Source organism: Lissotriton vulgaris, chromosome 7 (assembly GCF_964263255.1).
Source record: "Lissotriton vulgaris chromosome 7, aLisVul1.2, whole genome shotgun sequence".
In the NCBI taxonomy this organism is placed as follows: Eukaryota; Metazoa; Chordata; class Amphibia; order Caudata; family Salamandridae; genus Lissotriton; species Lissotriton vulgaris.
Window position 1 is genome coordinate 1,734,410,489 of NC_141695.1, and position 60,948 is coordinate 1,734,471,436.

The window sequence follows — 60,948 nt, forward strand, 5'->3', positions numbered from 1 at the left end:
AAATGATCTGGGCCCCAATATTTATTCTCAAAATTCCTTTGTTCACTCAGGCAGAGAGTGTATGTGCTTAATCCAAACCAGTTTGGTCCTCTCTGACCCAGATTTACGGTAGTAGGTGGAGACAGCATTGTCTAAAGCAGACCAGGCCCATTCAGGTGCAATGAACTCTCCTTCCACTAGTCTAATTGCAGCCCAGGTCTATTCAGCCCAGCCCTGACTCATCCATGAAAGGCAGGACAAACCTTGACTCTCCAGTATCTGTCTGAAGCGAATGCATAACCCCATCCCCTGTCACTCCAAAGCAAGATAGTCAATCCACAAACCCAGCAGAGGCATACGGGATGGCTAAGCAAGAAAATACCTACTTTTTTTAAAAGTGGTATTTTCAAACACATAACATAGAAATCATCTTTACCAAAAGATGTACTTTTACATTCTGAGTCCAGGCATACTTAACTCAATTTCCCTTTCTTGTCCCAATGGGAAGTTATGCTAGTAAGATGGTATAAGTAAAACTCCCATTCTTTCCTATGGGACAGATAGCCTTGCAGTGGTGAAAAACTAAATACAATGTAATTCACCACCAGGACATGTCACACACACCAGTACATGTCCCACCTTTAGCATACAAAGCACCCTACCCACAGGGGTACCCTGGGCCTACCTTAGGAGGGACTGACCTGAAAGACAAAGGAAGATTAGGGCCTGGTAAGTGGGTGCACTTGCCAGGTGGATATAGGAGTTTACAAATTGCGGGCAGACTCTGAAATGGCAAGTCTGAGCTACATTTACTGCGCTACTTCTGTAGGTGGCCCACTAGAGGCATTTGATTTACAGGCCATGGCACGCTCAATGCACTGTGCTAGGGACTTACCAGTAAATCAAATATGCCAATTATGGAAACACCAATCCATAACACAATTTACAACAGGAGCACTTGCACATTAACCCTGAACAGCAGTGAGAAAGTGCGCAGAGACACTAAACCAGCAAACTCAGAGTCGAAACCAGGAGGTCAGAAAGTAAAAAGACATGGGAAACACGCTAAAAGATGCCATGTCCAACACATGGATACAAGATGAGAGATGGTTTCATCATTTATTTAAGATATATAAATGACAGTCTTACACTATGACAAAGATTTATGAAACACTAGTTGATAATATTATTAAACTGAATAAGAGCAGTTCCATTTATTTCACAACATTAATAGCACACATATTGCTTTTGTGGATGTTCTGATGATAAACCTCAAAGGTGGAACTATTCATATTAAAGTTGTTCATAAATTAACTGATAATAGCAACATCTTACACTTTCAGAGTTTTCATCCTAATTCTCCATACTTTCAGTTCACATCTCAAGAGAATCATGTTCGACAAACAGAAGCTTAATAAAATAGAACCCAATATGCCACCAGATTTAATAAAAGTGGTTACCCACAAACATATATCAAGGACTTTTGTACAAAAACATAGTAGTACTTCAAAAGAGGTCAGCACCACATGCAAAGTCCAGTTTTACGTTTGTTTCTAAACTTTGCATAATTAATGTAGTGATTAACATCATCATCAACAAAAGATGTCAATTTTACAGGTTGAAAAAGATTTTGGTGTTTTAAACGAGGAAAGCCCTTTGATTGTGTTTCAATGCTCCAAGCACAATAAAGAAATGTTAACAAGAAGCGAAGCTCAGCCTGTTGCACAAGAAATGTGAATGGGAATCTTTCCCATGCAATAATTGTGAGCACTGTCATAATGTTATTCTAAGAAACTGTGTTCTTCATCCACACAAAGGCATCCAAATAAAATGAAGACAACAAAGAGATTGCAACAAGAACAATTGTATGTACACATTGAAATTCCCTTGTGTAGGTTTATACGGGGGCCAAATGAGTTCAAATCCCAGAACAAAAGAATAATGCCTGCAAAACAACATTAAATCAAACATAACTGCCATTTTCTTGATTTAAGTCAGAATTTAAGCCATCATAAATATCAAATGCTGGAAATAATGAATACAATGTTAGGTATGGGAATCAGATAAATACTAGTACAATGTGAAAATACGTAGATGATAAGGCTTCACATCATTCAATGAAAAGGCTTGAACACTAAGGGGCCCATAATGATGGCGGGCGGATTGCCCCCGTCAGGCTGGCGGTGGCCACCGCCAGCCTGGCAGGGGCAATCCGCCCGCCATCCACTCTCGTTTTCCCCCCACCATATTAGTATGCGGCCCGGGCGGAAAAGGAATAATATGGTGGCGGTGTCTATCAGACACCGCCAGCCATATTATGATGGGCTTTTGGCAATGCCTTTCCGTGGCGGCAATGCCGCCACGGAAAGGCAGGCGGACTTCACTCTGGGGGCCCCCTGCGGGCCCCCAGAGTGAAGGAGAGTAGGGGGTGCACACGGGGGGTACCTGTGGTACCCCCTTTATTTGCATTGGCGGTGCCTGCCGCTTTGTAAATGCAAATGCAGAAATGCATTTTTAGCATTGTTGCGGGCGGTGCAGAGAGCACCGCCTCCCACAATGATAAAAATACAGGATGTGCCCGCCACTGTGGTGGGCACATCCTAATACCCACCACGGGACCCCCGCCCTTATGGCGTGCGGTCCCTATTACCACCAGGATGGCGGGCGGGCATAGTCCACCCGCCATCCTAATGACCCCCTAAATTAGAAATGTCATATCTATTCTACTATTATAAAGGAAGAACTTTGAGGCTTTGAGGCGGGTAAACTCGGGAACCACAGCGCCAATCCACAGACCCGATACATTGTTGGAATCCTCAGGGTGTGCAGATGGACATAGGCTATATAAAGTTAAAAAATACGTTATATTTAAAAAATTTACATTATAAAAAAAGTAGTCCCCTCGAAGTAGCGCCGGCCGCGACCTGCGTTCTGAGGTCAGGAGCACGGGGAGGAGCGGCGTCCAGGAGCGGCGGACATGGCACGGGGAGGAGTGGTGACGAGCGGCGAGGAGCGGTGGACTGAGGAGTGGCGACTGAGGTAAGGCAGCGGGGGTCGGGGCAGGCGGGGGACGGGGTGATGTAAGGCTCCAAACTACCACGATCACGCTCATTAGTTTTGCCTCAAACACAGCTCAGGAAGTTGAACTGCATAGCGCCAGCGTTTCAGCTTTAAGGGTCATTAGGTTGACACGCGGGCATTATGTTACCATGCTGGAATCTCGGCACGCCGAGCTCCGTCAAGGGTAAACCCCGCTCAAAGAGACCCCACAGGCGAAAGTGATCCGTCAACCTCGGAGCCGTGTTTAAATGTGCCCTCTTTTCGTGGTACTTTTCATGTGGACGGGGAAAGCAAACAGCCCGAAGCGCACTGCTGTGACTATCATATGTCGCCTTTTTAAGGCTCCGGGGGACAATGTCGGTGCAGGCGGGGGTCGGGGAAGGCGGGGGACGGGGCGGGCGGGGACGGGGAAAGCAAGCAGCCTGAAGGAAAGCCAGGAAATCTGGTTCGGTTTATCCACACTCTAAACACGTGGAAATGGTAATTTCCAGGTGAAGGCTGGAGTAATAGCTGCAATACAGTGAGACGGTTTTACATTATAGTGCACTGCTGTGACTATCATATGTCGTCTTTTTAAGGCTCCGGGGGACAATGTCAGGGCAGGCGGGGGACGGGGCGGCGGGGGCCCGAAATGCTGGACAATGTCGGGGCAGGCGGGGGTCGGGGAAGCCTGATTGCTCCCGGACAAGGTCGGGACGGGCTGCTAGTCTTTATATTAAGCAACTATATGGGCACAATGATGTGTTTCCAGGTTCCTATGAGCAGTGGCGGCTGCTTCGGAATAAGGGTGGTGAGGCGGGGGTGGAATGGATTACAATAGAAATAATATTAAAAAAATTAACGTACCTTTTACTTCGCCACCATGCCTCCTCACGTCTCTCCTCTGTCTTCATCTTCACGATCTGCAAGAAGCACCGAAAGCACTCAGGCTTCCAGACTCTCCCAGTCCTGTTTAGACACTCCGGCAGTGCCTGGGGATGCTGGACATGTTCTCCATGGGGCTGTACAATACAGCACCATGGAGATAAAGCCAAGTGTGCACAACTGTTTGGATGGCCCAAGAGGGATGCAAACCACTCCTCTCTCTGCTTGGCATCACAGAGCCTACCCCCCCACCTGATTCCGAGCTCTGCATAAAAAAATAAAATTATAATAACTTTATGCTATTATCATTTTGTTTTTCTCTTGTGCACTGCTTAATTAGAAGTGGGGAGACACTCCTTCCTCGTAGCGGAGGAGCTGCCACGGCCTATGAGCAATGTATGTTGACATAATAATTTGTGGTGTCCACTCTTCTTTTTTTAAGTTCAAAAAGTGAGTTTATTGAGTGAAATTAAGGTAGTAATACAAAGGAAAATACAACAAGAAAAATACATAGTATAAAGCAAACTAAAACTGAGAAATAAGATAATTAACTGTATAAGTCAGTTTAGCATAGCATAAAGAAAAAAATTACAGCGATATGCAAATTGATCGGTGTGAATAAAAAAGAGTTACAATTTATATTGAGATCATAATACAGAATGAAAAGTGACCAAAGAATATAATATTGACATAAGGGAAGTCATGGAGGTTTAGAAACTTCTTGATAAGAATGTAAGCTGTCAACATCTTGGCCCGACCCTGATGGTTCACATATGCAAACATAGTTGTAATCTCCCTCTCTAGAATGCTACTATACTGACAGTGGACACAGCAAAGGGCCCAACGGGCACTCTATATGATTGGCCACTTTGCCCGTAGTGTTGGGGCAGTTCACCTGTGGCACAAAGTCCCCCAAGGCCAAGGGAGATCTCCCGCTTTCGCATGTGTTTGCATGCGGTTATGTTGTTGGGGTGCCGGGTGGGTACAGGGGAATAACCTGATTGAGTGTTGGTGTGGGTGGATGAGTGGGGGGTAGTGTTTGAAATTATTTTTTGGGCTAATGTGTTGTTGTATTATTTACGGGGAAATGCAGGTCCAGGCACACATCCAGCTCAATCAACATTATCACTGGTCAGGAATTGGGTGACACAAAAGCATCAAGTAGGACACTAGGACTGTCTAAAATGGACCGCACATAAACTAAGACGACATCAATCACGTTCCTTACCTGGAATATTCGTAGTTTGAATCATGTCTGGTACAGTCCTACTAACTCTGGCAGAAAATTGATGTGTGCTTCCTACAGGAAACCCATTTTACAACTGAATCACTGTCTTGGATGCATTCCAGATGCTGAGGTCATACATATACAGCAACATACTCGAACTACTCCAGTAGAGATCTGGGTTGGACCACAATACCATCCCTGTCAGATCCATACGAAAGATATGTCATAGTGGGTGGACACATCGGAGGGAAGGGCATCACACTGGTGGCTTTATACGGCCCCAACACAGATTACCCTGAATTGTATTGCAGGGTATGGGCCGAGGTCACAAAAGTAGGTGGTGGTACAGTGATCTGGGGGTGAATTCAATGCGATTCGAGATGATAAGAAAGGCAGATTGGGTGCCACCTGCTGCTTGCATCCCAAAGTCATGGCCCAGCTGCAGGCAATTATGGAGGAGAGCTGCCTCATTGACATCTGGAGGCAAACACACCAAGACATACTAGAGGGCACTTGCCTCTCCTCGCGCCGCAAGGAGTGGTTTAAATTAGTCTTATGGCTGGTGACCAGAAACGCTGCCTCCTGGACTATAGAAATCAAACACACACCGTACACATTGTCAGTTCACGCACCAGTAGTGTTGAGATTGTTGCTCTTCCAGGCATCCCGGAGAACCTTTATGTGGAATCTTGCCCCCAAGGTCCAAGTAGATATGGCTTTTAAAGAGGAAATCCACCAAGAAATACTTGCCTACTTCATAACTAATGAACACTCAGTACAATCCCTGGCAACCCTCTGGGAGGCATTCAAGGTGGTGATCAGCAGGGGCCTGAATACCCAAGCATGGGGGTTACTAAAAGACATAAGATGCGCACTAAGTAATATTGAGAAAGATATACGAGACACAGAAAATGCTTACTATCAGACTAACACACCCAGCCTTCTTGCCACCCAAGAGAAAAGATAATGGCCTTCAAAGAAGAAGCAGATAGAGAAACACACTTCCCGTGTATGTTCACGTAGGCCCACAGATACGGGGAAGGGGACAGACTGGGTAAAAAGGTTGCTACAATGCTAAACAAATCACAGTCTTCCACTTATAGTGTGGAACGAGTGGACGAGGACTGTAATCTGATACATGACCCGGCCTCCCTTCCAGAGGTTATCACAAATTTCTAGGCAAAACTGTACACTTCCTGGTCCTCCCATGAAACATAAACACTAAATGACTACTCTGACAAAATAGAGCGGGTAAGGCTACATAGGGCACATAGAGATTATATGGATGTCCCAATTAACTAGGATGATATTATATAAGTGATCCAAGGTATGCCAGGTGATAAGGCCCCATGGTGAGACGGTCTTACAACTTGCTTCTATAAGGCGTATACTCCAAAATGTGCAAGTCTACCAAGAGAAGGGTACTCTCCCACCATCCATGCTGGAGGCATTAATGATTTACAATACGTAAGCCTGGCAAGCCTGTAAACAACTGAAAGTCATATCGCACATTATCCCTGATAAATGTGGATAATAAAATAGATGCAAAAATACTGGCCTCCCAACTACAGCTGCTCTTACCTCTAATAGTCCGACCCGACCATACCAGCTTTATCCTTGGTGGATCAACCTTCCACAACCTGTGCACACTTTGTGCAGTACTTTACTTCTTGCACCTGCAGGTGCCTGCAATCGCTGCCCTGCTGGATGTCCCACGGTATTTGACAACTTGGAGTAGTGGTGTGTGTTTGCACTACTGTTTCGTTCTGGGCTCAGCAAACAATTTGTACTGCAGATGCAACTGCTGTACACAGACCCCACAGCACAGATAAGATTTAACAATGTAGGGCCCACAACATTCATAAATTCCCGTGGCACACAACAGGGGTGCCCGTTGTCAACCCTGTTGTTTGCCACAGCAATGGAACCTCTTACTGCAAGCCTGCGCCAACCTCATGGCACAGAGGCCTGAGATTGGTGACCAGGGGACTGGTAGCATCCCTATATGCAGATGACATTACACTGTACGTTAGCAATCCAAATAGACAATTGAAACCCAATGATACAAGAACTGTTAAAATGTGGTCAACTCTCTGGGATTCTGATCAACTGGTGGAAGTCTGTATTGCTTCCACTTACTGACATTACACAGTCATTCATGTTGGGCTACGCACTACAGTGGGCCGGCAGGCCAGTTAAATACCTAGGCGTCTGGGTCAATAGAGACATGAAAGAAATATGGGAGGAAAACTATGGCTGAGCGATAACATGGATTGAGGAGAGAATACCTATCTGGACAACACTGCCTCTCTCCGTGGCGGGTCATATAGCAATTTCAAAAAGGGTTCTACTGCCCAAGCTATTATATCTGTTTGTAAATCTGCCCATACCCTTAACCTCGGCCTTCGTTGAGTAACTCAGATCCAACATGATTGCCTTGGTCTGGGCGGGACAGAAACCTAGAATAGACTAGGAATTCTTTTCACTACCACTTTGCCAGGGGAGGCTGAGAGTACCGCTATACAACCTGTGCGCGTATTGTACACAAGCCAAATTTCTACACCATTGGCTATACCCAATTCCATTCCAATCCCATGTAGCTATAGAATGAGACAGTACTGTCCCACTACCGCTTTTCACTGCACTGTTCCAGAAATAAAAACATCAGAACAAGGAGGTAAATACTGTGCAGAGTTTGGGGTGGGCATGGAATGGATTAAGGAAGAGACCGGGCCTCTCCGATTTGTACACCCCATCCATCCAGCTTGCACGAAATCTCCAATTCCCCATGCTATAGTCTAGTGGTGCAATAAGGTGGGCATGTAACCTACACATCAGAAGATTTGCAGATCTCTACCCAGAGATGAATTTATACCCCCCCAGTCAGACAATGAATGCCCTTTGAATATATCTGACACTTTACACTTCTACCAATTGCAGGCCACTTGCAAAAAATTGCATAAAACATTTCCGGGCCCACCCCATACCCTTGCTGCACTGGAAAATGTATTGCCTGAAGCATCACCAAGCAAACTAATCACTCGACTATACACTGCCACACAGCGAGCACACTTAATAATTTACCCAGGGGCAATGAAGGCCTGGAACGCCAATATCAGATTACCAGACACAGCTGAACAATGGCTCTACAACTGTGGTCAATTGGAGTTACTGTCCCCCAACTACAGATTAAGGCTAATCCACTTCAAGTTCTACACCAACTGCATAGAGCACCTCTGCTGCTCTTGGACATGGCCCTTGAGGCGGACAGCAAATGGTGAAAAGTCAATTTCCCGGACGCCACATTTCTTCATTTGGCATGGTACTGCCTGCTGATAGCGAGATACCCGGTCAACGTGTTTAACAAAGTGCACGATATTACAGGGGTAGACATTGACCAGACATCACTCCTCGGCTATGGCGCTGACTGCTGGCTAGTCGCAATGCTGTAGTTACTTGCCAAGCGTAAATTAGCAATGCCCTGGGGGAGACACAAGTGCCCATCCATTGACTCCTGGATCAAAGATGTTGCATTATGTCAGGAACAACTGTCTACATTCTGGGAACTCATGTCCTTTGCCTCTAGACCCCAAGATATCTGAGCTCTATTCCTGGACGGGCTCAGATGGAGAGAGTAAACTACTCCTACCCCACCAACACCCCCTGGAGGCTCATTTGCCCAATGAACCCTAAGCCCAACCAATCCTGTAGTGCTGCCTACTGCATAATTTGAAATCATTCAGTGCTGTAGAAATGGGTGAAATATGTAGCCGCCAAGATAACTGCATGCCCATGTTAATGCAATTTACCATGCAGCCTACAACTTTGAAAATGCAGCGGTGGCTGGGACTGGATACAAAGGATGTTAACAATTCTTGTGCCTAATTGTTATTCCTATTTTTAGTTGTTTATGACACACTGTAAAAATGACTATGTAACCATATGGAATGTGTTGTGGCTTTGAAATATTAATAAATAACGTTTCTACAAAGAAAACTACCATGTGGGGTACATGCTTATGCATTGTGAACACAATCTTCTCTAATGTCAGATTGCGGTGTAAGAAAATGAACTTGCCAGGAGTACAAAACTCCAAAAAACATAGGACACTGGGTGCACTGAAAAGGTAGTAGACTTTTACCACTTTGACTGTAGCTGTGTCTGGCAGTGTCCCAGTTTTGGAGAGAAGTGCTTAGGAGTGGGAGAAATAGTCTCCTTCCCCATGAGTAATTGCAGTGTTTTTTAGATATGGTTCCATTACAAAAAAGAGCAAAAATTCACACCAATTTCTGAGGTTGGCTATAGTTCTGGTGAAATGTCACATACCCATGGCATTGAAATTCTCTACACCCCTAAGCTTGTCGAAGTGATTTGATTTTAAAAATGCCCTAAGCGGCCACTAGATTGAGAATTAGGGGTTCGGGATAGAGGGGACGGGAAACAATAATTAGGGTTTACATCTTGAAAAAGTACAGGCTAAATAAGACAAACATCCACCATATTGTTCTTTCGCAAAGGGTCTCAGAATGACCAGTATAATACATATGATTTATTCAGGTCACATTGTGACTCCCTGTCATTATATGTAAAAGCAGAGATGGAGGCCTACCTGGGGCAACAGATCTCAGTCCCTGTATTTGCATTCCCCATTAGGAAACATTTTTTTCAATTAACAGTTTTCTATTAAAGGGACCATCACTGCTTTCAAAGAAAAGTGTTTTTCTATTTGGGAACACATAATGAGCATCAAGCAGTAGTTGTTTGGATAATTGACTGCTACCCAAGAGGCAACTAACACAATTTACATAGGAGATGCAGACGTCTGCGGACAGCTTCCCTTTTGAAAATTAGAAACCACCTAAGTCAATATTTGGGACTGCAATTGTGGGCGCGAACCACACATTCCCTTCTGGAATAGCAAAATGGAGGGAGATGCTACTCTGACACCCTGACCCTCACCCTTTCCTATTGGCAATTTTCAAAGGGACTCAAAAATCCTTTTATGAGTTTGAAAGAGATTTCCTAATCATAATAGGGCTTTTGTAAATAGGAAACATTTATTATAGCTCTACACACCCTGCTATTATTCAAATTTCATGTTTGTGACTGTAAAATAACTTGGTACACAAGGCCCCAAGTGTTCATAGGTGTGCCCTATTATCCATTATTCATCAGGTACTAATTGAATTCGGCCACGCCAAAGTCATATTTATTTTTCTGATTTGTCCTCGGGTCAGTCCCCTAGATCCTGGGTACTCACAAACTTTCTCTCAGGGGCCAAATTTACAGTGTGGTTTGTGGCCGAGGGCCGCACCGGTGGGGGTGGGGTCAGTGGGGGAGGGGGGCGGGAATAGAGAGAAAAAAACTGTGACCATGAGGTTGAACATAGGCCCCTGTAGCGGACGCCTTCATCCACTGAGCCACCAGACCCGGCATACACATATCTCTCTCTCTATCTCTCTCTCTGTCTCCCTCCCTCACTCTCTCTCTCCCTCCCTCTCACTGTCTCCCTCCCTCCCTCTCTCTCTGTCTCCCACCCGCTCTCTCTGTCTCCCTCCCTCTCTCTATCCCTCTCTCTCTCTCCCTCTCCCTCTCTCCCCCTCTGTCTCACTCACTCTGTCTAGCTCCCTCTCTCTGTCTCCCTCCCTCTGTCTCCCTCTCTCTCGCTCCCTCTCTCTCCCTCTGTCTCCCTCCATATGTCTGTTTCTGTCTGTCTCCCTCAGTCTGTCTACATCCCTCTGTCTCGCTCTATCTGTCTCGCTTCCTCTGTCTCCTTCCCTCTGTCACCCTCCTCCCTCTGTCTGTCTCCCTCTGTCTCCTTCTGTCTTTCTCCCTCCCTCTGACAGTCTCCCTCCCTCCGTCTGTCTCCCTCCCTCTGTCTGTTGCCCTTCCTCTGTCTGTCACCCTCTGTCTTCTTCTCTCTGTTTCCCTCTGTCTCCTTCCTTCTGTCTCCCTCCCTATGTCTCCTTCCCTCTGTCTCCCTCTCTCCTTCTCTCCCTCTTCTTCCCTTCTCTGTCTCCCTTCCTCTCCCTCCTACTGTCTGTCTCCGTCTGTCTCCCTCCCTCTGTCTTCCTCTATCTCTCTTGCTTCCTCTGTCTCCCTCCCTCTGTTGCCCTCCGTCCTCTGTCTGTCTCCCTGTCTGTCTCTCTCTGTCTGTCTGCTTCCCTCTGTATCCCTCTCTCTTTCTCCCTCTCTCTCGGTCTCCCTCCCTCTGTCTCCCTCTGCCTGTCTCTGACTGTCTCCCTCCCTTTGTCACCCTCCTCCCTCTGTCTGTCTCCCTCCCTCTGTCTCCTTCCCTCTGTCTGTCGCTTTCTGTGTCCCTCTGTCTCTGTCCCTCTGTCTCCCTCCCTCTGATTCCCTTCCTCTCCTTCTGTCTACCTATGTCTCTGGCTCCCCCCCTCTGTACTTCACAGGTCTTTAAAAGACCATTTACTTGTTAATCAGGTTTTGTTGTATTTCCCCCAATTAGCGCCCCTGCATCTCCACTCTGACTATCGCTGGAATCGCGCCGGTCCCCATAGAGCAGAACCTCTTAGAGTCCACGCTGTCACTGCAGTGTTTGCTGACACTCTTCAAAAATAAAAAAAATAAAACACAGGTACAATGTCTGCAAGGTCCGTGGGCCGCCAAGGTCGGCTTGCCGGGCCGCTGGTGGCCTGCGGGCCGTACTATGAGTACCCGTGGCCTAGGTAGAATGTTTGCCTTTGATTGACATTGACTTTGCAATCCCATTGACCTGGTTAGTGACCTGCTCCCCTCCCTCGCAGCTCCACCAAATAGTTGCTGCCTTGCAATGAGGTTTGAAACCCTCCTCCACCCACAGGCTCCCACCTGTGCCTCATCCCTGGTCCTCCACTAGTAGAGCATCCTTGCTTTGATGCTGTTCTGCCCTCTCTCCGTCTTTTTTGGACTCCTTTCCCATCTTCTTCAACCTTTTTTCTGTTGTTCTGTTGTTCTTTTCTTTTTGCCACTTTTCTCTCTTTACTCTTCTTCAATTTTCCACTTTCACTTGACCCTTTTTTGTGCTGCTGCGGACCCCGGCAGCCCACCCCCTTCTAGCGCAACATGTTCAGCTTCCCGCCTCCCAGCTGACCAGCACCCCCACACTACTTAATGGCGGCCACTGCACGGAGATAGGAGCAATCCCACTGACCTGGTCAGTGACCTGCTTCCCTCCAGCGCTGCTCGACCTAGTTAGTGCTGCCCTGCTGACCCACTGACCCTTGCTGGATAGTGAGTTCAAGGCCCTCCTCCACCCACAGGCATCCGCTAGTGGTAGAGCGTCTCTGCTCTGCTGCTGTTCTGCCCTCTCTCCCTCTTTTTCAGACATCTTGTCCCTCTCCTTCTACCTTTTTTCTGCGGTCATTTTATATTTGACACTTTTCTCGCTTTTTTTTTCTTCACTTATCCCACTTTCACTTCACCCTTTTTGATGCTGCTGTGGACATTGTGGAGTTGCCCCCATCCAGCGCAGTGTTTCCCGCTCCCCACTTCATGCTTCCCAGCAGTCCCCTCACACTACTTTTTAGCAGTAGCTGCGCAGCCGCGCCCAGTGGGAGCACCGCGGGGACAGCAAAGCCATGCCTGTCTGCACCTGTCCATGCCTGGAACGTGCACAACACCTTAGACCCTCGACCTCAGACCCAACACTGCTATGACTTTCGCACCCTCTTCACACTCAACCTCAGAAGCAACACCGCCTGCCAGCTCTCATTGCCAAATGACAACCATTGCCCCTTCCTTCACCTGCCACCGCTGTCGCTATACCTCCAACCACCTCCTCACTCCAGCTCCCCCACCTGAGCCTCAACTGCATCCTCCTCAACATTCGATCCCTGTACAGACACGCCATAGAGATCTGGACCTCCTCTATTCCGCCTCACCTGACGTGACATTCCTTATGGAAACCTGGAAAAACCCCAGCTCATGCCGTGCATCACCACCGACATCCCCGATGGCTACAACATCATCTGCAAGGACCACACCAACTGACCAGGGGGAGTCATCGCCATTGTCCACAAAAACACCCTTGCCTGACCACCCACGTGAATGACCCTGCGAAATTCATGGAGCACCTCTCCTCTCTGATCCCGACAAACCCAAACACCGTGCTCTAAGCACCCTCATTTACGGACCACCTTTCCTTGGGCTCGCTTCGCCAATGCCATCATCAACTTAATCACACACTCCATTGCCGGAAGGCGTATGGCAGGATCTTGCAATGGACTTCTATGGATCCCTCCAATCAGGCCGGTACGTGGTGGCTATCATGGAGGAATATTCAAGATTCCCGATAGCTCGGTTTGTGCCTTCCACCAACGCCTCCAGCACAATTGCTGTGTTGGGCGAAGTATTTGCTGCATGGGGCGTTCCCAAGGAACTCAAAACAGACAATGGTCCTCCTTTCAATAGCCATGAATTCAATGAATTTGCGAAGCATCTAACTTTCGACATCGAAAGGTTAAGCCGTTGTGGCCTCAACAGGCCACATTAGAAAAGAAAGACTTGCAAATAGCTTTGAACGAAGTACTAAGAGCGTATCGGACCACTCCGCACGCCACCACTGGAAAATGTCCTGCCTCACTCATGCTAGGGCGACCCATCAGGACAAGGATCCCGACGTGGGAAGGGGCTCTGACACCGGTGTCCCCAACATGCACCCATCGAGAAACAGCAAGGGCTGACCAAGCGGAGAAGACCAGGATGAAAACATATGCGGACGCCAGACTGCGCGCAAAGTCTCCTTCTCTTCAGACAGGAGATTGGGTAATAGTCAAACAGGAGCAGACCAAGAAAACGGATTGTCGGTTCAAGGACGAACCTCTAATTGTTACTCAGCACAAAGGCACCATGATCACCGCCGAGTCTGAGCAGAGAAGGATTAGCCAAAATGTGTCTCATTTTCAGAAATGCACACCAGGCATGAAAGAAACACTTGAGAAGGACACAGCCCAACGAGAGGTTGGCGGATTAAGTCAACCAAGTCCAACCCTGAGACTTGACAGGCCACAGGATGATGCGCCTACAGATGTTGGAACACGTCTCAGACCACGAAGAGACATACTTAAGCCAAAGATACTGATTGAGGAAATGGATTAGAAATAGATCAAGTTCTTTTGTTAACAAAGGGGGAGATGTGATATTGTACACTTTCTACTAGTTGGGATGGGAGGAGTTTCGGGGTTGGAGGAAGAGAAGGGGCAGTTAGAGTAGGGACAGAGGCACGAGAAGGAGCACAGAATAAAGCTCTTCTAAAAACATATATTTGTCTGTCATCATTGCTGCCACGACATGACACACCCTGCTCCGTCTCGCGTCTGAGCCCACAGCTCCTACACTCTAATCCGCTGCTCTTCCGTGTTTCTGTGTTTCTGCTTGCTGCTCTCTGGGATTCTCAGTACAGGGTTAGGTGAGGCCGCCGGAGCACTGTAGGGGGCTGAGGCTCGATACTCTCCAACCAACTTGGATGCCTGGCTGCCCGCTGCTCGCGGTCCACGGCTGGATGGATGTCAACCCACCACAGAAGGAATGGCAGAAGGGAAGGCAACGGTGGAGCCGTGTCTCGGCATCTCTGCCCGCTTGCTCTGCCTCACTCAGCCCCCACTTGGCTGTCTGCCACCACCACAGAGAGAAGGCAGCTGGTGTCCCGATATCAGCAGGAACAGCGGGGGAGCTGAGGTTCGACGGAGCCGCAGTTCGGGGTCTTCCCAGCGTCGTCCTGTCTTCCCTCTTACTCCCGATTATTCGGCTCTACACGTCTCAGACGGTTTCGTGAGGTGTAATGCGCTAGAGGAACCAGTGAGTCTGACACAATGTGATTAGTCAGAAACAGAGTGATAAAAAGGTTTGGAAAATAGGAGGCTAATTATGGGCTCAGAGGATTTAAGGTAGAGAATTCAAGCTTATGGCCACCAGGATGGAGACGTCATGGCACACATATATGAGCTGCAAAACTGGGGAATCTCTAGCAGGCTGCTAGAGGAAGAAAGGAGAGAATAAGTGAGACTATAATATATCACTAGGTCCAGCAGGTTCTGCCTTGCCTTAGATCACAAAACATGTCAGGAGCCCCATCTTGAAGTTTACACCTCACTCTGATGTTGTTTTGTTAACTAGAATCAAAGCTAATAATAATAATAGCACTTGTAAAGCGCCTGGTTACACCCACTGGTGTCCCTCGCGCTGAGGCAAATCTCTTCAGAGAAAGGAGACAGAGGTAGAGGGACTATACCTGGAAAAGCCAGGTTTCCAGTTTTTTTCAGGAGAAAGACTCCGATGGTTCCGCACAGAGAGAGAGAGGAAGAGCATTCCAGTTTTTGGCTGCCAGATAGCTGAACGAACATGCACCAATTCTTACTTTTTGTACTTTAGGTACTTTAACTAGATAGGTCCCGGTTGATCTGAGATGGCGTGTAGAATTATAAGGGGTAAGTAGGCCATGCAGATAACTCGGACCTTTGCCCTGTAAGCTATGGTGACTAATGCATAAGGATTTAAAAAGGACTCTTTTCAGAACCGTCAACCTATGCAGGATCATCAAGAGCCTTCCTCGTGGAAGCTCTCCTGGGAAGTTCCAGAACTATGCGGGCTGCCTCATTCTGGATACATTGCAGCCTGTGAAGGCATTTTTTTTTGCTCCTAAATAGAGAACGTTTCTGTAGTCCAATTGGGATGTTACCAAGGCATGGACCAGGGTTTTCCTATCTGGGGTTGGGAAGAATGTCCAGAGTTTTTGTAGCATTCTCAGGATTCCAAAGCACTTCCCTGCCACCTTTCATGTCTGTGCCTCAAAGGAAAGAGTGGAGTCCAACCACACTCCTGGGTTTCAACCTGTTTTCTTGGGATAGGAGTAGGGCCCAAAATCTGTGGCCACCATGCCAATGACCAAATGGAGGGGGATATCCCCACCACTAAGATCTCTGTTTTACTGCCATTTAATTTAAGGTAGTTGTTTGTCATCCAGGAGGCCAAGTCCTTCAGGCAAGAAGAGAACTTAATGGCTGCTACTTCAGAAGTGTGTGATAGTGAGACAACCAATTGCATGTCATCCGTAAATGACACAATGGTGACTCCTTACCATTCCACAATCTCTGCCAGGGGAGCAACATAAAGGATAACAAGAGTAGGGCTCAAAATTGAGCCTTGAGGGACCCCTTGGGACAACGCTATACTTTTGGAAATATGTGGACGTTGTGCCACTTGGAACCTCCGATCCTGTAGAAAGGAAGTCAAACATTTAAGTGTGACATCATCCAGCCGTCCTAATCTGAGACGCTGTAAAAGAAGTTTGTGGGATACCATATCAAAAGCAGCACCGAGGTTCAATAGGATGAAGGCAAGGGTCTGACCATCATCCACAGGTCTGCATATGGTCTCAGTAGCAAGGAACAGTGCTGACTCCGTAGAGTATGTGGCTCTGAAGACCGATTGTGTGGAGTGAAGTAGATTTTTCTGGTTAATATGTACAACTACATGTGCATTCAGCACCTTTTTCTGCTATTTTGGAAAAATAGGTCAGGAGTGAAATAAGGCGCAGGTTCTCCAGCTGACTCGAATCAGCACCAGACTTTTACCTTAGGGGGAGGACAACAGCCTGCTTCCATAATTTTGGGACCACACCATCGGAGAAGGAGAGCTCAAGAAGCTGACGTATATAAGGGATTATAATCATCAGGCATCCTTAGGTGCAGTTGGATATGTGGGAGAGAGAGAGGTTTAATGCTTGAAGCTACACCTTTGAGATCTACGAGTGAGGGTGGGTCAAACTTAGAGAGGCTGCTGTTCACAATGGGCCTCTCAAATGGCAGAGCATCCCATTGCGAGCCTCATCCGGAACGGTATCATATATTTTGGCATTCTTCTCGGCAAAGAATCTGAAATCTGGAGGGCATGAATAAAGCTTGCCGGGGTAAATCTGGACCATCTTCTGTGTGAAGTACGGCTAATTCATGCCATAGAGGTTGGGCTTCCAAGTTAGTTTGGTCATCAAAGTGTAAATTAAAATCACCTAAAACTACCAATTTCTTATAGTGAAGTGATGGTTGTATCATTTGTTCCACTAAGCTAGTAATAGAATTAGTGGCGGGGCCAGGAGGTCGGTAAATCAAAAAAAACCCTTCACAGTGTGATTATCAGCTGCTGTCTTTGAAAAAAGGCTGCTATACTTTTGGCTATGTTAGCCATATTCAGAGTACATTGTAAAGATAATTTATAGACAATGGCTATTCCTCCCCCGCGTTTAATTTGACAATCCAATCTAAGGATGCCATAATGCTGCGGGAGGGCTTCCAGTGTCTCAGGGACAGAGTCCTTATTCAACCAGGTTTCCATAAGAAATAAGGCATCAAGATGATTGTGTAGAATACAGGCCTGGATTTCAAACTTGTGTTTGCTAAGAGACCTGCACATAATGAGCATTAGTTTTAGCTTTTGCCTTGCCCTAGGCCCTTCCTTATGAACAGTTGTTTTATATGGGCAGTGAGTGCATTTCAGAGACGCTGCATCCATAAATAAATTGTGCTTAAATATATCAAGAACAGGAGGATATAGTTCTTCTTATTGCTCCCCAGAATATATCAGGCGCTGATTTACACCAAAACAGATAGGGTTCTGGCCCCTAGCCCCGGCTGGCCACACACAGGCCCAGACGGGCTTGCCTTTGGTGTCCTTTCGCTGCGCTGGCAGCGCGCTCACTGCGTGTCCAGTCTGTGTCTTGTCTTCTCCTGTCAGATTCCTTCTGACAGTGGTGGGTTTTTGGATACCGAGGCAGTTGGCTCATTACTCCATATTCATTTAGAATTCTTTAGTCGCTGTTTAGGTTGCCTTATTGATGTCCGCTCCTGCATGCGTCTTAAATAGGCGTAGAGCCACAGAGACTAGTCTGCCAACTTCCATGCACAACAGGCCCAGCGGAAGTGAGTAAAAGCCTGGTCCCGCTGTGGTAAATTTAAATTACCTATACTTAATTTATGCGGTAAAGTTCAATAAGAATAACTCAGTCAAAAATAAGAGGCAGAATCCGTGGTATTTGAGGTTTTAAAAGGGGTTTTATTCCTTAAAAAGGAATTGGTTCGAACCAGGTTAATCACAATTCCGTCACCACGAAGGTTCGGGAAGGGACAGACAATACTTTATTGACAGTTTATCATATATATAGTCAATGCATTACAGTAAAGGCAGATGCAGAAGGCGTAACAGCTGAGAGGAGAGATAAGAATACACATACGTAATGAAAAAGGCGTTACAATAGGCGTGCATGAAGGCGTGTACTAGAAACGTCATTATGGGGATGTCACAAGTGGGTGGATCCATAAGTGAATCCTGCAGTGTCAGCAGAAATATATGGTAGAGATGCGCGCGCAGGCAGCATGACGTGTGATTGACGTGTAACTGGAGGGTGAAGGGGACTTGACATTTAGCCCTACATGAGGAGACAGAAGTCTGGGATGTCAGATCAACCTAATCCCAAATCGTATCTAATATCTCGTGTTTAAGGAACTCTATTATCTGAAAGTAAAGGTCTCTTGGGCAGAGGCTATTCTATACTGACTGCTAGTGCGTGTATAAGCGTCTACGTGTCTGCATGAGAAGCGAGGGGGCATGGGCCTACCATGGTAACAGGAGCTATGAATTACTTGCACGGAGACAGTGAGGCCGGGCCTTTGCTCTGCAGCTGGAAGGATGTTTACCTAAACTTTACTAGACAGGAATGTATTTTTCGAGGAGCGGAGCAGATAACTTGAAGGCTGAATACAGTCTTGGCAGGCAACAGGCCGAGCCAGGCACCGTTAGCCGCGCAGGGAGTAAGACAAAGGTCACGGATACAGATGCAGGTCCAGGCTGGAGCATTCAGAGGCAGAAGGCAGGAAAAAGGCTCGATGGCAGAATTCAGGGCCTAACTCGCCAGAGCTGAAAAACGTGTAAAGTACACCACATAAAGACGTTGGCAAGGCATACTTAGGAACGGAATATTCGACCCATTCATGGTGGATCTGAAAGAGGACATGTTAACGTTGGACGCAAATGTATTTGTGTCTTCATAGCTGGAAGTGGAGGGAACATACATGTACTTGTAGCGCGTACATGGAGCCGTTGGGGGTCTAAGATAGGGGACACAATTGATCATAAAAATTCATATTTCCTCACCGCCCTCCGCTCAAACGGCACTGCAGCTGCGGCAGAACAGGCAGAGAGCAACAGCGAGGATCAGAGAAAGATGCAGGTAAGAGCGGTAAACAGAGTATAAGACACAGAATTACACTTCATTTTAAAGGTTAAAACCAGTTAAAAACACGGTCAGAACCGGCGTGCTTGCTCCCCTTTGCAAAAGAGTCAGGCACTATGCAGACACTGCCACTGTCAGCTTCTGCAGACAGTGGCAGTATTGAACTCAGAATGGACACTTGGACTCCAGCTGCACCAAATAATGAAAACAAAATAGGGTCTTTGAATTGGGAAAGGGAGTTTCATACAGATCCTTCAGGGGATCAAGAAGTGCACATTTCCCACTAACTTTGACATCCTTTGACAAGTGTGTACACAATTTGGCATGTCATATTTCATTTTTTGTTGATATGTCAAGTTAAACTCAAAACACTGGTCCAAAGTTTCATGCAGACCAGGAAAAGGAGTGTACGGTTAAAGTAGGGTTAAAAACACTTTGATTTGTTAATAATGTTGGCACTATTTAGTGGATTTACACAAATGTGGAGGTACAGAATTGGTTTTAAAAATGTATGTGCAGCTGGTGATTGCCCCCCTGGCAGCTTGGTTGAGTGAAGTAAACCACCATTACACATGACAAAAGGCTATGTGTAGCTGTGGTTAGCCTCACAGTGGTTTTGTGCAACATCCGGCCTGTGTCAGAACCTGCAGTTAACTCCCACTGCACACAGCTGAAACCAATGCAGCATAGAAAGTAGTCTGCTGCATAATGCACAGGCTATATTATTAACTGTTACCTCTAACATGCACCCACCACTTATAACCACAAGGCCATCAGTAGAACACTTTTACCTTGTCATATATAAAGTACAGTTAATATGAAGTTACGTTACACCTAAATGCATTTAAAAAGAAAATCAGAAAAAAGCTTTCAAAAAACATTGTTAAAGATCAGTTATAGTGAAAAAAATAACATTGTAAAAGCCATGACATTCCAAACTCAGCAAACCATAGTATGCCACACAAATCTTAGCTAACATACAAAATGCAACTCTTATGACCTCACAATGTTTAGAACAATAAATAAGAAGACTTCATAGTCATTCCAAAAGTTAACTGTTAGGCAAAATATCCTGTTTCTAATTAGATCCTTTATTTTTTTTATGAGTTTATCTGTTATTTCAAGGGTAACATCATAAGTACTGCATTCCTGTTGGCATTTTAATGTTTCTCTTTTAAAGCAAGTATCCCAACTTGTCAAATAGTAAAGAAGCCACTTCAGTTTTATGTTTTTATGATTAGAAAAAAACATTTCATTGTTTTCAACTTTGAACCAACATTTTCATTCATCTCTAGCCAATCAATCAACTCAGATTTTTAGGACGCAGCTAATCCCTAAGGGGGGGCAGAGCTGGTGTAGTGCCTCAACTGGAGTTCCACGGAGTTTGAAAACAACCTCATGGAGCTCCGCTTCACTCTGCTCCAGTCCACTCCCCCCTCCCAAATTATTTAACATTTTAAAAAGAATGCACTTACCTGTCTGACTGTTGCCTCACCTGCCTGGCCGCTCTCCTTCCTGCTCCTCGCGTCCTTCTTCAATGAAAACGCAAAAGACATACAACGTAGGGTTTTTTTCATTCTAGAACGAAGCAATTCGCCGGAAGGAGAGCGGCCCGGCAAGGGGGGCGACAGCCACGCAGGTAGGTGCCTACATTTTCCCATTTTAAATAATTTGGGACTGAGGAGGGGCTGGCTAACTCTGCACCGCCAAGAAGCTGGAGTTTTGCCTACCTCCGCGTTCGCAACAGAGTGCGGAGTAGACAAATGTCAGCCAACTCCAGTGGCGGAGCGGAGTTACCCGCCCAGGGTTATTTATCACCCATAAGGGTATCTAGGCTCTAAGATCTTGCTGGGATCAGTCAAAGAGCTGGATATTGAGTTTGTTTCTGAATTTTGGGAGAGAGGACGATGTTTGGAGGTGTAGGTTGTTCCAGGTCTTAGAGGTGAGGTAAGAGATGGAGCGTCCTTTACTTTTACTTCGGCAGATGCAGGAAGTGTGAGCTAGGGTGATGGGGTGGAGTGGAGGCGTCGGGAGACTTGGTGGAAGTTCAGGCGTTGATTGATGTATGTTGGTCCATGGTCATGGAGGGACTTTTAAGACATGTGTTAACATCCTGAATTGGAATCTTTTCTGAATGGGGAGCCAGTGGAGGTTCCTGAGGTAGGGGGTGAAATAGGTCAGTTTGAGGAGGTCAAGTATGATTTGGCAGCCGAGTTCTATATCGGTTATCAGAGTTTTCTGTGGTCTGGTTCAGCAGGAGGTCAGAGTCCAGTATTCATGGTGGATGTTCTCATTTACCATTGATGTCCCGGAGATCAAGATACTATTTTATTTCAATTTAATAACTAAATGAGTCCCTTGAGTCTGTAAGGGTAAGACAGATGTATTTAAACCAGAATAGGTGAAGGATTTAGAAGAAGGTGTTATGGGATGAAACACCTAAATGCACTTCGAGACTCAATTTACCCCACAAAGGTGCTCTTATGACTCTGTGCGCACAAAGTGGCACCAGCGGCGTACAGTGACTCTATGCAGGCAAAGTGTCCAATGAATGGTCCTGGAAAGTTGCCCATCATTCAAACCATGTGATCTTCTAACTTAAAGATTTAATCTTTTATTACCTTCAAATTTAAGTACAAGTATAACTATATAAACTTGCATAGCACTTTCAGCCTGTGGTGGGGTGAACCGATCACTTTTTTGATATAATACTTGCAGCAATCGCTGACCGAGGTCAGGATCTCAGTCTGTGCAGCTAGCCATGAGAGGGCTCTTACACGTCACCAGTTCCTGCTGATCCGCATCTGTCTAAACCGAGCCACTTCTGTGTCACATCATCTCAGCACATTGGACAGGGTTGGTTTATTCATACTTGTGACTTTGAGAATGTATTCTGTGTGCCTGAAGAGATGTGCTTATATTTGCATTATTAGACATGTCAATGCATGCTTAGAAACTGATTCATTTAGGGAGTTGCTTAAAACTCAACTGGGGGCTGTTTACATATGGAAAATAGTGCCCGGAGGCCTGGGAGGGGCAGAAGCCAGGCCTTATATAGAGGGTGTCTGGTAGGCAAGTGCAAGGAGAGACTGAAGAGGGGACATCTGCGGGTGAGTACTGTGCATGGATGCTAGCACTCCTTTTTGTAAACTAACATAGTCTCAGATAGGGAGTAGGTGTGCTGCTCCTATTGTCATGGTGTCGGTGATGCACTGTCACTCTGCCTATACTGGGGTATAAACACATACTGGGGTATAGACACATCACATAAATGCATTTCACACACATAAGCCTAACTTGCATGCCTCCTGACATACATAACACTCAAGCAGATACACATGCAAATACAGATCTGTAAACCCACACAGACATGTCACATGCAAACTGATTTACACAGATATAAGAGTGCGCGCACACACCTGCACACATGTATACACACCCACACATACACACGAGCACAGATATTGGGAGAATAATTAAATCCTCGTTTTTACTCCTGTCAGGTAGGCACAAAATGATACCTAGCATGTGGCAATGCATTTACTAACGAGTGAGTGTCTGCACGATTGTGTATATTCTACTTTAGTAATCACTGAGCAGTGATGGAAATGTCCAAATACATACTTTGCTTGTCTCAAGATCTTGTGAACACCACAAGCTGGTGAGTTTGTGGACATTCACAAATTACACCCATTCTCATCCTGGAAGTTTGAAGTTTATTTTATCATGCTTGATTAATTAAAACCATTTCATGCAAAAGATAAAATTTCTCACGGTTTATGATAAAATCGTTGTATAATAAAAAGTTTTCCAGCAGGTTAAAAGAGCACAAATTATTAAAACATTATGTACGTTAGCCGTGTTGACTGCTAATATTATCCTGGAAGTGACCAGATAATTGATCAGGCAAAGGGTTGGAGTAAATTTGTATCCAGGGTTGGAAAGACAATGGAATGCAACCCAACCCATGTGAGGGGCGTAGGGAAAGGGATCTATCCAAGGAGAAAATGGTAACAAGCATTGGCAAAGCCAAAAGATCTGGATTTAAAGTGCTATTAGCTGCAAACAGCATTTGTCATGCCAGTGTTTGCATGTGTTAGTGCATTAAAGCCAGGTAGACATTAAGCCGCAGACACTACGACATTTACTTTGTTGTGCACATTGACATTAGTGCATGTTGCGATACACTTTCTCAAACTAACAACCACTTCATGAAACAAAGTCATATACAGAACAACACAACACACGTTGATTGCTAAGCACTAAGTGGCATCCTCACACGTGACACAACAGCTACACTAACATGCAATGCAAAACCAATATATGATGTTAATAAGGAGAATGATGATGGATAAAAAGTTAGGACAAAAGAACAAGTGAGAGAGGGGCCAGGGATCTCCACATCTCACGCTTGGTGCAGATAGAGACAGAGACAGAACAATACCTACTGGTGACATGTGAAGGGGATGGTGTGAGCTTTAATTTATTTTGTGTGTGTGTGCACCCAAGTGAACATGGAGGTCGGGGCATGCCTACTGTTGTGACAGTGAAGGACCTCACCAGGTGGGCAGATGTGCAGTTTTGTGACATTGAAGGGTCAAACTAGTGGCAATTGATGTGTGTATAGTATGTGTGTTTGTGACTGGCTGCTGGTGATTGTAAAGGCTGTGACTGAGTGTGGAAAAGTGAGAATGCGAGTAGTGTGAGCATTTTTGAAGTGTTAGTGTGTAATGCAATGCTGAGAGTGCATATGTGGGAATTGGGTGATTGTTTGATTTGTGGCTTCTCTTTATGAAGAGTGAGGTGTGTATAAGTAACTGAATATGGCACTGAGTGTGTATGTAAACGTATAGTTGAGTGTGCACTGAGCGAGTGACTGTGTGATGCAGAATGCCTTCGTGAAGGTATAAGCAAACCCTTCTGCGGGTGAGTTAGTGAGTGACTCAGTGAGTGAGATAGTGTCAGTGAATTAAGCTCATGGTATCCAATTGTGCACCTGTGAAAGTGAGTCCGTTGGTCATGTTTGGACACAATGGAAGCTCTGGATCAACGTTGTACCTTTCTGGGCAACAAGGTTGTTATAGCCCATCAAAATGATGCCACAGGGCCCGATTCACAGAACAAACTTAAGACAAAATCCTAAACTTACTACTTTTGGTATTCACAGAAGTTAGGATTTTGTCTTAAGTTTGTCTTAAGACAGACTTAAGACAGACTTAAGTTAGGATTTTGTCTTAAGTCTGTCTTAAGTTTGACTTAAGACAAATTTAAGACAAAAATCCTAACTTCTGTGAATACCAAAGGTAGTAAGTTTAGGATTTTGTCTTAAGTTAGTTCTGTGAAACCGGCCCACAGTGTGAAATGGATTAAGTGAAGAGTGGGAGTTCAACCATGTTCTCCTTAGTGGCAGTGGCATTGATTGATTGATCTTACGGGCCGCAATGCAATGAACAATCTCGGTGCCCCATTCCCTGAGTGTTGTATTGCAGCCATTAATTGGGGTAAGTTAGGGCCTGGTGCCACTGCAGCTGCTGCACCTCTGTTAGTACACCCTGCCTAGAGGTGGGTGGGTGGTGAAGATGCACAAATCAGCGCAGCACTTCCCATGTTTCAGCATTATTCACCCAGACTAAAGGCGTGCTGACCTTTTGCATTATTTTGTGTTATAGGACAGACCGACAAGCAGGAAACGCAGATTTCCACTTCAGACAGAGAAAGAGAGCTACACTGAAGGTAAATATATTTTACACATGCTCCCATTTGGAGATGAAATGCCTGTGTTTGATTGCTAGTCCATTAAATAAACGAAATTGACAAATTTATTGATTTTCATGTTTCCTTTGCAAGACCAGTGCATGAATTGTTTTTGTTAGCAGACAGAAATAACAATAAGTATTAAAATACCACTTTTCATACATTTAACAAGGAACACCTATCACCTCCTCTTCCTCATCCAAATCCTTATTTACTCGAGTAATAGGCCAACTTTATTGCCCCTTGTTCACCCATTCCTGAGGGTTTTTACACTTCCCATATCTCCAAGGGAGCTCAGGCCCCTCTCATTCTGCTGCACATCCAGTTTCTTTTTTGTGTCACTCCATTCACTTTCACTGGGGATGCTGGAGCCCCTTTTCCTGTAGCCAGAGTGAGGTAGAACTCTTTAAAGGTATTGAAATTTATTTTATCAGCTGGAGCTGGCTATTGGTGTCCCGGCTCTTCACTATGACAGGGGTCGTGTGGCAGTGAAAGATTCTCCGTTCCATTTCATTTCCATCAGATGTAATTGTATATGTAGTGCTTACTACCCCGGACGAGGCGTTAAAGCACTTTTTGGTGAGTAGCATGATACTCCAGAACCCAAAAGGATTAGTATGCTGCAGGGGTCCAGTTCTCTGCCCATAATAAGTGGTGCTCTGTCCCACTTGCTCTATATGTGAATCCGTGTGTGGTGCCCCGGCCTTTGTCCAATAGCCTCACTCAATGCACCAGTCTGCTCTTGTATTAGCCACAGGTGGGACCCCCCCCTTATTCTATTAGCCGTGGGCAGCAAGGGTTTGAGCTGGAGCGTAGACCGGCTGGGGCAGATTTACAAGTCCTGTACACCACTTTTGCGCACCATTGCATCACTTCTGAGACACGGCGTAAAGCCAGCCCCATGCTGTGGGGTATTTACAACGTGATGCATCTAGGGGGTATTGCACCGTTACAACGCAACTTTTACAACGCACTACCATTACATCGCAACTTTTACAACGCAAATACCATTACAATGCATGCCATTACAACGCATGTCATTACATAGCAGATACTATTACAACGCATGCCATTACATCATAAGTATAGGTAAGTATATTATTTTTATTTTATTTTATTTTACATTATTTTATTAATTTAATTAATATTAAAAAATAAATTAACATATTAATTTATGTATTTTTATAACATTAATTATATATATTAATTTAAGTAATTTTGGGATATTTTTAGGTTTTAGGGCTGGGTTTGGTTTTTGGGGTACAGGGGTATTTTTAGGTTTTAGGGCTGGGTTTGGTTTTTGGGGTACAGGGGTATTTTTAGGTTTTAGGGCTGGGTTTGGTTTTTGGGGTACAGGGGTATTTTTAGGTTTTAGGGCTGGGTTTGGTTTTTTGGGGTACAGGGGTATTTTTAGGTTTTAGGGCTGGGTTTGGTTTTTGGGGTACAGGGGTATTACGACTTTAAATAAATTAAATTCATTAAATTAATTTAATTAATTTTAATTAAATTAATTACAATATTTTCAATTATAAAATTAATTGAATTACATTACTTAAATTAAATTAATTACTTTTTTTTATTTATTAAATTTATTAAAATTAAATAATATTATTTACAATTTTTAAATTAATTAAATTAACTTTATTACATTTTTAAAAAAAAGATATACTTACCTATACTTAAGATGTAATGGCATGAGTTGCAATAGTATCTGCTATGTAATGACATGCGTTGTAATGGCATGCATTGTAATGGTACCTGCGTTGTAAAAATTGCGTTGTAACGGTCTGCGTTGTAAAATAACGCGTTGTAACGTCATATATCCATCTAGGGAGATGCGTCACGTTGTAAAGCCCTGCGCCACATGAAACCTGCATCAGCATTTCCTTGCGGCATGATGCGCCGCATTTAAAATGCTGCACATCCGTGGTGGCGCAAAGATTGAGATGCGTGTCGCAGGTTTCCTGGCGCATCCCTGCTGTTTTACAGGGATGCCGCAGGAAACGTAAATCTGCCCGCTGTCTTTCACCTTAGGCAAGGTATACAAGCTGGGAGCGGCTCTTGATTTACAGGAGGTGGATGTCTGGGTCACAGTTTACATTTCTTTTTTTGTTGCATAAACTTAATTTGATCTTATTTGACTTCCTTGGAGCTCCCTTTAAAATAAAAAAGATTGGAGTTTCTTGAAAGGGGCACATGGCCCTTGTGGGCATGGTAATGCTCGCCTATGGTATAAGACCTCAACACTATATAAAGATGATTGGATTTCGGCTGCTTTTTTCCCCTGCTTGGGTACATCAGCCGGCAGTGTTTCTTCATGGAGTTGTACATAGAAAATGTTGGTCCCCTTTGTTCTGCGAGAAGAAGCTGCAGATCATGTCAGGTCACTGACAGCTTTAACCACCAGCGGACATGTCCTCTCCTGCGCCTGAATCTCCTCCTTTTTCATGGTGGTGATTTTTCTCAGTTTCTCTCCGTACTCTCTCTTCTTGGGTGTCTCCTTAGTATGATGACAAAGAGACTGGTTTTGCCATAACTAAGGGAACATATATGCAGAAGGAGCATTTCAAACCAATCATTCCTTATCTTTCTTTAAAATTTCAATTGCCTGTTGAAGAGTACCAACCTAAAACTAATAGCGATTGGTTCCGTCAGTTTCATTAACCCCTCCTCCCAAATGCTCTGATTATTCCAGCAGTAAGGAATCATTTCAGGAGAGAATGGAAAGATCATGAAACGGTCTTGATACCAAACTTTATGGAGAGCCTATATCCTTTGGGCAAGAAGAATTTAACAGTTGATCCTCTCTAGGCAAGTCTCCCTGAGAAACCTTCCCTGCTTTCATAGGATGTGATGTTTTCAGTCCCAGTTGACAAGATTGGGGAGCTTGCCCTTAAAAGATCTCTTTCAGGTCTTGTAATGCATTTCGATATTCATACAGTCTATACCTCCCACTCACTTGCTAAAGACTTCCAGGCTCTATCCTCCAACATTCAGGAAATTGAGGATTACTCTCAACTGATGGAGCGGATGAAGATTCAAGCCAAGTATCTCTCAGACCTGATGTTTGACATCTTAAGAACCCGGGCATTGCATCAGCAGTGACAGTAGCTGTGGGGCACCATCGATATCTCAGATATCTCAGATATCTCAGAAGCTGGAAGTGGGTGCCATCCAGAAGAATTGTCTCTTAGGGTTGTCTTATTCAGGCAACAGGCTGTTTGAGGAGGAACTAGTGGAGGTGTTGTCGAAATCTCAGAAGCGCACTCAGCCTTTTCACTACACACAGATGTCTGCTCAGTGTGACAGGAAAAGGTATGGCAAATATAACCAGCTCAAGCCCTTTGAACTGAGAATAAGCTTTCCAAAAAGGCTACCCTCAGGCATACAATCTTAAAAATCGAAATGTATACAAAAATAGAGTTGGCAAAGCAAAATATTCTCTCTCCTAAGAAAGCAAGGACTAGCCAGGATCATTTTAGTGTATATATTCTATCCACACTAGGGTAATCTGTGAAATTATGTGTATCAAAATACCTGCCAGTAGGCTTTAGCACAGAGTGATAATATTCCATCCTCAAAAGCCTATTGTCTTCAGTCATGGTTTTCAAAATAAAAGGGTCAGGCGTATTGGTTATGTCATAAAGTGTCATCATAAACAGATCAAACCTATGAAATCTGGCATGAAATTCCCCATTAACTGATGAAGGCTTTACCCTTTAACATTGGCTCTACACTAAACCCGACATTGGCCTTTTCAAGTGCACATAAACTAGCAACCATCATGCATACATATAGACAACCATAAAGATATAGACTAATACAGCATGGAAAACAACAGGGTCTAACTAGAAACATCACAGTGAAACTCCACAGCGTTTGTCATAGTTGGTGGCTAAAACCAAAACCATCGCCTACTATTGTGATCTGCGAGATAAAATGTACCAAAATTCTTATTTAAACCCTGTGTTACTATGCGCTAACAACCAATTTTAAATGCTTATTGATTTGAACACATGTTTTTCACAAAAACTAGACCAACTGCCTATGTTACAAAGTTTCCTAATAAGCAAACAAGAGCTATGGCATTGGACATAGCGGTTCCAGTGCACCAAACAGGTATACAGCCTTTCACTGTAGCCAACTCAGGCCTACAGTTTTCAGCGTAAACCTTTCCACAAGACACCCATCAAACACACAGTCATAAAATTAGAAAGATATACAAAAGTATAGTTGACTAAGCAAAAGATTATCTCTCCTTACACTGCCTACCAAGGATTCTCACTAAGGAACTTTCTACAACCATGGTTTGTCACACTGTATGCCCAATATCAAATCATTGCCTACAACAGGAATCTATGAAATTCCATGCAACAAAATACCTACATGTAGGCTTTAAAGTAGAATAGTAACAATACACACCGTTTCGTAAGCAACAGATCAGGCCAATGGCCATGATCACTGGCTTGCACCATAATCAACTCCGTCCTGCGGTGTTGTGCAATATATTTGACACAAGCCAATAATTGCAATATAAGCAAGCTTATTAATGGGAGCAACCCTGTCCTGCACTCAGGGAAACTAACATGTCAGTGGAGTCTAAGCTCCTCTCAATGTATGACACCTAAAGCCCTTTTTTGTGTTAATCCCATAAAGTCAGGCGACAGATGCACTGTCAAGTCAGACTTGAAAATCCATGTCGATGAGTGTATACCTGGGCTCTCAAAACTGAAATCTATGACTGTGCTTCTCACACCTGTACTGCCACTAGAGAAAGCAAACAGTGTAAATTATCTAGTTATCTAAGACACTTTAATGGCATCACAATGTCACAGATGTGTTCCTGGCAGGCAGGAGGATAAACAGCATGTTTTTCTAGAAGTACACAACTTCTGTCAAATCAACACGTACTCCCAGCTACCAAGATGTGAGTGGAGCCAAAGCCCCTCTTTTGGCAGAGCTTCTCAAGCTCTTTTTTTAGGTTGACCACTTAATGTCTGACAATCAGATGCGCTGTCAAGCTAGACATAAAATGGTTTCCACTGGTATCTGGGGACCACCTGAAATGTCCCGTAGAGGAAGCATCATGAAACAAAAGGGCTACTTCTGGAGTCGCAAAAGTCTACTGAAGGGAAAACATGAATTATAAAGAACACTAGCTATATTCACTCTTTCAGAGAAAGCACACAGCTTCATCAATCAAATCATGTACTCCTATCTCCCAAAATGTGGGCAAAGACAAAACCCTTCTCTCCTGGTGGATCTCACTCATGAAAAGTAGAATTGCACAGCCGGGTTCACTTTCCTTGGTGCTCAATTTTACCATGTGAATGGAAAAGCATTGGTGAATAGTGTACCTGGAAATCTCCTATTAATTCAGTTTTCTATTATCAATGTTTCTGGATTCCAAAAAGCAGTACATCTGTACCTGTTCTTATGAGTACATTTACTGCTGCAGATTTACTAATTCTGATGAATTGAGACAATGCCTTGAAGCATGTTATATGTCTGTGATTGGCATGGAGAGTAAAATGGAGTCTATGAAAAGTTGCATTATAAGGAAACCTTCAATTTTGTGGCTGCATTATACACAGACTCTGTGTAAGCACACATACTTTCACTTACACATGCACACAGGTAAAGATCCACATACACAAGCACTACACAGAAAAAAACAGACACATACAGCAAACCGGGAAACAAATTCACAGGCAACACAGGGCATAACAGGATTCAAACTTTGGGGGTGGAAAGCTAACACTTGAACTAGGGGGTCCAGCAATAGGCCCATATTCAGAAATCTTCTGAGACCCAGTCAAAATTACTTATGGAGCTTCTATCCTGGTACAATGTTGAATCTACATTTTTGGAAAAATAGTGAATTTTCAAACACATATGGCAACTTACAGCAGTCTCAATGGTATAGATATTTTGGCAAAGAAGTGTGGGAAAGTCAGAAACCTGGGAGTGGAAGATAGTTACCCTAGAGTAAAGAGCTACAATCTTCTTTATTTTGTGATCATGTCATTGGAGGGTCACATGCACTCAAAATCAGAAAAGCAAAACAAATGAATGTGTAATGTAACTGTTGCTCATTTAAAGTTCTCCAATACCTTTGGGTCAAGTTTGCAGTATATATGTAAAAAGAAAATCAAAATACTGCGGATGAGATGTGGAGGAAAGTAGACAGAGGGAAAAAAGACATATGCATTCACAAATCTTCTAATTTTTGGGAGATCGATGAACACAACAAGCATAAACTTTATCCATCCTTGTGTTTATATGTTGGTAGGAGAAATCAAAGAATGCAGATATATCTTCAAGCCTACAGTTGTAGTCCGGAATATATAGCATAGAATATCAAATGGCCTCAATATAATAAGAAAATAATGAAAATGTAAATAATGAGTATATAATATCAAGTGGCTGCAATATCATGACCAAAATATCAAAGCCCAAAATGTTGAGTAGATAAGGGCATATAGCAAAGTTTAGATTTACTATTCACAATTCCAAATCTATATCCCTTGAATATATAAATATTGAGAACTAAAATATCGATATTTTAGTCCTAGATATCTTGGACACACATTCTATACTTGATTTTCTGGACCTGCACCCATGTTTACCATGCAACAAAGTGGGTGGTTCAGATCCCACTTTGATAAACAAGTGCTCTCTCCAGGCTGTACTCCAGACAAGCCTTTTTGTAGAATGATATCTAACAGCAGCGTTGTCTCTATCCTGGGGCACCTACAACAGATGCACACAGAGGTGTACTGTTTCTGGACCTCAATGTCATCTGCCAAGCTAAAGCATTCACCAGGGAAAGACATCTGGGTAGGCTTAACATGGAGACTTCCTTACCTTCACACCTGCAATCCACCATTTGGGAGTACTCAGAAGGCAAATCAGCAGCAGCATCTTGCTAACCAAAAAGTCTCATGTAGTATATAAAGGACCACTGTCTCCACACCCTCACTTCACTGTCTGGGTCTTCCCACTCCAGCTGAGGGAATATAAGCTATATACTTCGACTGTCTGGGAGCACAGTTGTCACCTTCCATTGTGTGAAAGGACAAGTCAGGGGTATTTAAAAGGATACCACTGATCTGCACTACTATAGTTCACTCATACACAAAATGCATGTGTTACATCAGCGTCACACACCAACAAGCTGGGTGTTAGTGCAAGTACTTATAATGTTTTTGTTGAATCTGTGTCTTCACACTCATATTTCCTCTCCCTAAGAAAACAATCACTGGTGGGGGGGGATGGATGAGAATATAGGATAGAATGAAAGGGAGATGATAACCAAGGCAAAAGAGGGAACAGATTGGTGACTAGTTAGGTTAGGAAGGTAGTGAAAGAGTTAAGTTGAGAGAGATTAAAAAAAAATAATGACAGGAGAAGAAAAAGAGGGACAGAAGACAAGGGAATGTTGGGTGAAGAAATAGGGTTGATGTGAAAAGACCTCTCTGAGATGTGAGATTGTATGCGGAACACTGGCAACATAGAGGGCCCAGTTCATAAAGGCAAACTTAGAACTGAAGTCTAAATGTAGGCCTGAATTAAAAGGGCCATATTCACAAACCTCAACTTAAACTTAGGTTTAAGTTTGCCTTTGTGAATGGACCCTTATACTTCAAGTCAAATCTTAGACTTCAGGGCAAAACTTAAACTTCAGGTCTAAGTTTACCTTTTTAAATTGGGCCCATAGTCTCTTTCTGATTTTAGAGTGACATTGTAGATACTGTGGCTATGAGGTGAAGGGAAACAGCCCTACCACTTGGAAGATACAGGTTCCCAAAACCACCAGTTATCATTTGTCTATGGAATTCAACCAGGAGTGGCTTAGTTGTGAAAAATTGAAAGGTGCAACTTCCCTTAATATTGAGTTTAAAATATCGATATACAACAATATCAATGTTTTAATTTCGATGGCACAGAATATCGATGTGCAGTAATATCGATGGACAGAATATCGACTTTAAGGTAAGTAATATCGAAGTTAGTAATATCGATATCAAATATATCGATGTTACTAATATCGAAATTTAGTTTAGTGTTATGTATTTTTATATGTATTGTATATGTTTGTTAAACATGTTTTTTAATGTATGTTTAGAAATTTGTAATTTTGTTTACATTTTGCGTTTTAGTATCAGAGCGGGTTGTGGGTTTATAGGGGAATAGGGTGGGAAGAATTTAAATATAATTTTTTCTTTAATATATATATTATTGATTATTAATTAATTGTTAATTAATATTTATTTGGTAATTAATTATTATTAATTAGTTAATTGAATCAATTAGATTTAATGTATTAATATTGTTATTTTTTTGTTATTGTTAATCAATAATTAATTGGTAATTAATTATTATTAAGTGATTAAATGATAATTACATTTTTGATGTGATTTATTTATGTGTAGTGGGTTGTGTGTTTATAAGGGAATAGGGTGTGAAATAATTAAATTAAATCAGTTAAAGAGATTGTATTTATTTATTGGTATTTATTATTAATTAATTGTTAATTAATTAATTGGTGATTAGTATTTTTCAATTTATTTTATAATAATTATTATAAACACTTTATTAATACATATTGTTTATTCTTATTGTACATTTCTTGTTAATTAATTATTATTTGGTCATTAATTATTAATTGGTAATTAATACTTGTTATTTACTAAATTTATAATTACATCAATTTAATAATATTAATTGTTATTAATTGATTAATTGATATTTTGATTAATTGTGTTTGTATGTGTAGTGTGTTGTGTGTTAAAGGGGGAGTAGCGTGGGAAGTAATATTTAGTTATTTAAGTAAATATTATTTATAAATATTTGGTATTTAGTAATATATTTTTGTAAATAAAATATTACTTTTTAAAAAAATGTTTAATTAATAAGTATGTTTACACTATCCTGTGCTTCCCCTACTGTTGCACCCTCTGGAGTGGGAATAGTAATTTTTACCCCCATGCTATCCAACGCTTTCCCTACTGTTGCACCCTCTGGAGTGGGAATAGTAATTTTTACCTCTACGCTATCCAATGCTTTCCCTACTGTTGCACCCTCTGGAGTGGGAATAGTAATTTTTACCCCAACGCTATCCAGCGCTTTCCCTACTGTTGCACCCTCTGGAGTGGGAATAGTAATTTTGACCCCTACGCTATCCAACGCTTTCCCTACTGTTGCACCCTCTGGAGTGGGAATAGTAATTTTTACCCCTACGCTATCCAGCGCTTTCCTTACTGTTGCACCCTCTGGAGTGGGAATAGTAATTTTTACCCCTACGCTATCCAATGCTTTCCCTACTGTTGCACCCTCTGGTGTGGGAATAGTAATTTTTTACCCCTACGCTATCCAGTGCTTTCCCTATTGTTGCACCCTCTGGAGTGGGAATAGTAATTTTTACCCCTGCGCCATCCAACGCTTTCCCTACTGTTGCACCCTCTGCAGTGGGAATAGTCATTTTTAACCCTAGGCTATCCAGCGCTTTCCCTACTGATGCAATATGTGGAGTAAGTATATATATTCATTAATATGTAGAGTTTTTAATTTATTTTAAATGTATGTGTATTAGTTATTATTTTGTAAATATGTTTTAATGTTTATATCTATAATTCTTTTAATTATATGTATTTTTAAATTATTTGTACATTATTATTAATATATTAAAAAAAACGATATTTTTTACTTCGATATTTTTGTACTACGATATTTTTTCTCTATATATTTTTGTACTTACCTTTATGTAGATACAACTTCGATATTTTTGATGTCAATATTTTTGTGTCGATATTTATGTATGTCTATATTATGTCTGTCGATATCATGTCATAAAACCCCTTAAACAATTAATGATTGTCTGTTGGGTCTATAGAGGTGCATCATAGGCGTATCCAACAGAATGTAGTGTCTTTTATGAGGTTTATAAGTGTCCAACCAGGAAGATGCAAAAGCACAACACCCTAAGAGGCACAGGTTTCTAGACCCACCAGTTAATAAAGGTCTACCAGGTCCACCTAGGAGCAGAGAAGCCCCCTGCAACAGATAATTGAGGGTTATAGACACAATCAGGCACCCAGACAAGGTAGTACGTAAGAAAGTACAATAGGAAAGTATCAATATCTAAAGAGTGGATTATGGGTTATCGTCATGTGAGTGTTCTTCAGGATCAGAGACCCTGGTCGAGTGCCAAAGAATGTATCTGTTTGCTTCCATCTCGCTAGTGAAAGGTGGAGATTATGCAAGTGTGAGTTTGGGAAGATGGGGTGGAAGGCTCCAAAGTGTAGCTTTGGAGCCTGGCTACAGGGCAGAATTAATCTAACAGGTTGAGAATTAGTACTCACCCTTGCTGAGAACCCTCAAACCTAAATTACACATAGATATTGGCAATGTGACATAGTTCTCGATCACAGTATAAGACCGACATTGGTGTTATGCGCAAATTACTAGAGCATTAAATCTGTGGATGGTACAAAAAAACCTGGGCTACCATCTTTGACAATTATCATATGTTTAAAGTAAGTTTAGCAGACTATGGGCCAAATATACGACCACAATTTAGGGTATGGCCATGTACAAACCTCATTTTGTGAATCAGTAAATTTTATTGATTCACAAAATGAGGTTTGAGACTTGTTATTAGGAAGGGTCGTGCCAAGGGCATCCCTTCCTAATAACAAATCGCATTTGTATGGATGGATGTTTTGTGACCGCAATTGCGGTCTCAAAACACTCGCAATATACCACCTACTTCAAGTAGGTGGCAATCCATTTGCAAACGGGAAGGGATCCCCAGGCTACCCCTTCCCCTTTGTGAATGGGTCGAAAAAATATTTTTTAAGGGCAGGTAGTGGTCCTAGAGACCACCTACTGCTCTTAAAACATGAAACTGAAAAGTTTCACTTTTCTTTTTTTTTTTAATGCATCCTGTTTTCTTTTAAGGAAAATGGGCTGCATATAAACAACTATTGCTTTATTTAAAAGCAGTCACATACATGGTGGTCTTCTGAGCCCAGCAGGCCACCATCCCTGTAAGTGCTAGTCATTCCTAATGGGGTCATAAATTGCGCATGCCTCAGTCATATTAATGAGGCATGCAATTTGAAACTCCATTAGGAATCACAAACAGTGTCTGAGACACTTTTGTACATCCCAATTTGTGAGTCGCAAATTGCGGTTATAGGAGAAAGCAATGTTAGCGACTGTTTCCAGTCGCTAACATCTTGCACGCCCACTTTGCATGTCATTAGTGATAAATATCACTGACATGCAAAGCGGGGCCCAAGATGGTCGCTATCTCCTACTAGGTGTCCCTAACTGGTGTTAGCGATAGCTAGGTAATAGGGAGATAAAATTATCTCCGCTTTCTTGGCTTTTAAAGCCAAAAAAGCGGAGATAAACCCTCTTGATAATATGCCCCTAAGTGTGTGGATAAAAACACTGTGAGAACATTCAGTTATACGTGAGCAAACACTCACTTGAAAGTTTGGACATAATATTTGATAGTGCACTGTGGGTCTTCTCCCAAAAACCCAAAAGTGGAAGCTATTTTTGGATATAATAAATGTTAATAAAGGAATACTTTCTGCTGTTGCACATATACATTTGATGATTTGGGTTTAACTGCTGTTAAATTTCAAGAATTAGCTATTGGAAATTTTCCAGTGATCGTGTCCAATCCTGTCACTTTCTTATACTATTTCTTAAGGGCTCTTTGTAACCTACACTTTTAACAAACCCCGAGCCAACTGGTTTACCTGAAACAACTTTATGTGTGAAGGCTTTACATCATTAGGAAATTAATCTCTTAGTCTGAAAATACATGTTCTAATGCTCCGGGAGTTAATGCAATGGGCCTATGCAAAAGGTCTACTACCCTTCTATCAAACAGGCTTTCGTGAAGAAGGGTCAATGGTAGACAGTATAGTTGTCCTCTCATAACTTGCCTATGAAGCCACGACCCACAATTCACTGCTGCTATTTGTTTGTTTCATCAATAACTCAGCAGCATTCAACAGAGTTGCCCGGAACATCTTATGGCATGAGTTAGTGGATTGGAAGATGCATCCAAATTGCTACTAGCAATCATGTCCTTTTACCCCAGGACCTGGGTACGAGTTAAGTTCATGAGAGAGATGGCCACCGCCAAGATTGACACTGACCGTGGTCTGAAATAGAGCTTTCTGCTGGCGCCACTGCTATTCAATCTTTACACACCAAATGTAGGCCCAGCCTTAGCAGAAGCCAACCTAGTCATACCTAAAATTGGAGACTGGAGACTTCTACTCATACAATATGCTGACGATCTAGTATTGTTCAAGCACGCAAAATCTGGTCTGCAAAAAGCCCTTAATGCGCTGAACATATACAATCTCAGGAATGAGCTTGTGGCTAATGGGAGCTAAACAAAAGTAGACATTTTCTGGAGATATCCTAAGAAGAGGCTTACCAGTTGGGGCCATTGAGGTTGGACTGTGTTCACTATTATTTCCATCTGGAAGCATGACTATGTGAAACTGGCGACTGACTTTGCTGCTAAACAAAATGAAAAGCAAAGCAATAATGGCAACATATGCCTTGTGCATATTAATCTCAATACTTGACATCCCCACAACTACTGCCATTCGGAGGATGGTTCGTGCCAAACTTCTCCCCGCCCTCAACTATGCTCAGCAAACATTTCCCGGCATGATGCACTTGAGGAATGCATGAGGGGGGATTCGCCTCAAATGGCGACCCGCTTTGTAAAATTCATTACCGAAATTAATTCCATGACTTTTCCCTCTGTGCAAGCCTGAATTGAATTCCCTGCAAGTAATTGATTTTTGACTTTCCTTGTCCTTTTACTTTCCCTTCCCACCCATTCACTATTTTAGTTTTTAATAGCCTCGAGTGTTTTTACTACTGTCCTTTTGTATTCTTGCATATTGCAATGATTTTAAATAATTGTGCAATAAAAACTTTTTTTTTCCCGGCATGATTGGCACTGCTGTAGAAAAGATCCAGTGCAAAGTCTACAAGAAGTTATTCCACTTCCCATCTCACACAAGGAGTACCTTGATCAGTTTGGAGTTTTGGCTGGTGCAACAAAACCAGGAAAGCTAGGCAATTCTTGCTAAATACTATTTTCAGGCAACAGTTGGCCCCAACAACACGATGAAGGCCATAATAAAAATAATTCTTATATCTACAAACTAGCCCAGGTCCAATAATCTGGTGGTAGCTAAATAATATCTACAACTTGCAGGGTAGGACTTGGACAACAATTTGATTATTTATACTTGCTTTAAAACCGCAATAAAAAAACAAATGTACCATTATTTATTAGAAGTGGACATAGAAGACCTCCGTGCCCGGGCTTTTCATGGCGCCACAACTGCACAGCTCAGCCAAGTTCTATCTCCATCAAGCAATATAAAAGCACATTTTAAAACTTATACTTTTGGCTACATTAGTCCTACTTCCAATCAGAGAATTGAGCCTAACTTGGAAATCCATTGATAATATCAACAGTTGTAGACAATGTAACTCCAGAAGAGAATCCTTGGCACACATAATTCTCTGCAGTCCGGCTTTGCAACATCCCAGCTGACTGAGGCCTACGTACAGCGTGGGATTCTGTCGGCCAAAGAGGTCGTCCCTCTTTTGTACACCATGGAGTCAGTGGCAGACAAGGCCAAGTCTGGGAAATTCGTAATGCAAGACTGAAACTTGTTAAAGAGCATGAGTAGTCTGCAGCCTTAACAACTTGTGGTTCATCTCCCACTGTTGTTAATATTAAACGGGCTTTGTATTGAAGTAACAAGCATTGTCTAACCCTGTCGCTGGTTCTTTACAACTACGGAAATTTGTATCTGAATAACATAGACCTCAATTTGTACATACAACTAGTACCTTATCTGTTGTGGTCCCCTATCAGCCATCATGACCGACCTGATCTTGAGATGTCGCCCCCACAAGAATACTTATGAGGCTGGCTGCACTTTGGAAGTCACACTATCCTAGGCACATAACATCTTAACTATAAGGCCCATTGTTGCAACAAATCTTCATCAATTCTGCTGCCTCGGCCCACAAATTGTAGACCTTTGGTAGATTCTGTATGGACCTGTCACCACGTAATTGCCATTTTATCAAACATACATTTTAATGCACTGGACTTTGCCTCTATGGGTTGTGTCACCATGCCCAGTAGGATCTTGAGCCGTACTCTCCTAGGCACGTGTAGCCTCTGTATAAGACCCTTCATACAGCCATCCACACTTTACAAAATGAACTTTAAAAGTCACCACACTTTGCATTTATGGTTTGTGTCACCATGCCCAGTAGGATCTTGAGCCGTACTCTCCTAGGCACGTGTAGCCTCTGTATAAGACCCTTCATACAGCCATCCACACTTTACAAAATCAACTTTAAAAGACACCACACTTTGCATTTATGGGCTGTGTGATCATGCCCAGTATGACCTTGAGTCGTACTCTCCTAGGCACATCAGCACCTTATTTATAAAGCCTCGAAATTTGTTGACACTGTATCATGTCCATATATAACCTTTTATTATGTTTTCTGAACATAAAAAAAAGCGAATTCCTTCAGGTAGTGTACTTTGGACTTTAGCTTTAGGGGTTGTGTCATTATGTCCAGTAAGATACTGAGCCATCTGTGCCTTATAAAACACAGACCTTGTGCAGTTTCTGCATATGAGTCTTCATTAGGCAATCTGCACTTCACCTCTAGGCTCGGTATTTCGCACTTTATCTCTATACTTCAGCTGAACACTACCTGTTCAGTACACTTGACACATTAACGTCCGAGTACTGTGACATTTTGTAATTACTACCTTCCGCACCATCATGACCCGCTACATATTCATCATTAGCATGCACTATCATCCTTTAATGATTTTAAGGAAAAAGGGGAAGCTGTTGTGATCAGAATTTTCTAATGCACTGTATTAAAATTTTGTTTTAATCATATAGTGCTGTAAAATATGTTCTCATATAAGAAAGTTATTTTAGGAGTGTTTATTGCTGTGTTCTCTCACACTGTGATATGTGTTTTATGTAACTAACTAAGTAATCTTACAATAAACTGAACAATGACATTGGCATCAAAATATACCTTCTTTCTTTTTAAGAAAGAGGAACCAGTGCTGTGAGTTTTCACACAATCACTTTATGATGTTTCTCCACTGACCAGCTGTTGTTTTGTATCACAGGGTCAGCTACAGAAAACACATTGGAAACTTCATAGCTGATCGCCATGAACACCATCACTGTCTATGAAAATGGCCAGTTCAAGGGGCTCAGTAGGACATTTACGGCAGATGTTCTGAGTCTGGGCCAAGAGAACTTCGGAGACTGCATCTCATCTGTGAAGGTGGTGGGGCAGCCATGGCTAATGTACGAGCATCCAAACTACCAAGGAGGGTTCATTCTTCTAGAGGAGGGAGAACATCCTTCACTTGACATGAATGACAAGGCATCTTCTCTGAGGCTGATCACTGATGACCTGACCAATCCAAAGATCACAGTCTATGAGCATCCCAATGCCGCTGGTAGTCAAACAGTTCTGACTCAAGAGACCAATCTAATGTTTGGAAACATGAATGATAAGATATCTTCCCACAGAGTCCAGAGTGGGGCATGGCTTCTGTACGAGCATCCAAATAGAGGGGGGAGGTATATTCTAGCCAGGACTGGTGAATATCTGGCAAACTACTGTGATATTGGTTTCAATGATCAAGTATCCCATGTGTATCCTTTGCGCCGTGGGAAAGCCTCTGTGACTGCCACACTTCTGTGGGGCAAGAAAAAGATAGAGAGTGAAAAGAATATTCAGGCAGATCAGTATTTTTATGTCAACAACACAGACAGTGAGCAGGAGTTCACTGCTGCTTCTTGCAAAGAGTATGAGAAATATGTCTCCCATAGCTTTGAATTCAGCAATGAGTCTTCAATCAGGGTGGGTGCTGAATTTAGCTTGGGAGGAGTGGCCAATCTTTCAGCAGAGGTGTCCAACACCTTCTCAGTGAAGAAAGATGAGGTTGAGACATTCACCACAAGGAAGAAGGCAGAGTTAAGTGTGCCGATGAAGGTACCGCCACGCTCAAAAATAACAGTCAGTTTCATGAGCAAGGAGGTTTCCATCTCAGTTCCAGTGGAGCTGAAAATTTTCCAGGGGAGTAAGACGGTGACTGAATATGGCACATACCACTGTGAGTCTGGCACAGATATCTACATAGATGTGCAATCTGAAACCATTAGTAAATAGTAGTACCTGCCACACCTTCTTCTTGTTAGGGGCTATACCTCAACATTGATTTGCTATTTGTGCTTTTTTTTAAACTGAGAAATCTTTAAAGGATTCTTTTAGGGCTTTCATTTTCACACACCATATTTCACAAAAGATCATTAGCTAGCTGGCAGTCGTCCTGGGACCCAACTAATGCTCGATGCCATAAAATGTGTTTTTCTAGTAGGTTAACAATGAATGCAGACCCCTTACAAGAATGTCAACCAATGGCATATATGAACTGGCTCATTGGTTGTCATTGCTACATAGCAGTAAGACTGTATCCTCGAGTCAGAAAGACAAGGCTATACTCTAACCTCTCAATGGCAGTCACTGGGGCACCGATGTATGGCTGGTTGTTTTATACCTTAAGGCTGTGCTGTGATTGGCCAGTGTGCATTTATGATGTACTTCAAGCTGACTGCACACTTGAGGTGCTTTGCAGCAGTGATTCGCTTGTGCCTGCAGGTGTGCCATACCTTGCTACTGATGTTTACTGCTGCATCAATGTCTGTCTGCTCTCAGCAGAAACTCTGCTAGGACAATAGTCTGGCCATTTTGTGTCATTGCAGCAACAATGGCTGTTTTGTACAGCACATAGCATAATTCCATGCAATACATATAGATATATATATATATATATATATATATATATATATATATATATACTAGCAGCCCGCCCCAGCATTGCCTGGGGCAGAAAGGGGCTGGGGGCAGTACACTCGCTCCCGCCCGACCCCCTCCCGCACCGACTCCCTCCCGCCCGACTCACTCCCGCCCCCCTCCCGCCCCGACTCACTCCCGCCCTGACTCACTCGCGCCCCCCTCCCGCGCCCCCCTCCCGCGCCCCCCTCCCGCCCCGACTCACTCGCGCTCCGACATTTTCCTTTACTGCTGCCTCCTTCTTGCCTCCCCCTGCATCAAACAGTCTGGCACTGAACTTTCCTTTTCCTTACCTGTGCCGCCGCTCCTCACTGCACAGCCACTCGTCACTGCACCGCCGCTCCTCCTTCGTCGTCATCACGCATGTCGCGTCGCGGTCATCACGCACGTCGCGTCGCGGTCATCACGCACGCTGGTTTGGCAGATCGGAATGGACTGTTCCCATGAGGATCAGGATCAAGACTGATGTGCATATGGCTGGGTCCAAACTGGGGTGGAATGGTGAGCAAAAGAACGATGGATTTAAGCCAGATCTTTATGACTGGGGGTGAATGTTTGCATTGTGCAGTATTCCGTTTATCATTTGTTCCTTTGCTAATGTCCCAGATGACGCATAGGCTGAAATGTTCCCACCCAGAACTCTCTGTGGAATATAGGTAACTAAAACAAACACCATCACCACGCTCTACACTTACCACGCACTCACCACAGCGACTACTCATTCTCATTCACCGCAATGAAATTTGCCATCACGATACAAACTATGACTGCACATTACTTTGCAACGCATAATATTGCATACACATTTAAGTAGAGATAGAGAAATAAATTAAATCTACTCATCAACACTGCACTTTTCCAAATCCTAAAATCCCTTTACGACCCAAACATTAACCTTCCCTAAAGAAAGCAAACTTCAACTATGCCTCAGCACTACCTAACTCTGAACCCTAAAAGCACGTTATTACCTGCACACACCACCCATTCTTACCCTAAAACCCCTTACTACCCATGTGCACCACCCACAACTGAACCCTAAATCCCTCCTTACTACCCCTATGCACCACCCGCCCCTGAAGCCTAAATCCCTCCTTACTACCCCTATGCACCACCCACCCCTGAACCCTAAATTACTCCATACAATGACACCCATTAAATGCACTGCAGCACGTATTTGTGGAGTACCAGCCTCTCGTATGCATTGCTTTCAGATAGAAAGGCCTTGGTGGTGCCAGACCTCAAAAGTAGTGCGTAGTGTCAGCTGCAGATCTAGCTGCACTGGCGGTGCACCCCTCAACCCTGTGCGTCAACAGGTAGTGGACACCCGACTTCCGGCCTTAAGCAGGTGGATTTATAGTAGGCGCTAAGGCTGTATTTAAAAGTGCACTTAATTGAATACTCAAAGGCAGCAAGCCCCGACTGATGGCAAAGAGCAGTGTCAAACTGAAAGCAGCACACCATTTTTTGATGATAAAACGTGGTCAGCATAAAAGGTTCACACCTTTTAATAACCACTTTCATATGGCCGCGATAGAAAGTTCACATCTCTTAATCATGATGACACCTTCAGATCAAAGGATGCGCATCTTTTAATAATTACAGCCATCAAAGCCGGAATACAAGAAGCACATCTTTTAATAAACATAAGTAGCAAAGCCAGGCTAAGGGATGCACAAATCGTAATAACAACCGGTGGTGACGCAGTGAAACTAAAGGGTACACCTATCAAATAAATACTATCAGCCAGGCCACGCTTCAGGGAGTCAGCATTTTATTAAAGATAGCAGCCCGCCCCAGCGTTGCCTGGGGCAGAAGGGGGCTGGGGGCAGCGGACTTGAAGCACACTGCAGCCCCCCCCTGCCTTGTCACCCCTGGACGGCTCCCGCCCGTCCCTCGGTGCGCACCCGCGGCGCTTGACTTACCTCACCAGCCACTCCTCCCCGCGCTGCTCCTCACCGCTTGTCTGCCATGACGCTCTTCCTGTTGCCTCAACGCCGCTCCTCCCCACGCTCCCGATGTCACGGCCGGCGCTACTTGCAAGGGACTACTTTTTTTTTTTTCAAAATTTTTAAACAACATATATTTTTTATTTTTATGTAGCCTATGTCCTTCTGCTTGCCCTAAGGTTTTCTAAGATGTCTTGGGTGCTCAGATTGGTGGTGTAGTTTTCGAGTTTACCAGGCTCAAAGGTGCAAGTTCTCTCTTTATAATAGTAGTATAGATATATATATATATGTGTGATCAAGGCTCCGCTGAGCCGAAACGTCTGTGACTCTTTCTACCAAATAAAGATCTGTGAAGCACCTCGAGGTCCGTGTCCGGAGTCTGCTTGCTGGCTGTGCGAGCTGCGCGAGCTTGGAGACAAACGGAGTACAGGATATATATATATATATATATCCTCTAAGCATCTCTGCTTGAAAGATCTCTTGCTGAAAACTTGTGCAAATCAAACTAATTCATACCCTAGAACCCAATTGTCAGAGCTGCACATGCTTGGAGACCTACAATCCCAGAACATTTCCAGATGATAATTCCTCTTCTCACATGGCTGATCTACAACTCTTTCCAGGCAAGAAAGAGGAAGAAGAAGAACTTGTGAATGCCCACAAACAACACTACCCATGCCTGGAATGCCCACTTCCTACCCTTGATTGGAATGTGTAGCTGCAGAGCACGACAATAGGCTAATGCCTTCCTGGAATCACTTTATGAGTTCCTGGCAGGTGAAACTGTAGTACATTACTATATGTCAATATTCGTCCAATCAATGAGACAGTGGCATAACAAGGTCACTGTAGGGCCCAAATGCAAGCCTTAAAAATGCCCCCCTTTGTGGAAAAACTGTGATATTTCTGGTGCAGAATGTCCTGCTGGATCCTATCCCAAGGTGCAATTGCACCTGAAGCTCCATTGGTATCTACATCCCTGAATGGAGAAACATTTAAGTGCAGCTGTACTGGATTACTCTACTTTAGATTGTTTGCCAATTTTGTCTCATTATATCACTGTAGGGCCCAAATGCAAGCCTTAAAAATGCCCCCCTTTGTGGAAAAACTGTGATATTTCTGGTGCAGAATGTCCTGCTGGATCCTATCCCCAGGTGCAATTGCACCTGCTGCTCCATTGGTAGCTACATCCCTGAATGGAGAAACATTTAAGTGCAGCTGTACTGGATTACTCTACTTTAGATTGTTTGCCAATTTTGTCTCATTATATTACATTTTAGCTGGTTTAAGTAGAATATTTGTGTACTCCTTTTAAATCTAAACAAATAACACCCCATGAAATGAAATAGACAAAGTACATTTTTGTACATTTGTGTGAAATAAGGAATACTTTGTGTTGTGGGATTTTCTCCAGTATGGGAATCTAATCAATTATCAATGTTTTCATTTCCTGTATGATTATATCTGTTTCTGCTTGAGAGCGAATAAATCACAATTTTCAACAGTTCAAGAGTGCATTTGTGTGATCACTATTTTGAATTGGAAAATGTTATTGACACCATCACAGCACTGATATACTGGATGTTTACCGAAGTGCCAGCGTAGCAAAACTGACTTCAGTTACTTTGACCGCTCTCCTCATGATAGCAGAGGAAAGTACCACACATGACCTCTGACTCTGATGGCATCACAGGAAGTTGCTCAATCCAACATGTGGGCCTGATTGATAATACAGGAAGTGGCATCACTCAACATCAACAAAACGTCCAATAATAACATGGTAACAATAATTATACTTAAACAGATAAAAGGTTACTCATTCTACCAGCCATAAATTAACTATGGTCCTTCCATGATATGTAAAAGCTGCAAAGATAATAGACTACGGGCAAGCAAATAAATCGTTGGCTAGCGGAACAGTCATCTTCTTATAAAGTGCCGTCATCATATTCCCAAGTACAGCCTCAAATGCTCCATCTCACCTCAATCCTCATCTTCCAAGACATTGCCTCAACTGCCCAGTTATAGCATCAGAAGGGGACTTTTGTTGGATCTGCCCTCTCTCTGAACCAGTCTGGACACTGACTGCATGGGTGCAGCTCCTGGGTATAAATGTATCTGCCACAAGGTGCAGCTGCCCAGCTCACACCAGGTGCCAGATCCTCTGCACCTTCTTGTAACTACCTGTGGGTGACGGAAACCACAGTGTCTAGTCTAGTAACAGCAGGCTTATCTCAGTGACTGAATTGTTATGCGTTAATACAAAGCCAAGGTATCCAGGTGATTATAATAGTTTGGGTCAACAGTCACAAAAACGGTTAGGGATGTACAGTGCACCCTCCATAATCTGAACTGCTTCCAGTGAATTGTTTAATCACGTTGGCCCATGTGATTGAGATGATGCGCCTTCACTCTAGAAACTGCTACTGTGAATAGAAGCATTGTTCATTTGTATGAATGAAAGCTTTGTACAGTTGTAGATGAAAATATTGCTTACTAGAACATTGAGCTACCAAAATATATTGAGAAAACATAACAAAACTACTCACAGAAAAATATATAAAAACAAATACAATGAATTAGAGGACTAAATTGCCATCATGCAGTACAATAGAACAAAAAATATATAACTCTCTGCCAGAAATATTACAGACCAAAATCATTTTTTATCAAGATATCTCTCATGGGATTCATTGCATTAAAAACTGACAACAAAATATAATAAGGTATAGGTGCTCAGTCCTCAATGGTCACACAGTGGGGTGACTTAGTGAAACAAATGTGTGTTAAGAAAGAAGGGTAAGCATGGCACACAAACAGCAGTGTTGTCGATAATCATCATTATTTTTTACATTGACACCTATAGTCAACAGCGCTTCGATACCACAAGAAATGAGGAATCATCATCAAGACTAAAATATGGAAGGAGTCAGAGGTACATGGAACACCTAAAGAAATCAATAAATGGAGAAAAAGGAGGGCCAATGACTCAAGAGAAAAAACCTAGGAATCAGTACAGAAAGATAAACTTACATAGAGTGTAGCCAGGTAGTCAACATTAAAAGTAGGTATAAACCTAACACATGGGCATGTGGCCTAAAGCGTCTTATAGATTCACTTGCAAAAAATGTCAAACAAGAGCCTGCTAGATGTGTTTTAATTATCATAACAAGTGCCAACAGCACAAGGGAAAAACACGACACACAGGTTGAAAAAAGGGTGACGCAGGAGGAGGCATTTATCACTGTAAAAAGCCCAGTTTGCTGGAAAAGTCTAAAAATAAGGGAACATATTTAATATAATACCCAGCAAAAAAGTAACAAGGAATACATCTAAAGGTGCCAAAGGAAAAGGAACTTACCCACACTATTGATGCAGTAGTTGTGCAAGTCTTGTATAGTTTCCTTCCATTTGTGGATCCCTAAAGATATAGCAGTGATTAGAGGTACAACACTTTTCCCAATTATAGCACAAATTCCACCCTTAAGGCCTGATTATGAGTTGCTCATAATGTTCTGACCCATGAATTAAACCCTGCTTATACATTGGCCGGAATTATGAGTTTGAAGATATTTAACACATCCAATATTTATCAGATACATTAAATACCTCAAGAATTATTAAATTTCAGAGGGCCAAACGTGCTGAAATTGTCCAGGGTAAAACATACAGTAAATACTGTACCATGCAGATTTTGGCGCATTAAACACCAACATCAGCAAGTTGTTCCCCATAAACTCATTATGGGTGTTATGTATTGCACCCAATAAATAAAGTACACTGAGGTATTGTTGTGTATCAGAGGTGATATTTAAAAGCTATACTCATAATCAGGATCTGTGTAGCTTAAATATAACACAGAGTCATTCTGTGAGATAACAGTGTATTGATTCATCAAGCAATCAGATATTAGCTCAAGTGCAGTCAAATTGTCCACTTCATCGAGTACTTTAGTGCAGCAACATTTCAAGTGGATGGATAAATATATTCCACAAATTCAGATAAGGATAGCATGGAATTGTGAGGAGGGCATGTATCAAATTATCTGATAGTAGAGGCATTTTATCCAGGGTAGTAGGATCTTTAGCTATCTGCACAAAAACCTGAGTACCACAAATCTAGTGTGCAACCACAAATCTATTGTGCTCCTGTTTGATCAGAGATAACATTTGGGTGAAATGGAAACTCAACTTGGAAAAATACTTTTTGGGGAACTCAACTTGGAAAAAGACTGGACAAGTGAGGGCACTTTGTTTCGTCATGGTAACAAGTCACTGTGTTACCCATGAAGATCCTGCCACGTCCTTCTTCATAAACCACTCCATTGACAGCTGAGGATAGATTTCAGGGGCAGCGTTTTTTGACTGGACAAGGGCACAATCATCAAAGGTAACATGGGTTTTATGGTTATCATGTTTAGGAATAAACTGTAATGCAGGTGATGAATTGCACAATGTGCCTCCATTTCAAACAAAATAAGAATAATAGGCGCACACCACCACTGCAATTGGAAGGCTTGTGCAGGTATCACCAGCTTCAACGGAGATTCGGGTCCTACATGTCTTGATCCAAGCCTTGCAGGAAAGTATGTTCTTTATATTTAGAATGATCTTACTGTAACTGGGCAGCGGGCTCTGCGCAGTAAACTTTCTTCCATCCCATGGCCAGCACCCACCAGATACAGCCACCCAATCAGCCAACCAAACAAGATGGCTTACGTCATGCCACACTTTTTTCATAAATACAGAATGTTACTGCCCTATTTATTCAATATAACACTGTGGGAAACTGTAGTTCATTACTAGGGAGTTATTTGAAAGACTACTGCTGGTGTTTTACTATGCATGTGAGAAATAACCCCTTCAGACTGGTCATTCCTAATGGAAATGCTTTAGGTTTTCCAGCCTTGTTCTACATGGGTTCTTGTGTGACACGCTTCAGATTGTTAGCGATATGGATGTTCATTTGAACTCTGGCAAAGCTGTAGTATAACATTGGGGAGTTGAGAGAGCAGGGAGAGCAAACCACTATACCCCTAAGCCAAAACAAACAAAAATGTACCTTAATTCGATCTCCCACATTCATCTGGTCCAGAAAGGGTGTTAAAACTCAAATCCACAAAGCAATGTGTCCATGCATTAAGACCGCTGCTTAAGCATCAGAATCAATACAATCTAATTGGATTAAATATTTTCAATTTAAAAATAATTTGTGCTCACTCAATCAATCAATCAAACACACTTTATTTGGTTTTCACATATCAAACCATAAACGTATTATAAAATGCCGTAAATGATAAAAAGGATAAAATATTTTAACAGACGTCACATTGAAGACAATACGACCCTAGAAATTCTTATACAATGCATACAATCTGTTATAATGCATATATCATAAATCATGAAAGATAAAAAGACAGTCAAAAGGATGATTCTAGAAGCCTCCTCTAGACTATATATATTGGCAGAGTGGCTCAAATAATAAAAATATGCCCTTACAGCTACAAACATTTAATCAAGGCAAGCTCTGAGCTTCACTGCAGATTTTAAGAAATTAAGAACAAAAAAAATATAATTCTTATGCAATAATTGTAAATGAATAAAAGCTGGGCGCACCTGCTTAAATTTTAACTTCATTAGGACAGGAATAATAAAAGTTATCCGGGGAGCTGTATAATAATTACAGAATATGTGGAGACTCACCGTCGCAGCCACAGGATTCAAAAATCTGGCCTCTGCTACTCACCCTTGGTAGGCCCAACAGGAGGTGAAATAAGTCCAATCGGAACCTAGTTAATAGAAAATGTTCATAGGTGCTAAAGGCTCCCAGAAGATATGATTCAATCATGTGGGTTGTTCTTAGAATTATGAATTTACGTACACTAGGTTTCCTCAGTTCCAGCGCTTCCCTCTCCATTTTCCTTAGGTCGCAAAAGGACTCCCTGACCCAGCCCACATCGCTCTTAATCACCTATTCTCATTTTGTAAAACGTTTTACTCTTTCCAAACTTTCAAAATTACTTTTGATGTATATGAGCCAGGGAATGTAATGGCCCTGATCAAGGGACATACATTCCTTCAGGATTAAACGACTCAAAGTTGTACCCTCATTCAGCCAAATCTTTAGCCAAAATGTTAAAGGGCGTAAAGGCCAGTAAATCACAAAGATAGGGCAACCCCAGTTCTTCATGAGCCACCATCTTTGACATTTCTCGAGGCACACCCAGTAAACTCTTCAGGAAGGAGTTCTCAACTACTTGTAACTCATTTGTGGAAACATAACCCCATATTTCACTACCGTAAGCTGCTGTAGCGACTCTCTTGGCCTGGTACATCTTTAAAAGTGCAGCAATCAGTTTTCTGCCTAATTTGGAGCAAAATTTAAAACAGCCGTATTTGACACACCATGTCTCCCCTTTTACTCTGTTTTAATGGGCCCCAGTTCATTTTGATCATCCATTAGGACTCCCAAGTATGACGAAATGTCAGTTTGATGTACTTGAGCAGATCCAACCATGAATTGAAAAACCTTTTTCGGGCAAAGTCTCACCTGCATCACATATGATTTAGAATCATTTATGGTCAAGTCCAAATTTGCCATGAAAGAGCAAAAGGAATTGAGCAATGCTTGTAACCCCCTTGCGGTCCTAGATTAAAGTACTGCATCATCTGCATATAATAAAACAGGCAGAGCACGTCTGCCTAACTGCGGATAATCTACCATTGTTCTCACTCAATAACTTAGTTGCAGACAAATTAAAAGTTAAAGCGTTTTAATCACAACATTTGAAAACAAGCAATACATATTCAATGCTATAAAAGCTCTCAAAGCCAGATTTATATAGATTAAGTAAAAATCGGAAAATATTCCCAATGTACAGCTACAAAAAAAGGCCATCATCCATAGTAGAACAAGAAAATATTCTGGCTCAACCCAAAATTCAAGGTTTTTTGTTTGTACAATACTTGCATGCGAAATAAGAAATTTGAAAGAATCATTGTGGGGTGAGCAAACGCATAGTTTCTCCCCCAAATCAGCTGAGCACTAAAATAATGCCATTACCTTAACACCTAAGCATTGTCCCGTTTTCTTGAATAATTATTGAGCATCCTCTATGCTAATTCCATCCGGAGTATCTGAACAAAAAAGTTACTTTTACAATGTCACGCTGCTTGAATTAATAAATTTCATTGAAGTAGCAGAAGACATCATAATATGTTTATAGTTACATCTGAGTTAGAAAAGTTCACCTTGAATAGAAAAATAACAGAAGTGAAAAATATTCTAATGCAGGCTAGCTTAACTGTCTTTTGCAGAACTTGCAGGGAATAGATGTGCATGAGGGGAAAGTACTTACATAGTGACAAATGTGGCTTGCATCTTAATTAAAATTACGTTTTGCACAGAAATGGGGCCTAACTAAAATACATCATAATATACACTTTAACAAATCATAGGAAATCCATTTAAAAATCAATTATATGAAATCCATGTGTGTATGTGAAATTGTGTGTGTAAATGCACATTGCACATTGTTAATGATTGTTAGACCTGTCTGCCTCTGGGTAGTCCCTCCAATTATTTATTTTGTCCCCTTTTTGCCCCTCATACCTTTTAATTTTTATGTCCACTGGCTACTTTTTTTTTGGTGTTGGACCGGGGGTTAGATGCTCTTTTTGCCCTCATACTTTTTCACCAAAGGCCCAGGAGCCTTTTCTGACTAGAATTGTGGAACCCACAAAATGGACGCCAATAACTGCCATAACTGCCACACCTGTAGCTTGACCCATAGGGGAGAATAGGAGCCTCTAGAACCTTCTGGTCCCTTCTAGGCCTCTGAGGGTGAGCCTATATAAGGCCAGAACCAGGGCGGCCATTTTAGAGCTGGTCAGAGAAGGGTGGAGTGGGTCTGGTCAGGAGTGAGGCGACTAGTGAGGAGGAGCACGCACTGAGAGGGGAGAGATTGACCTATAGGCAGACTATCCTTCCAGGCAGACATGTCCCCTTGCCTGTCTACTAAGCCCTGCCTCTATGGAAAACCCCCCTGCCCCCAGCGTGTAACTCTGCCTGCCCCGGAGTATCCAACCAGGAGTGGGGTGAAGCTAAGTCTGGCGTGTCACCGCCTCGAGGTATCGACTGGACCTCGCTGTTAAGTGGAGGGAAGCTTCATGACTAAACTGTGAGGTCATCCCCCACCCAATGGAGGCGCTGTGAGAGGTCGCGACCATCATTCTGCTGTTATCGCACAGAGAGACGCTTACCACACAGCTGTTCTGTTCAGCGGTCGGAGCGACTCTCGGGGAGGACCCCCGTGACGCAGGGAGAAGCATTGAGGCGTCGGAGGAGGTCGGCTGCCGGAGGTTCCCAGTGACGCGGGTGAGGGCGTGGAAGCGTCGGAGGAGATCAGCTGCCGGACGACCCCAGGGACGCGTAAGAGAGTGTGGAAGTGCCGGAAGCGGACGACTGTAGGCGGAGCCCTGAGGGAGGAGTCGGCGAGGAGGAGTGCACGGAACCCGCCCAACGCTGGACCAGGAGCGGCTCCGTGGAGTGCCTGCCGGTCTGCTGGAGCGCCGTGTGACACACTCAGAAGAGCGCCTGCTCTCCTGACAGGAGAGAGAGCAGGGAAACCCTTTCCTTATCGAAGGACACACCCGAAGAGGAAGGGGGCGGTCGTTGACCAGGACATAAGTACTACGCAGCCAAGTAAGCTGGGAAGGTGAGGGGAGGGAGAAGCAGGACAAACCCAACGTCTGCCGGTAAAGGAGGACTGGGCAGCACTACATCCTTCCTAAGCTAATAGCCCTGAAACAGTACAGCACTGGCTGGTTCCAGCGTTCATGAGGGAATAGGGGGCCTGCTGGGAAGAAGTTCCTTAATAAGCCAGCTGAGTTAACTTAGTCGCTAGTGGGGAATCTTCTGGGCAAGGTTTCACCTGTGTAAAACTTAGATTCTCCTTCTGTTGAGGGGATTGGTCGTGACAGAAGTCAATGTAGGTTGAATTGCCCATTCTCTCTCAGCCACTGTGGTATGAAACCTTCCTCATCTAGTACTGGAGAGGGGGTTCCCTGTCTGATGGGGTTGTCTAGAAAATCAATAACCTGAAGTCATCTGGGGAATAGTTATGCCAATCTGTTTTCCCTGGAATGCAATGTATGTGGGAAGGATTTAATTATCTGGCAAAAGCATAATTTCAAGAGGAGGTTTTAAAAGTGCTTATTGGAGAGCTTTACTGATGCAAATGATCTGTTGAAAGATGTAAATGTCTACCTGTACTATGTAGAGAAGAAATGAGATATTGAGAACTTAATTACATTTGAGTGGATATTGGAAAACAAAGAAGCTAAGAGAACTTTTATAAAACAGTTCGTATTTTTCCACAAAACTTGGTGTAGTGTCGTTTTTGAGTGGAATTGCATTGAGTTACTGCTGGGTGGTGTGCAAACTTTACACTTGTGTTTCTGGAATCTGACTGTCTTACCCTAGGCCAGGATACCCTAGGTGGCTTAGCAACACTAAGTCCAACAATGATGCACAAAAATATAAATCCATAACATTTTTCACAGAGTTAACTGACCTATTGCTCCTAGTGTTGAAAGTGCATGTTTCAGTCTGCATGTCAGAATGTTTTACTGACATGAATGGGAAAGATATTTGAGAACTCATAGAAAACATGTTCTAATTTTAACCTTAAAGCACTCAAACCATCATTTCTACAAACAAAAACAAACACCCTTATTTTGTTTATTTCTAAAAGTAATGCTTCATGTTTTACAGCTTTGATTCCATTAAGATGGCTATAGGTGTATGTTGGGATCTGGTTTGGGTGGTGTTCACAAAAGGAAATCACCCTTCTGCAATATTTCTGTTAACAACACTAGTCTGACCTTTTTAGCTGATTCTGGTTCTCCTTTTACTTTAATTAATGCTGCAGATTTTGACACATTAAGTAATGTGCAACTTGGGGAATCTTGTATAAAAATCTTTGCATATGGTGGGAAGCGGGTTGAAGTTTTAGGGAAGTTTGTTGCTAATCTCAAATTTCATTCTGATCTTGCTTCCAGTATCATATTTGTGGTCAAGGAGGGGGCCAACCTTTTAGGGTGGGATGATCAAGGTAATTTAAACATTGTTTTGGATCCCAATCATCCTGACATGGTGATTTTTCGTAGCAAATTTTATAATTCGGCTCCTATTTCTCCTTCCCACATCATAACTCGACTCCCTGGTGTCAAATGGGAACGTATGTTTCCTGAAGTTTTCGATGGGAAGCTCGGGAAACTTATTGGTTTCCAACATCAGATTGTTCTCAAGAACGATGCTAAAGCTGTTGCGCATAAGGTTCGGAAGGTACCTTTGCGGCTTCGCCTTGAACTCAAAATAGAATTGGAACGTTTATGTGTGGCTTGTGTAATCGAACCTATTGAGGGTTCGGAGTGGCTGGCACCAATTGTTTTAGCTCGGAAATCAGACAATTGTCTGAGAATGTGTGTTGATTTACGTGACCTTAACGCCAACATCTGGGTTGACCGTCAACCCCTCCCTAATATTAATGAATTATTGACCACCTTAGACAGTGCTAGATTCTTTACTTCCCTCGATATTTCTTCTGCGTACCATCAGATTGAGCTTTGTAAAGAATCTAGGCATTTGACCTCCTTTGTTACTCCTGAAGGCGCTTATCGCTACATCCGTATGCCCTTCGGCCTTGCATCAGCTTCGGCTGTTATCCAACGTTTAATGAAAAACTTATTTAAGGATATTCCTGGGGTTGTATTCTTTCAGGATGACATTCTCATATATTGGAAGACTGAACTTGAACATGATGAGAGGGTCAAACATGTTTTGAGCATAATTAAGTCTAGTGGTTTAACATTGAGGGCTGACAAATGTAAGTTCATGCAGGATGGTGTTGATTATTTAGGTCACCACATTTCTCACATAGGTATCGAACCCAAGCTTAAGATTATGGATGCAATTCAAAACGCACCCATGCCTATCAATAAGGATCAGCTTCGGTCATTTTTGGGGTTAGTGGAATATTATTCCAAATTTGTCAACAACTTTTCCACTAAAACTGCTTCTATGCGCAATTTGTTGAAAAAAAATATCAAATTTGTATGGGATGATGATTGTCAGAAAAATTTTGTGTCGATTAAGAATGAAATTGTACAAGCTAGTCCGCCTAAATTGTTCAATATCAATGACTTATGCATTATTTCAACCGATGCTAGCAATGTGGGTCTAGGTGCGGTTCTTCTTCAAAGAAGAAATGATGGTCGTGAAGAAACTATTGCTTTCACTTCTAGGACACTGAGGGATGCTGAAGGCACTTATTCAACTATTGAAAAGGAGGCTTTGGGTTTGTGGTGGGGTGTGCAGCACTTCAGGAACTTTTTATGGGGAAATGAATTCATACTGAGAACCGATCACAAACCGGTAATTGACTTATTTACTACTAAAGGTGGTGGTAGAGCTACACCGCGTGTTGCCAAATGGCAGTTCAGATTGCAAGAGTTCCACTATCGTCTTGAGTATGTGCCCGGTGTTAAAAATCATGTTTCTGATTGTTTGTCTAGATTGCCCCTTTGTTCTGAGAATGATGTTTTGGAGTGCGATGATTTGGAGATGGTGTGGGCTGTGTGTTCTTTACGTGACACTGTTGGTTGTGCTCTTTCTGAGCAAGAGTGGTTGGATGGTGTAACTGGAGATAACGTGATTTTGAAGGCAATTGACTGTTTATCTGGTGTGTGGCCGTGTGACAAGGATTGTTCTCCTGAATTAGTTCCTTTTAAAAGGATTAAAAATGAATTGTCTGTTGTAGATGGCATATTACGTAAGGGTGGTTTACTCGTGGTTCCTCTTTCCATTCCGAACAGAATTCTTGATCTGGCTCATGAGGGCCATCCTGGCATTCGTGCTATGAAGCGTAGGGTTAGACAAGATTTTTGGTGGCCAGCATTGGATAAAGATGTTGAACATTTTGTGCGCGATTGTTATACATATGTCACAAGTGACAAGTCTCAGGTGACAAGACCTTCTCCTGTTGAACCTATTCTAGTAAAGAATTTGCCTTGGTCGAAACTGGCTTTTGACATTGCTGGTCCTTTTGGCCTCATTGGTTGTTCTCCCAAGTTTGCCCTTGTTCTTATTGATTACATGTCTAAGTGGCCTGAGGTTAGGTTTGTTGATAATGCCAACTCTTCATCTATCATTAGTTTCTTTCTTGATGTTTTTCTTAGGGAGGGTTTTCCAGAAGAGCTGGTCTCTGACAACGGCACTCAGTTGACCTCTTTTGAGATGCAAGGGTTTTTTAAGGATGCGGGTATCAGGCATGTTTGTACGTCACTTTATCACCCACGTAGCAATGGTTTGGTTGAGCGCTTCAACCGTGTTGTCAAGGAACAGGTGCAACTTGCTTTGGTGAATGGTTTGCATTGGCGGAAAGCTCTTTGTGATATGTTGTGGTCTGTGAGGACTACGCCTCATATTAGTACTGGTGTTTCTCCATTCACTTTGCTTTGGGGAAGAGTGGCTGGTTCCAAACTGAATAAAGAGTGGATGTCTAGAAAAATGGTTGATCCAAGCAAATTATCTGGTGTAACGGATGTCAGAGCTGCTGTACAAGCAAAGTATGATTCTAGACCTGGTGCCAGTTATCCCCTGGATGTTAAAGTGGGTGATTGGGTGAGGTTCAAGAAACCTGGTTTTCTCCGCAAAGGTGAATCTCGGTTTTCGTCCCCTAAAAAAGTGTCTGAGGTGAAGGAACGTGTGGTGGTACTGTTGGATGGTAGAGTGTGGAACAAGTCTTGCATTTCCATTGTTCCTAGGTCTATGGTGGGCGAGGTCAACAGAAGATTGGGTGCACAATCCCCTTCCGTTGATGTGTCTTCTGAAGTTGGTGGGAGGGATGATGTGGTTCTTTCTGAGCGTTCTTCTTCTGTCCGTGTGCCATCCAGGCCTTCCAGGACTAAACGCCAACCTGCCAAATTTCATGATTATAAGATGTAGAAGTTGTGGTTTTATCATTCTGTCATGCTTGTGGCAGTGGTTCTTTTTGGTTTTGTTCTCTTGCTATGCTGTGGTTATGCTTCTTTTCTTGTTCTCTTCCTTATCCATCTTGTTCCTCATTTTTCCTTCCTTCCTTCCTGTTCTCCATTCTTTTCCCTCATTCTTTCTGTTTCGTCTTTCTATTGTAGGAGGGGAGATGTGTTGGGATCTGGTTCTCCTGGTCTGGGAATCTTGGTGTTTGAGCGTTCCCTGCGTGGAACATACTGTGGGGAATGTTCTTTTTCTGGCAGTTGCTGCCGGGGAGTTCCTGTGTCTGGTGGGAATAAAGTATCCTCCTACTCACCGTCTGTGTGGAGCTCTACTTCTTTTCAGTGTACCACAGTTTTGTCATAGATACAGAATCCTAGCACTCGAGTTGTTTATCCTGTTCGATGCTGATGACGGAACCGCTCCGTCATCAGCTGCGGTTGGGCTGTGCTGATGACGGAGCGGTTCCGTCATGGCCCGGCCGCCGCGCCTGCGCGGCGCTGATATCGTGCCTGTGCGGCGCGTTCTATTAGGCAGGCGGGGCCATGACGGAACCGCTCTGTCACGAGCACAGCCCAACCGCGGCTGGTGACGGAGCGGTTCTGTCACCAGCATGCAGCCGCCATGCGGCCGCCCCGCCCTTTTAGCGCTGCGGCAGAATAGCCGCCGCAGCAATGTGGTTATTAGGACACTGTGTTAGAGCTGCAGTTGGACACAAGTAAATCAAGCGACAGACCCCTTCTGGTGTTGGAGGAACATGTTTTACTAAGAATATCCACTTTTATTTCCCCAATAATAAGGAACATTCACCCACATGCATCATTGTAAGATTTTGCGATTCTTTATTTGCGGAAAATACCGAATCGCAAATAAAGAATCGCAAAATGCTATGCATCATTTTTTTTGCAATTTAATTGCGATTCAGTAAAAATCGCAATTTTTACAGAATCGCAAGGAAAATGCAATTTTTTTAAGTGCGAATTCGCAATTTGCGAAATCGCAATTTGCGAATTCGCAATTTGATGCATATCAATGAGGACACACCCAGGAAGCCAGGAGACTGATTACACACACCTGAAGCCTAGTTCAAACTGCAGGAGTGGCTTTTGGCAGTTGGAGCTCTGCTTGCAGCATGAGGAGGAGTGCTTTTGGTGTGCTCTTGAAGGAGAAATGGCTACTGAAAGTGCTGTGGAAGACCTGCATGCCAGAAAAAGGAAAATAAAGTTTAGTGACCAGGAGCTGGAGATTTTCAATAGAAGAGGTCACTTTGAGGCATGATCAGCTTTTTGGCAAAGATTCCCTTAAGGTCCCTGAAGGAGTGAAGAGAAGACTGTGGCTTGCTATACAATCAAAAGTTAATGCTGTGGGGGTTGCCCACCGAGACATCACCAATCTCCAAAAAAGCTGGTATGATTTACGCAGCCGTGCCAAGGAAAAAATTGCTAGCAGGATTAAAAGTAAAAAAAAAAACTGGTGGTGGTCCCCCAAAGGATAAACCAAATACCCCACTGGAGGACATGGTTGAGGGGACCCTGGTCACTGAAGCAGTCATTGGAGTGATTGACATAGACACCTGTGAGCATGCTGGCACATCGCAAGGTAAGTGTGTAATTTTCATCATTTCACTTTTAAAATGTGTCAGAGTGTAGCTGCCTTTTTAATCTTCATTGAAGGTTTTAAGAAATCCCCAGCATGTAACCTTAAGAGCATACAAAGAGGGTGGACACATAGTCATTATATAGCAATGAAGCAATGCATTATCGGAGATGTAGTTTTTTATCCATATGAATAGTTGCATTCTGAGGAATATGATTTTCCAAAGCAAAGTTAAACATCACATTTGTCAGTAAACGTTTGCAAGCAAAATGGATGTTTATTTTAAAACACAAATGTATACTTTTCAAAATAGACCCAAATTTACAAAAAAAATTGGAAAGTAAAGATTACATACATTTTTTGTTTATAGAAAAATGAGGGTGAAACAATTGATCTGGACAACACTATCAATACTGAATTTGAGAACACATCAGCACAAAATGAAATGACTTCATCACCCAGTGTTTCAAAAAAAAAAAAGGAAAAGAGTGCAGCAACTGCAAGACTCAGACACTGAAGAAGAGCCCAATGCACATGCACATAAGCAGCAAACTGTTGAAATGTTGCAATTCAAAAGACACAGATAAGTCGTCGTAGTAGACTGCAACAATTTCATAGAAGAAGGGCACGTTCAGCAAACCAGAGATCATCCTCACAAGATGAGTGCCAGGCCAGTGTAGTAGAAAAGAAGCTCCTCAAAGTCCAAAGGCTGCAAGGGAAAGATATAAGGGTAATGAAGGGCAAACTCAATCTTATCAGTCAAGACATCAGTACCATGAGTAACAGTCTAAGAAAATTGACAAATGTGATTGAAAGTGCACATATGCCATCAAGTAATAAACTGGACCGCATGGCAACAGCCATGGAAACCATGTGTGAAGCAATACAGGCACAGAACATTGCCAATTGCAATAGGCACTTGAGATTAATGTCTAGCATGCACACTTACACCAGAGCAATAAATTGCTTGTGCAATAGCAATGCTAAAATAATGAAACATACAGTCTGCATGCAGAAGGAATTAAGTAAATGTTGTACTAAGCTTTCTGAAGGGATGATGTCCCACAAAAATACAGAGGATGTCATGCAAGCAGACATAAGTGTGCTTCAGTCAGTACAAGGGGGCAATAATGATGAGAGTGGTAAACCCAGTTGTACTTCAAAACCTACTCCAGTTGTTGAACGCCACAGCTCAAGACATCTGGAACAAAAATCTAACACATCTTCAGTTCTGAGCAATGTAAAAAACAAAGCTTTAGGTGTGAGAGGAAGAAAATAGAGTTTTTGGAAATGAATGGACTGCCTTCTGAAGGATTGACAAAATGAAAATACTGTCCAGAGACTGCTGAGAGTCAAAGCAACATGTTTCTATCATTTAAACGTGTCATGCATTAATGTGACCTTTGGTTCTCATTACTTCATTTTATGTTCCAAAATAAATTTGACTCAGATTTAATCAAAATTGACATGCTTCTTACCTTTTTTAAAAATAATGTTCAGTGATTTCTGCCCTCCTTCTCCTTCCTTCTGCTGCATCTGGTCCATGAAGTCCTGCATGTGGTTGTTGTGGCTGGTTGTCAATGGTTGGTAGCATATCCTCAAAATCCAGTTCCAAGCCTCTCCTTGTGGCTATGTTGTGCAGCATGGCACATGTTGCGACTATTTTACAGCACACCTCAGGACGATATTGCAGTGCTCCACCAGTTTTGTGCAGTATGCGAAACCTAGACTTCATGACACCAAAGGTCCTCTCTATAACATTGCGGGTGGATATATGGGCATGGTTGTAGTGCTGTTCTTTGCGGGTTGCTGAAGTAAGGTATGGTGTGAGTATATATGATCTCACAGCATATGCACTATCACCTATAGGGTGGGAAAATGGTAGACATGCAGTTAACATATCACGCCACTGCATGGTACAAAATCAAATGTTTTGGAAAAAGAACAGTATTTACCAAGAAAATATCCATCTTCAAATTCTCCTGACAGCAGTCGAGCATGGATGGCACTATGTTTGAAAATGTAGGAGTCATGGGCACTTCCAGGGTAACTTGCAACTAAGTCTGTGATGAGTGATTTTGAAATACAAATGACTTGGATGTTTAAAGAATGATAACTCTTTCTGTTGCGAAAAATGTACTCATTCACAGATGGGGGACAAATGGGAACATGTGTGCCATCTACACAGCCTAGGACATGGGGAAAATTAGCCATGTTATAGAAGTCTAACTTTGTTTCCATCAATTCCTGCTGTGTTCTTGGGAAATAAATGTGATGACGTATCC

The 60,948-nt window shown here is 42.9% G+C and overlaps 1 pseudogene; it reads left to right on the plus strand.

The window, feature by feature from the left end:
- Positions 1-40,351: 40,351 nt before the first annotated feature.
- LOC147706504 (epidermal differentiation-specific protein pseudogene) lies at positions 40,352-42,050 on the plus strand (annotated as a pseudogene).
- Positions 42,051-60,948: the final 18,898 nt, after the last annotated feature.